The 72,089-nt window shown below is 42.7% G+C and overlaps 2 protein-coding genes across 2 annotated transcripts; both read right to left on the bottom strand.

Moving 5' to 3' along the window:
* Window positions 1-814: 814 nt before the first annotated feature.
* LOC120035025 (hydroperoxide isomerase ALOXE3-like) lies at window positions 815-23,179 on the bottom strand. Its single transcript, XM_038981775.1, has 14 exons — window positions 23,069-23,179; window positions 22,708-22,918; window positions 15,465-15,546; window positions 14,893-15,015; window positions 13,124-13,227; window positions 12,849-13,018; window positions 12,570-12,713; window positions 10,303-10,506; window positions 9,956-10,042; window positions 3,183-3,352; window positions 2,514-2,635; window positions 2,186-2,286; window positions 1,880-2,050; window positions 815-1,739 (listed from the first exon to the last, which is right to left on the bottom strand). The coding sequence occupies exons 1-14, from the start codon at window positions 23,168-23,170 to the stop codon at window positions 1,560-1,562; spliced, it is 1,971 nt and encodes a 656-aa protein (XP_038837703.1). The 5' UTR covers window positions 23,171-23,179; the 3' UTR covers window positions 815-1,559.
* A 28,215-nt stretch (window positions 23,180-51,394) lies between these two features.
* On the bottom strand, window positions 51,395-68,148 carry LOC120035040 (hydroperoxide isomerase ALOXE3-like). The gene is made up of 14 exons (XM_038981805.1): window positions 68,002-68,148; window positions 67,104-67,311; window positions 66,772-66,853; window positions 66,541-66,663; window positions 65,720-65,820; window positions 64,995-65,167; window positions 55,389-55,532; window positions 53,752-53,955; window positions 53,091-53,177; window positions 52,645-52,814; window positions 52,390-52,511; window positions 52,074-52,174; window positions 51,719-51,889; window positions 51,395-51,574 (listed from the first exon to the last, which is right to left on the bottom strand). Exons 1-14 carry the CDS (start codon window positions 68,146-68,148, stop codon window positions 51,395-51,397), a joined length of 2,013 nt encoding a protein of 670 aa, XP_038837733.1.
* Between the last annotated feature and the right edge of the window lie 3,941 nt (window positions 68,149-72,089).

Here is a 72,089-nt window from a genome sequence, read left to right as displayed (position 1 = left end):
GAGTAGGTGTGTCCAAACTTTTGACTGGTGTGAATCAGTTAAATTTACTTTGTCATTAAATACTTGATATTCGCTTCTCATGACCATTCAACGTTTGCTAGACTCTGCAAATGACAGTCAGATTATGGGTCTTGAGGTTATTTTCCACTCGACTACATCAATCTAATACTAAGCATTGGATTCAATACCAATGTTTTTCAATGCCTCTCTTTTGTCTGGCTCCCTCTGGCCTCAAGGGAAAAATTTACTGGAAACTGATCTTGCTTATCCAAATCAAATCAAATGTATTTATATAGCCCTTTGTACATCAGCTGATATATCAAAGTGCTGTACAGAAACCCAGCCTAAAACCCCAAACAGCAAGCAATGCAGGTGTAGAAGCACGGTGGCTAGGAAAAACTCCCTAGAAAGGCCAAAAACCTAGGAAGAAACCTAGAGAGGAACCAGGCTATGAGGGGTGGCCAGTCCTCTTCTGGCTGTGCCGGGTGGAGATTATAACAGAACATGGCCAAGATGTTCAAATGTTCATAAATGACCAGCATGGTCAAATAATAATCACAGTAGTTATCGAGGGTGCAGCAAGTCAGCACCTCAGGAGCAAAGAGATGCTATGTACTCTAGGTGAGAGTGTGGAGTGCTTGTGCATTTCAATGAGGTAACCACAATGTTTTAAAACAGGTTTCAACAGTAAACAAGGTAGTCTCTCCCTGTATCAGTTATATCCTTGTGCGCTACTCAGTATAAGGCGGGTATGTAAGGGTCAACCAGTTGAACAAAACTGCTTGGGGCACATGGACAATGAAAGAGACAAGGATGAAGATTAACTAAGACTTTATTGCATGAAATCAAAAAGCTCTTGATCAGCCATTAAACAGAGTTAAAGTTATAATCTCTATCTTAGCTGTATGGACAGTAGTTTCCTTTTGGCTCTCACACAATTGAGTGGGTTCAAGCTACACTGCTAATAAATCAGGAACGTCACATGCAGTTTCCTCTCAGCAGCAAGGCACTATGGGAAGTGATGTCTAAGTGTTGGCCATTTGGTAATTTACTCTCAACACTCCCCTTTTAGGAGGCAGGAATCTGAAATAAGTTATCCTTAAGGTCACCTGTCTCTATGTGAACCATACACCACACCTCCTGCTGGTTAGCTGGAAAATGGCAGGCCACATACTGAGTCCAGGTGAAGCAAATACAGTAGATTCCTGTTTTGCATGCAATGTTAGGTTTTGCCAATAACAGGAAGGGGCCCGAGGCACAAACATTCAGTTATACAAGGGTGAAGAATCCAACTAAAGACTTTGATCAAAAGGATCAGCTAGTGGCATTCACAACAAAGAAATATAAACATTTAACTTCTCATCTTGGCTGCATGTGGCTATTAAAAATAAAAAGTGTACTGAACCACAATAGAGTAAAGTGCCTGGGTCGTAATGATTAGGGCACACCATCAGATAAATGTTTTAAAACAGGTTTCAACAGAAAACAAGGTAGTCTCCCTGTATCAGTGAGGTTTTTTTTCTCCATTTGGTGCCTAATAAATAGGATCCCGACTCATTTTACAGGGCCACACTGTTCTCCACATTGTTGGGATTCAGGTAGGTGTATGGCAAGGGCAAAGAGACATTTCTGCCTTGAATTTCAAAGTTGTATTTCTTCAGCATATCTTGAGTTTTGTGAATCAGTTCCAGAGGGGTCTTCTCACTGAAGTGATCCTGATAGCCATTTCCAAGAGCGACCTAAGTAGGCAAGAGTTGATGAAATTTGAAATTCATGAACCACTGATATACTAATTATGACTACTAAGGAAACGATTCGATTTGAGAGTGTCATGAAATGCTTTAATGTCATTTTTAAATACAGTTTCTCGTATACTCACAAAGTCAGTGGACTGCATGCTCAGAAGGTACACCGCTGCCATGCCATTGACGGTGGTATTGACGTCAGGGAAGGTCTTCAGCATTGTGCTCTCAGTACACTGCCTCTTAGTGGTGGGAGGTGGTTGTTGCAGAGCGATGGGGAAGTTGGGCATCCATCCACCAAAATCAAACTGGAATGACAATGGTGAAATAGATCAAACCACTGCTTTTCCAATATAATTAAACAGAAACTAACTAAAATCACATTTTGAATAACAGCGGAGGATACTGCACACAGGTTTTTGACATGTTTCAAAGTTTATTACCTGTCCATTGTTGACTGCAGCATGTTGGACAGACACTGTGAAGATCACCATGGTGAGAAACTTGATCAGCTCTGTCACTGAACTGAAAGACTGAGGGATTCCTGCACAGAGACAGTATGCCACAATGATCAGACACCGAATTGACAAATGATCCAGAATATAGTTTGGGAATGAGAAGCATAAGGGAATGGACACATTTATTATCAGAAATAATTTAAGTGTAGTCTGTCAACTTGCACCCTTTTCCCTATATAGTGCACTAGTTTTGACCAGAGAGCTGTTGCCATTTGTGACGCAGGTTGTGTCATTTAAATGAGAAAAGTGTAACCTGTGCTGGTTTTGGCCAGGAACCCATGGAAGAAGATTTCCTTGATCCAGTTCTGCAGTTCAGAGTCCTTCTGGACGTCTGAGTCACAGGTGTAGTAGTGACCAATCATTTTCTGAACAAACCTATACAAAATATCAGGCATTAGCCAAAACACGATGACAACATGGCAAAAGAGCACAGATGCATTTTAGAAAACCAGGTACTAAGAGAAGTTTTCAGTTGTTTTGGTGAAGACATTGAGTTTGCTAGCAATTCTAAATATTTGGGTCTTTTTATTGATGACCATATTACCTTTCTATACGGAACTTCAGCCTTTGCCGACTCAGCAAGTAGAGCTCGGAGTTATAGGAACAACAAAAACTCAAAGATATTGTTTATGCTACGTATTCCAAACTGTATCAGACATGCGTGTGTCCTGTTCTGGACTATTCAGCAGGAGTGTGGGGTGCTAAGAGGTATTTTAAAAACAAACATGTTCATAACAGAGCAGTACGTTACTTTAGGTGTCCACAAGACTAGAGATTAGTAATTTGAGCAATGCAAAATGCAGTTGCATGAATTTATAATACACAAATCAAATCATTCTGTCTTATGAGGTATACAGAATTTCTTGGTGCAAAAAAGCCCAGATCTGCACAATGGAAATCTATAGGCCTGTACAAACATTACCTGTGGACGATGTCCCACAGCCTGAGTCCATCATCCCTGTAGAGGAAGTTGGGGATTGACTCCAGACCGCGTGCAGTGATGTCCTCTGGCATACAGAGGGAGCTGTAGGTCAATGAGGCCACCGCTTTCTTCAGGAACTCCAACATCCCTGGACCTCCTACACTGGCATTCTTCAAGATGGGTTAAAGGGATAGTTAACCTTGTTTTGGAGGTCTAGTTTAGGGCAGACAGAGCAAAAATTGTAGTGTGTCTGGGGACTCGCGATGAGCATTTCTAAAATTGCAGATAAAGTAAACTCCGAGGCAAACATTACATTGCGGCCCACTTTCCTGGAATTTAGATTTTTACGGGCTCCCGGGCACTCTACAGCATCCCGGTAATTTTTTGACATGTTCGAAAAATTCAGCATTATCTACAGTGTGAGTAGTACTAATCTAGTGTCAGCCATTAAGATACTAATAACCACCGTAAAACTTCCACTTCACAAGTTTAAGGACCAGACATGAAAATGGGTTTAGAATATTTGAGGAAATTAATGAGGATTAAGGAGGGAAATGAGAATGGACCAGAGGAAGCTAAGGGCTGCAGATGAAGGATCCGGAGAGGTTGACTGTAGGTTTGGCTTGGAGTTTCAGGTAGACAGTCAGGGTATGGTAGATAGGAATTGCCTTCACCACAGAAGCCTAATAAGAGAACGCCAAGGGAGTCGGACCCTGGAGGGGAAGTGAGCTGCAGAATGGTTGGCGATATAGCGGAGGTAGTACAAGATGCCCATGAGTCAGCCAACAGACCCAAGGAGCAACGGTGGTAATTCCCTTCAAGTAAGGATACCGTGAGGAACCAGGCTCAGCTGGGGAGCCATTCCTCTTTTGGCTGGTTGGGTACGATATGGTGCGCGAGGTAGATGGTGTCCGTGAAATGAGGCATACTGTCGAACAGTGCCAGAGTTAATGCAGGTTCTGAGAGATGAGAATGTTGTGGGCTGTCCTGATGTTGATTTCAGAAGAGATGTAGGAATGATAGGCTTGAGAGGACCAGCGGCCAAGGAGTTGTACGGTGTTGTCTTAGATGCCATGGAAAAGGCTTCAATGCGGAAGGATTGTCCGGAGAATTGGTCAGCAGGATAGCCGGACAGGGATAGTATTAGTCTCAGATGGGAATGGAACCAGAATCTGTGATGAATAGTGGATCGGATGGAGAGGCATTTTTAAATTTAGCTGCAGGAAGCAGGGGGGTGGTTCAATGGTAGACGGCAGCCAGAACAGATAGACTGTTGTTCTGCCAAACTGATCGGTTTTACTGTGTTTGATGGTGAAGTCTTTGTTGAGGATGTTTACATCTGACACGCCGGGATGACAAGGGTTGTAGATAACAGATTATGTCAACTCTGAACATTGCAGGAATCCCAAAAGAAACTTTGATTCTAGTGTGGAAGAAACTGATGGAGATGTAACCAGACCACAGCGTCTGGATGCAGGCAGACAGTATGTCTAAGGTGATGGGCTGCTGGACTAGTGCGTTGGAGGCCCTTGAGAAGGGAGACTTGCGGGTGACAGGAACATGAAGACCCAGTAAGCAACTTGAAAGAAGTTGATCCCGGCCAGGTATGTCCAGATGGAGGATGTCTGCATGGAGAGGGGTGACAAAGGCAGGTAATAGATGGTATGGAAACATCTCCAGGCTGTCCAGTAAGAGGACAGTGTCCTTGGTGCAACGGCAGATATGATAGAGTGGCTGGGAGATTAGGAGAATGTTCACGGGAAAGTCGTCATGGCGTAAGGAGTGATTGGGGTTGGTAGGGGTTCTCCATATGGGGCCAAACACCTGAATCTCTGAAATTGGAGGCGGGACAGAGAATCAGCGAATGAGTTACATTGACCGGGTACATGTGCAGCTCTGAGAAGGAACTAATGGGTCACGGATGGCCAGGTTAGACGTCTTAAGAAACTCATGATAGGGAGGTACAGTGGGGCAAAAAAGTATTTAGTCAGCCACCAATTGTGCAAGTTGAGAGAGGCCTGTAATTTTCATCATAGGTACACTTCAACTATGAGTTGTGAGAAATGAGGGAAAAAATCCAGAAAATCACATTGTAGGATTTTTAATGAATTTATTTGCAAATTATGGTGGAAAATATGTATTTGGTCAATAACAAAAGTTTCTCAATACTTTGTTATATACCCTTTGTTGGCAATGACAGAGGTCAAACATTTTCTGTAAGTCTTCACAAGGTTTTCACACACTGTTGCTGGTATTTTGGCCCATTCCTCCATGCAGATCTCCTCTTGAGCAGTGATGTTTTGGGGCTGTTGCTGGGCAACACGGACTTTCAACTCCCTCCAAAGATTTTCTATGGGGTTGAGATCTGGAGACTGACTAGGCCACTCCAGGACCTTGAAATGCTTCTTACGAAGCCACTCCTTCGTTGCCCGGGCGGTGTGTTTGGGATCATTGTCATGCTGAAAGACCCAGCCACGTTTCATCTTCAATACCCTTGCTGATGGAAGGAGGTTTTCACTCAAAATCTCACGATACATAGCCCCATTCATTCTTTCCTTTACACGGATCAGTTGTCCTGGTCCCTTTGCAGAAAAACAGCCCCAAAGCATGATGTTTCCACCCCCATGCTTCATAGTAGGTATGGTGTTCTTTGGATGCAACTCAGTATTCTTTGTCCTCCAAACATGACGAGTTGAGTTTTTACCAAAAAGTTCTATTTTGGTTTCATCTGACCATATGACATTCGCCCAATCTTCTTCTGGATCATCCAAATGCTCTCTAGCAAACTTCAGACGGGCCTGGACATGTACTGGCTTAAGCAGGGGAACACGTCTTGCACTGCAGGATTTGAGTCCCTGGCGGCGTAGTGTGTTACTGATGGTAGGCTTTGTTACTTTGGTCCCAGCTCTCTGCAGGTCATTCACTAGGTCCCCCCGTGTGGTTCTGGGATTTTTGCTCACCGTTCTTGTGATCATTTTGACCCCACGGGGTGAGATCTTGCGTGGAGCCCCAGATCGAGGGAGATTATCAGTGGTCTTGTATGTCTTCCATTTCCTAATAATTGCTCCCACAGTTGATTTCTTCAAACCAAGCTGCTTACCTATTGCAGATTCAGTCTTCCCAGCCTGGTGCAGGTCTACAATTTTGTTTCTGGTGTCCTTTGACAGCTCTTTGGTCTTGGCCATAGTGGAGTTTGGAGTGTGACTGTTTGAGGTTGTGGACAGGTGTCTTATATACTGATAACAAGTTCAAACAGGTGCCATTAATACAGGTAACGAGTGGAGGACAGAGGAGCCTCTTAAAGAAGAAGTTACAGGTCTGTGAGAGCCAGAAATCTTGCTTGTTTGTAGGTGACCAAATACTTATTTTCCACCATAATTTGCAAATAAATTCATAAAAAATCCTACAATGTGATTTTCTGGATTTTTTTTCCTCCTTTTGTCTGTCATAGTTGAAGTGTACCTATGATGAAAATTACAGGCCTCTCTCATCTTTTTAAGTGGGAGAACTTGCACAATTGGTGGCTGACTAAATACTTTTTTTGCCCCACTGTAGTCAGAACGGCCCTTGTTAATGAGTTGTACCATGGAAGGTTGTCAGAATGGATGAGTATGGCCCTTCGACCATTTGTTCCTCCAGAGAGAAGCAGCTAAAGGGGCAGAGGGGGCTGCAGGAAAAGAAGCAAGTTTGGCAGGCCATGAAGCAGCAAACCAACAACCACTGTAGAAATCCCCGTAAGGGACAGCATAGGAAAGATCGATGATATGCTTCTTGCCTGAATACCTTTGGGTTTCAATTCCGAGGGGACTGATGTGGTAGGTGGAGAATAGCGGGAGGAAAAAGGGGCCGATCAGAAATCCCTGCTTCACCTCCTTGACCAGGAGGGAGGAGACTGGCTCGTCAAGAGAAGAACAGAGGTTGGAGCAGAAGTGAGGAGACCAGAAAAATATTTCAGACCATCAAGAAAATAAATATCGGACAAAGGAGGGGTCAGGGGGAAAGTCCAAGTCCGCAGCAATGGCGGTGAAGTTGATGGGGGTGGTGAGGTTGGCTAACAGTCATTTATCAGTAGAAGGAGTGAGATTGAGGGCAGGATTTTAGAGTCCCATTACAGAATGTGTACGAGCTTGCATGACGAAGTGCTGCAGCCATAGTTATTGAAATTGTTGCAGATTATGCGACCGGAGAAGAGCACAGGACGACCATGGTGGTCCTTCCTCCCACAGGACACGGCAAACGCATAATATCATCTAGCAGGAGGAAGAGGGTAGGGTGGAACAGCGAGCAGAGGCAGGGCAGATGACACTTCAGGGGCCGCTGAGCAGAAAGAGAGCATGGTACTCCGGCATGCAGGGCGGTGGGGAGAAAGGCCTAAAGGCCAGCCATGGCATTGCAGTTTAAGGCCTGAAACAGTGATAGGGCACTGAAACAATGGACGGCAGCCATCTGGTTAAAGGTGGTGTGTCCTTGATAATGGAGAGTCTAGATCTTGGTCTGAAAACACATCGGAATCTGAGGCAGTGAGCTCAAACTCAATAGTAAACAAAGTAAGGACGCTAACTTAATTAGAACTAAGATAAAACGAGGCTTATCACGTTCAGTGTCTTGCATGCGACGCAAAACAGAGAGGATGAATGACTGTTTGGTCAGATTTAAGTAAGGTGGTAGTGGAGATTAAGGAGAGTGGGAGCAGGTGCTGAGGCTGAATAGCAGTTAGTAGCAGATGGAGCTTGTTTGAGGAGTTACGTTCAAGGCAGCTAGTGTTGCCAACAGTAGTTGAGGCTGATTGGCGATGGTTAGCTGCTGGTGCTTGTTGAATTGGTAGGGAGCTGCATTCAAGGCAGCTAGTTAAGTGTTACGTTCAAGTCTGGTCCTTTCTCACAAATTTTTGTTAATCATTAACACCATTCTCTTATAAACGGCCGGCATCATTTAATATTTTAACAAATAACACACAAGTGTAATTAGCATTTGCATGACATATTTTGCCGGTCTGCTCCGGTGGAATCTAACAGCATCTTTATCTTAAGCTGAATGATTGATTCCTGCCAAGCCAAAACGCAACTCTGTCTATAGCTAGGTTTCCATCCACTTGTCGAAAGATTTTCAAGCGAATGTTCAAATATTCACTTGAAAAATACGTGCATTTTAACGGATATGAGTGTTTCTTTCAAACTGGCTTGATTTCCATCAAAGCTGGGCTTGATGACCTAGTGCACATAAAACAAATTGTCTAGTAAAAAACAGAAGTTCAATGTGTTTCCATCACATTTTCAACTCTATGCTTTTGTAACCGATGTGAAATGGCTAGCTAGTTAGCGGTAGTGCGCGCTAATAGCCTTTCAAACGGTGACGTCACTCGCTTTGAGACCTTGAAGTAGTGGTTCCCCTTGCTCTGCAAGGACCGCGGCCTTTGTGGAGCGATGGGTAACGATGCTTCGTGGGTGACTGTTGTTGATTTGTGCAGAGGGTCCCTGGTTCGCGCGAGGGGACGGCCATAAAGTTAAACTGTTACATTGATACTGTTGACCCGGATTTCACCGACAAAATGATCCACCCTTGTCTAAAGGAAATTAGCTTTTTTTATGCGTCAGCTAATTCAGTGTTTTCTAACGGCGATCAGTGTTTTAAACAACTAACAGGGTTATCGATTACAGAACATGTGAATGACAGATTCCAGGGCTGCTCCGTGGTTGAAGCAAACAAAAATACAGGCTATTAATTACATGTTTATGGCTGAGAGGTTCACATAAATGTGTCCCAACAATGCAAACCTGACAGAGTTCAGCCCGATAATACAATCACTCTACTGAGGTATGTGTTGCTAAGTGTACATCTCATAACGATAACCAGCTCATTACGATTTGGCTTGACGGATTCGTCAAATGTGAGAGGTACCCCAATGTTAAAATTGTATAATCGTATAGATTTACCTAGAGTGTTATTTCATCCAAACGGTGTCCCCAACGTTGGACGGTTGAGCTGCCGTTCTGTACCTTGTCACACCACCCTGGATTACTGAGCTCTGCCTGCCATTGACCTGTTGTTTTGCCTGCCCCTGTTCTAGTAATAAACTTTTGTTACTTCGACACTGTCTGCATCTGGGTCTTCCCTAAAACATGATAAGCGCTTGATTGTTTTTGACTGGTACTGTATATTTTCTGAGCTTTCTTAAATATCCTAGATCCAGGACAGACAGTTAAAAATCTTATTCATTATGATTTATCAATGCGTTTCTATGGGCTATAGTAAAGACCAAATTCAACATTTTATAAAATAATTGGTACATATTTTGTGGGATACCTAAAGTGGTCCTAAAATTCTACCAGGTAAGCCTACTTTGCATTTAACATTTAATTAAGAAGGTTTATGGGAAAGTATTTCTGGCAACCTACAATACGGTTATCACAACTGGCTAACGCACGGACAACCTACAATACGGTTATCACAACTGACAAACGCATGGATCACACAAACAAACGGCGGCAATATTGCTGGAAATTAATTGGCAGATATTGTTTTAGGTTTCGCTTTTTAAGGCAATAGTGGCGAACCAGGGGTGGGATAATGTTGCATTGATTCGATGGTGTCTTGTGAGATTTGTTGATGAATTGTTTGGCGAGCTACTCATGTGGTCTGCGAGCTACTGGTATCTCGCGATCGACCTGTAGGAGACCCCTGTGATAACTGATACAATCAGTTTCCACTAGCATTGTGACATTCCACAAGTATTAACATATTATAGAACATTATAAGAATGGAATAGGCAGTACCTTTGTGATCACCCCATTCTCTGATATGAGGGCCTTTCTAGCCAGAGTGTTGATCTGCAGAGTGTAGCGGAAGTGAGAGATCAGGAGCTATGGAGAAAGATGGAACGATCATACATGAAATTCACAACTAAAGAAGCTATGTATTGTAGTATACTACAACCTACTGCAACGATCAATTTTTTTTTTTTAAACATGCATTTTCCATATTTCTTTTTCAAATTCTTCAGGTTTCTCTTGAATTATCATGTTAAACATATTCAGTTGATCGGAAAATAACTCACACAGATATTGTTTAATAACAGTTGAAAACAAACTCAGTGTCTGCATGCACAGCAGTAAGTATGTACCTTGTAGATGGGATGCACCATTGGTAGGTTGCGCAGTGTCGACATGGCAAACACCTCAGCCAGCAGGTGAGTCCTCAGCAAGTGAAAGTTCAGCTCATGTTCAGCGAAGTCAGCGCTCCTCACAAAGATCTTGGCCAGGAGCCAGTCATACTTAGAGTCAGTAGGAAGAAAGATGGGGTTGTCTTTTCCAGGATCCTGCTTCAGCTGTAAAAGGAAATACAAAACACAAATCATAGCTTGTTTCATTAATTGAGAATGTGTATATTATTACTATAATTTATTCAAAAGTTTGGACACACCTACTCATTCAAGGGTTTTTCTTTGTTTTTACTATTTTCTACATTGTAGAATAGTAGTGAGGACATCGAAACTATAAAATAACACATATGGAATCATGTTAAATTGGGAATTTAAATTTTTGTGCTTTTCTTATAACTAATTTCTGTGTTCTATTCATGTGCTATTCTATAAACCAATTTCTGTGTTCATGCAATTGGCTGACTGTACAAATCTCCACTCTCAGCAGCTGCAATTTGCTCAGACAATGTTTTGAGAACGAACTAAAGATATCTGTTTCAAGGTCTCAGCTTAGAGAGAAAGAAGCCTCGTGAGGTATTGGTCTGTCACATGTTATGAACCAGTATTGGTCTGTCACATGAATTAAACAAAATAGTAATGATGAATTAATTATGCTAAATCATGCAAATATAACTTGTCTGTGTATTGCCGTATATACGTAAGACAACTGCTGGGTCTGCCCAGGTAGATCTCCTGATTGACATGTGTACTATGATGCATTGAGTTGGTTGGAACCTCTCCAGCTCGCTGACAAACAATTATTAATTTAATATTGATTTCGAGTGTCCCTGTGAAAGAATTTCCACAACAATGTAGTAACCAAAAAAGTGTGAAACAAATCAAAATATATTTCAGATTCTTCAAAGTAGCCATTGTCTCCTCAGACAAAGGAAATCTGTCCTTTGTCTGAGGAGTCAATTTTTGATTTTTGGTTCCAACCGCCGTGTCATTATGAGACGCAGAGTAGGTGAATGAATGATCTCCGCATGTGTGGGTCCCACCGTGAAGCATGAAGGAGGTGTGGGGGTGCTTTGCTGGTGACACTGTCAGTTATTTATTTAGAATTCAAGGCCCACTTAACCAGCATGGCTACCACAACATTCTGCAGTGATATGCCATCCCATCTGGTTTGCGGTTATTGGGACACCTCCAGGCTGTGTAAGGGCTATATGACCAAGGCGGCGAGTGATGGAGTGCTGCATCAGATGACCTGGGCTCCACAATCACCCGACCTCAACCAATTGAGATGGTTTGGGATGAGTTGGACCTCAGAGTGAAGGAAAAGCAGCCAACAAGTGCTCCGCATATGTGGGAACTCCTTCAAGACAGTTGGAAAAGCATTCCTCATGAAGCCGGTTGAGAGGATGCCAAGTGTGTGCCAAGCTGTCATTAAGGCAAAGGGTGGCTATTTTGAACAATCTAAAATATATAGTATTTTGATTTGTATTTGTCACGTTCCTGACCTGTTTTCCTTTGTCATGTATTTGTTTTAGTTGGTCAGGGCGTGAGTTGGGTGGGTTGGTCTAGGTTTGATTTTCTATGTTGGGATTTTGTGTTCGGCCTGGTATGATTCTCAATCAGAGACAGCTGTGAATCGTTGTCCCTGATTGAGAGTCATACTAAGGCAGCCAGGGTTTCACTTGTGTTTTTGTGGGTGTTTGTTCCTGTGGAGGTTTTGTTGCCACACAGGACGGTTTCGGTTTTGTCACGTTGGTTGTTTTTGTATTTTGAAGTGTTTTGTTGATTTTCATTAAAAGAATGAACACTAACCACTCTGCGTTTTGGTCCCCACCTTCTGTCAGCGAGGACAGCCGTAACAGTATTTTGACACTTTTTTGGTTACTATATGATTCCATATGTGTAATTTCATAGTTTTGATGTCTTCTCTGTCATTCTACAATGTATAAAATAGTACAAATATAGACAATAAGTAGGTGTCCAAACTTTTGACTGGTAATGGACATACGTTTAACTGTTTACTGAAAATCTTGTTTTGAGTGTTGTCTGTATCGTACATAAGGCCATATGATATAACATTAACCAAATTCTGTTAGGTCATTTCTGGGCAATATTTCTGTCCATTTAGGGGACCCCTTTTGGTTCAAGAGCATCCCCATTGGCAAATGTTCTGTTGAGCTTCTTCAATGTGGAGTTCAGAACTCTACATTTTTCTCTAATGTAAGATGTACCTGGATTGCGATGGGCATGAGCTTATCTTCTGGAGTCATGTAGAGCAAGCAGAGAGGAGCAGCCAAGAAGTGCTGTTTCCCGTTGATCACGTTTGCAGTCACTCCATGCAGGCGCTTGTAGTCAACCAGAAAGACGTTGCCTTTCTGTTTAGGTTAGGACATGAATGAGTTAGGAAGACGTCAACACCATACCAAAGAATACACACAACTTACTCAGGAGGAAACCAATAGAGCAATAACAGAACGATGAGTGACAACAGACAGACTATTTTGACAGACCTGAATTTCCGCTTCAAGGCTTTTTCCAAAAAGGGAAGCCTTCACCATGTCTTCTGTGACGGGGAAGTTCTCTGGAAGCTTGGAGCAGCGATGGATCATCATGGGGTTGATGCCGTTCAGAAGCTGGTACCCAAAAAACTCATCCTCCTTCCAGTTCTTTTCGACATAGTCTAATAGATAACAAAAGTATCAAATAATAATGAGATGCTAATGGTTCCAGTAAACCATTTGAATCCATGACTTATTCAAGACAGACACTACTGACCAGACCTTACCATAAACATCAGTCTTGTGGCTATTGAAGACGTGACTGAGCTCATCTAGGCTCTTCCATTGTTCCTTGTTGGTGGACAGTTCTGCTAGTTTCAGCTTCACCCATCTGCCGGGACAGAGAAGGAAATGAACTTCAACATGCAAAAGACTTCGTTGGATGGTGCATTTGGTTAGAGAATGGTTTTAACACCACCAGAGTGTCCCCCAGGTGTCTGTGTTGGGTCCCTTACTCTTCATCCTCCCCCTTGGGTGGTTGATTCATGCACAGGCCACATATATTGAATATGTGTCAATCGCAATTTGATAAATGTCTTCCCTTTTGGGTTAAATGTGTTCCTATAGTCCTGTGTGGCCAGTTGGTAGATCATGGCTACAATGTTAGTGGGTTTGATTACTGCTGGGGCCACCAATATGGAAAATGCATGCACGCACTTTAATTTGCTTTGGCTTAAAGTGTCTGCTATATGGAATATATTAATGTATTATATTTATATAAGAAATAAACATACCATATACGTACATAACATATCAAACTTTATTTGTCACATGCGCCGAATACGACAAGTGTAGACCTTACCGTGCTATTCTTACAAACCCCTAACCAGCAGTGCATTTCAAGAAGAGTTAAGTAAATATTTACCAAATAAACTAAAGTAAAAAATAAGTAACATAATACCGAGGCTATATACCGGGGTTACTGGTACCGAGTCAGGGTGCGGGGTGTGGCAGACCAGGGGGTTGGGTCAAAACGTTTACACAGATCAGACACAGACAGACTAGGATTAGCTCAGTTTCAAAGGTGCTTATTAAACTAATAGTTCAAAAGAGAAGAATAGGTCTCCCTATTATTGGATATTTGCGAGCACTGGAACACGTTGGCGTACATGTCGATCCAGAGCATCCCAAATATGTTCAATGGGTGACATGTCTGGTGAGTATGCATGCCATGGAGGAACTGGGACATTTTCAGATTCCTGGAATTGTGTATTGAATCCTTGCGACATGGGGCTATGCATTATCATGCTAAAAAATGAGGTGATGGCGTCGGATAAATGGCATGACAATGGGACTCAGGCTCTCGTCACTGCATTCAAATTGGCATCGATAAAATGCAATTGTGTTTGTTGTTCGAAGCTTATGCCTGCTCATACCATAACCCCAACTAAAATGACGTTGGAGGCGGCTTATGGTAGAGAAATTAACATTAAATTCTCTGGCAACAGCTCTGGTGGACATTCTTGCAGTCAGCATGCCAATTGCACGCTCCCTCAAAACTGCAGACATCTGTGGCATTGTGTTTTGTGACAAAACTGTGCATTTTAGAGTGGCCTTTTATTGTCCCCAGCACAAGGCGCACCTGTGTGATGATCATGCTGTTTAATCAGCTTCTTGATATGCCACAACTATCAGGTGGATGGATTATCTTGGAAAAAGAGAAATGCTCACTAACAGGGATGTAAACAAATTTCTGCACAAAATCTGAGAGAAATAAGCTTTTTTGGGCATATGGAACATTTCTGGAATCTTTTATTTCAGCTCATGAAACATGGGACCAACACTTTCACAGGTAGGTTGGGGACATGCGAACATAGATTATGACAGATCGAATACATTTCCTGGTGTTGCCTCATGGTTCTCAACCTGGGGTTCAACCTGGGGTCTAAATGTGAAATTCACACAAAGGGGGTACTTCAGGTGTACTCCACAAAGAGCTAACTGGGATTGGAGTACAGTAAGCAAAAGAAGGTTGAGAACCAGTGCTTTAACTTACGCTTTGGCTAATGTGAAGCTGAACTCCAAGTCCTTGGTGAAAGAGAAGCGGACCTCAGCAGGGAGATCAGAAGCGCTGGCAACTTTCATTATTTGGGGTAGACCCTCTGCATATTTACTCCAGCTGAAGGGAATAGACACGGTAAATCAAGACGTGATACACAGCCTGTCATTCACTATTACACACTACCATACCAGACCTGGGTTAATTATTTTAAGTGTAAACCCCGCCCACCTACTACTCCAGGCAGGCTAAACAAAATGCTCAAAGTATTTGAAAGATTTCCAATAGTATTTGAACCCAGGCCTAAACCATGCAAAAAGGGAGGGAGCTTATATAAAAATGATGTCGTTAAGCAGACACACTTATCCAGAGCAATTAGGGTTAAGTGCCTTGCTCAAGGGCATATCAACAGATTTTTCACCTAGTCAGCTTAGGGATCCGCTAGGCCACCTGGCACTTTTATTACGATCGCACATCAATTTATCTGTGTGTAAGAGTTATGTTTTTATTTGGATGTTTAAAGTTGTTAGTGTATTTTTACAAATTAGTAATGTTTCCACAAAGCTCACCGGTACACCTCATGGCGACTCTGCAGCTCCTTCTTTCTCTCCTCTATGGCCTCTGGGCAGGTCTCGTTGAATATTAGCTTACCTTATATACAAAAGACCAGAATTGTTGATTATTTTCATGTTTTTATGGATTGGCCAACATCTTAAGAAATCCCCTGTATACACTACTGTTCAAAAGTTTGGGGTCACTTAGAAATGTCCTTGTTTTCCATGAAAACATACATGGAATGAGTTGCAAAATGAATAAGAAATATAGTCAAGACGTTGACAAGGTTATAAATAATGATTTTTTTATTGAAATAATAATAGTCCTTCAAACTTTGCTTTTCAAAGAATCCTCCACTTGCAGCAATTACAGCCTTGCAGACCTTTGGCATTCTAGTCAATTTGTTGAGGTTATCTGAAGAGATTTCACCCCATGCTTCCTGAAGTACCTCCCACAAGTTGGATTGGCTTGATGGGCACTTAGGTACCATATGGTTAAGCTGCTCCCACAACAGCTCAATAGGGTGAGGTCCGGTGACTGTGCTGGCCACTCCATTATAGACAGAATACCAGCTGACTGCTTCTTCCCTAAATAGTTATTGCATAGTTTGGAGCTTTGCTTTGGGTCATTGTCCTGTTGTAGGAGGAAATTGGATCCAATTAAGCACCGTCCACAGGATATGGCATGGCGTTGCAAAATGGAGTGATAGCCTTCCTTCTTAAAAATCCCTTTTACACTGTACAAATCTCCCACTTTACCACCACCAAAGCACCCCTAGACAATCACATTGCCTCCATGATGCTTGACAGATGGCGTAAAGCACTCCTCCAGCATTTTCTCTGCATCTCACGAATGTTCTTCTTTGTGTTCCGAACACCTCAAACTTAGATTTGTCTGTCCTTAACACTTTTTTCCAATCTTCCTCTGTCCATTGTCTGTGTTCTTTTGCCCATCTTAATATTTTATTTTTATTGGCCAGTCGGAGATATGGCTTTTCTTTGCAACTCTGCCTAGAAGACCAGCATCACGGAGTCGCCTCTTCACTGTTGACGTTGAGACTGGTGTTTTGCGGGTACTGTTTAATGAAGCTGCCAGTTGAGGACTTGTGAGGCGTCTGTTTCTCAAACTAGACACTCTAATGTACTTGTCCTCTTGCTCAGTTGTGCACTGGGGCCTCCCATTCTTTCTATTTTGGTTAGCGCCAGTTTGTGCTGTTCTGTGAAGGGAGTTGTTCACAGCTTTGTACGAGATCTTCAGTTTCTTGGCAATTTCTCACATGGAATAGCTCCATGTTAAGGTAGAAAGTCTTTGTTTCTGGGCATTTTGAGCCTGTAATCGAACCAACAAATGCTGATGCTCCAGATACTCAACTAGTCTAAAGAAGGCCAGTTTTATTGCTTCTTTAATCAGAATTACAGTTTTCAGCTGTGCTAACATAATTGAAAAAGGGTTTTCTAATGATCAATTAGCCTTTTAAAATTGTAAACTTGGATTAGCTAACGCAACGTGCCATTGGAACACAGGAGTGATGGTTGCTGATAATGGGCCTCTGTACGCCTATGTAGATACTCCATTAAAAATCAGCCGTTTCCAGCTACAATAGTCATTTACAACATTAATAATGGCTACACTGTATTTCTGATCAATTTGATGTTATTTCAATGGACAATTGTTTTTCTTTTCTTTCAAAAACAAGGACATTTCTGAGTGACCCCAAGCTTTTGAATGGTAGTGTATATCGACCATTATTCCATAAATATGGACCCTTTCATACACACTTCAAAATAAACTATGACTACCCAGACTATTTGCAATGATTAATATTAATCAGATGTCATATTAATACATTCACATACGCTGCTGATATTCTCTGGTCATTATCTATGCACTTTACACCTACCCTTCATGTACATACAGTTGAAGTCGGAAGTTTACATACACTTAGGTTGGAGTCATTAAAACTCATTTTTCAACCACTCCACAAATTTCTTGCTAACAAACTATAGTTTTGGCAAGTCGGTTACGACATCTACTTTGTGCATGACACAAGTCATTTAGCCAACAACTGTTTATAAATAGATTATTTCACTTAAAATTCACTGTATGGCAATTCCAGTGGGTCAGAAGTTTACATACACTAAGTTGACTGTGGCATTTAAACAGCTTGGAAAATTCCAGAAAATTATGCCATGGCTTTAGAAGCTTCTGATAGGCTAATTGACATTATTTGAGTCAATTGGAGGTGTACCTGTGGATGTATTTCAAGGCCTACCTTCACACTCAGTGCCTCTTTGCTTGACATCATGGGAAAATCAAAAGAAATCAGCCAAGACCTCAGAAACAAATGTAGACCTCCACAAGTCTGGTTCATCCTTGGGGGCAATTTCCAAACGCCTGAAGGTACCACATTCATCTGTACAAACTATAGTACGCAAGTATAAACACCAAGAGACCATGCAGCCATCATACCACTCAGGAAGGAGACGCTTTCTGTCTCTTAGAGATGAACGTACTTTGGTGCGAAAAGTGCAAACCAATCCCAGAGCAACAGCAAAGGACCTTGTGAAGATGCTGGGGGAAACAGGTACAAAAGTATCTATATCCACAGTAAAACGAGTCCTATTGACATAACTTGAAAGGCCGCTCAGCAAGGAAGAAGCCACTGCTCCAGAACCACCATAAAAAAAGCCAGACTACGGTTTGCAACTGCACATGGGGACAAAGATCATACTTTTTGGAGAAATGTCCTCTGGTCTGATGAAACAAAAATAGAACTGTTTGGCCATAATGACTATCGTTATGTTTGGAGGAAAAAGGGTGATGCTTGCAAGCAGAAGAACACCATCCCAACCGTGAAGCCCGGGGGTGGCACCATCATGTTGTGGGGGTGCTTTGCTGCAGGAGGGACTGGTGCACTTCACAAAATAGATGGCATCATGAGGAAGGAAAATTATGTGGATATATTGAAGCAAAATCTCAAGACATCAGTCAGGAAGTTAAATCTTGGTCGCAAATGGGTCTTCCAAATGGACAATGACCCCAAGCATACTTCCAAAGTTGTGGCAAAATGGCTTAAGGACAGACAACAAGTTAAGATATTGGAGTGGCCATCACAAATCCCTGACCTCAATCCCATAGAAAAGTTGTGGGCAGAACTGAAAAAGCATGTGTGAGCAAGGAGGCCAAGAAACCTGACTCGGTTACACCAGCTCTGTCAGAAGGAATGGGCCAAAATTCACTCAACTTATTGTTGGAAGCTTGTGGAAGGCTACCCGAAACATTTGACCCAAGTTAAACAATTTAAAGGAAATGCTACCAAATACTAATTGAGTGTATGTAAACTTCTGGCCCACTGGGAATGTGTTGAAAGATATACAAAGCTGAAATAAATAGTTCTCTCTACTATTATTCTGACATTTCACATTCTTAAAATAAAGTGGCGATCCTAACTGACCTAAGACGGGGAATTTTTACTAGGATTAAATGTCAGGAATTGTGAAAAACTGAGTTTAAATGTATTTGGCTAATGTGTATGTAAACTTCCGACTTCAACTGTAGTACTTCAATTACCTCGACTAACCTGTACCCCTGCACATTGACTCGGTACCGGTACCCTTTGTACAGTGGCTTTCGAAAGTATTCACCCCCCTTGGCATTTTTCCTATTTTGTTACCTTACAACCTGGAATTAAAATCGATTTTTGGGGGGTTGGTATCATTTGATTTACACAACATGCCTACCACTTTGAAGATGCAAAATATTTTTTATTGTGAAAAACAAGAAATAAGCTACAAAACTGAAAACTTAAGCGTGCAGAACTATTCACCCCCCAAAGTCAATATTTTGCAGAGCCACCTTTAAGTCTCTTGGGGTATGTCTCTATAAGCTTGGCACATCTAGCCATTGGGATTTTTGCCCATTCTTCAAGGCAAACTGCTCCAGCGCCTTCAAGTTGGATGGGTTCTGCTGGTGTACAGCAATCTTTAAGTCATACCACAGATTGAGGTCTGGGCTTTGACTAGGCCATTCCAAGATATTTACATGTTTCCTCTTAAGCCACTCGGGTGTTGCTTTAGCAGTATGCTTAGGGTCATTGTCCTGCTGGAAGGTGAACCGCCGTCCCAGTCTCAAATCTCTGGAAGACTGAAACCGGTTTCCCTCAAGAATTTCCCTGTATTTAGCGCCATCCATCATGCCTTAAATTCTGACCAGTTTCCCAGTCCCTGCCGATGAAAAACATCCCCACAGCACGATGCTGCCCCCACCATGCTTCACTGCGGGGATGGTGTTCTCGGAGTGATGAGAGGTGCAGGTTTGCGCCAGACATAGCGTTTTCCTTGATGGACAAAAAGCTACATTTGAGTCTCATCTGACCACAGTATGATGGTCCATATGTTCTTCCATATGTTTGGGGAGTCTCCCACATGCTTTTGGCGAACACCAAACGTGTTCGCTTATTTTTTTCTTTAAGCAATGGCTTTTTTTCTGGCCACTCTTCTGTAAAGCCCAGCTCTGTGGAGTGTACTGCTTAAAGTGGTCCCATGGACAGATACTGCAATCTCTGCTGTGGAGCTTTGCAGCTCCTTCAGGGTTATGTTTGGTCTCTTTGATTAATGCCCTCCTTGCTTGGTCTGCGAGTTTGTGGGTGGCCCTCTTGGCAGGTTTGTTGTGGTGCCATATTCTTTCCATTTTTTATTAATGGATTTAAATGGTGCTCCGTGGGATGTTTGACATTTCTGATAAAAAAAATTATAACAGAACCCTGATCTGTACTTCTCCACAACTTTGTCCCTGACTTGTTGTTTGGAGAGCTCTTTGGTGTTTGGAGAGCTCTTTGGTGTTTGGAGAGCTCTTTGTTGTTTGGAGAGCTCTTTGTTGTTTGGAGAGCTCTTTGTTGTTTGGTGAGCTCTTTGGTGTTTGGAGAGCTCTTTGGTGTTTGGAGAGCTCTTTGGTCTTCATTTTTCCGTTTTTATTTTTTCGAAGCTTTTTCATTTCACTTCACCAATTTGGACTATTTTGTGTATGTCCATTACATGAAATCCAAATAAAAACCCATTTAAATTACAGGTTGTAATGCAACAAAATAGGAAAAACGCCAAGGGGGATGAATACTTTTGCAAGGCACTGTATATAGCCTTGTTATTGCTATTTTATTTTGTTACTATAGTTTATCTTTTACTGCCTCAGAAACCCGGATCCGGGATCACCCCCCACCCCCCCCACACTGATTAGCATCGCTAGCATAGCGTCACAATTAAATAGTAGCATCTAAATATCATTAAATCACAAGTCCAAGACACCAAATGAAAGATACAGATCTTGTGAATAAAGCCACCATTTCAGATTTTTAAAATGTTTTACAGGGAAGACAAAATATGTAAATCTATTAGCTAACCCCGTTAGCAAAAGACAACACTTTTCTAACTCCATCAGTTTCTTACTTCATCAGGTGCTATCACCAATTCGGCCAAATAAAGATATTGATAGCCACTAACCAAGAAAAAACCTCATCAGATGACAGTCTGATAACATATTTATTGTATAGCATAGGTTTTGTTAGAAAAATTTGCATATTTCAGGTATAAATCATAGTTTGCAATTGCAGCCACCATCACAAATCTCCCCAAAGCGACTAGAATTACTACATAGAGCAACGTGTATTACCAATTTACTCATCATAAAACATTTCTTAAAAATACACAGCTCACAGCAATGGATAGACACAGATCTTGTGAATTCAGACAATATTTCAGATTTTCAAAGTGTCTTACAGCGAAAACACAATAAATCGTTATATTAGCATACCACATTTGCAAACGTTACCCGACCATTGATTCAAGGCAAAATTAGCTATAGCGTTATCATCACCAAAATACATTAATTTCTTCACTAACCTTCTCAGAATTCTTCCGATGACACTCCTGTAACATCATATTACACAATCCATATAGAGTTTGATCGAAAATGTGCATATTTAGCGGCACAAATCGTGCTTACACAATGGAAATAGTGTTCAACTACTCAAGCAATCTGCCCGGCGCCATTTTGAAAATACAACTATTTTTATCGAAAACTATTCATAAACTTGACTAAAAAAATACAGGTTGGACATGAAATGAAAGATGCATTAGTTATTAATGCAACCGCTGAGTTAGATTTTTAAAATTAACGTTACTAGACATACAGTGTGCGTTACAGCCAGACTAGTGCCGCAATAATGGCGTCACTAATCGCCATTATTGAGTTTACATTTTTCCACATAAAAACGGAATAACATCATAAATAGCTCTTACTTTTCGACGAGCTTCCATCAGAATCTTGGCCAAGTGGTCCTTTGTCCAAAAGAATCGTTGCTTGGTTGTAAAACGTTGTATTCAACTTCTGATATAGCAGCTAACAATAGCTAACAATAGCTATTTTGCCCCAACGTGTCCAAATCCTCAAGACGCAATACTGAGGAAATTCCGAAAAATAGCAATATACTCGCATAATCTGATATAACTCGGTTTAAAATAGCTTCGTTATGATGCTTCTAACACCTATATCGAATTAAATTACAGACGGATACATCTAACGTTGATTACTGAGCGTTTGAAAATGGCATCCTGAGGTCCCTTTCTGCGTAATGGTCAGCGTCGAAAGGAAGGCTACCCTCACTCCTTGGCCTTTTATAACCTCTGAGAGCTACGTAGCAAGCCCATTCCACTTCTCATTGGTTACTGACATCCAGGGGAAGGCGGGTGCAGTTCATGTCGTTCCATAGGATACACACAGACCTTTAAAACTGATCTGAGACCAGAGCTTCGCTCTCAGACATTCGCAGTACCTGTCATGGATTTCGCTGTAGAAAGAGTTCTGGGTCACCCACAGACATAATTCCAACGGTTTATGAAACTAGAGAGTGTTTTCTATCCAATAGAATTAATAATATGCATATTGTACGAGCAAGAATTGAGTACGAGGCAGTTTAATTTGGCAACACCCAGAAAAAATAAATGCTAACTGCTCCCCCTATTGACAAAAGGTTATTTAGCAAATATTTACTTTAAAAATACTCTGCTTTGTTGGTTAAGGACTTGTAAGTAAGCATTTCACGGTAAGGTCTACACCTGTTGTATTCGGCACGTGACAAACGTAATTAGATTTTAAACTACAAATGACATTCAGCTAACTCACCTATAGCTGTGTCATAGGCACAGCAGTTCTACCCAAAACTTAACCTACACAATGATCTATACTGTATACCAACATACTGACCAGTGGCCTCTCTGAACACCAGACGCTCATAGCCTGAGATCCAGCGGTAACAGGGGAAGTTGGCCGTGTTGGTCTCTGGTGTGGTCACCACAACTTTAGAACAGAACCAGACATCGTTGATGTAGGCGAGCAAGGCATACGGCTCTGTGTCCAGCACCACAAACTCCAGATTGCCCAGGGAGGAAGGACAGGACACATCGTGCTCAATCACCTACAGAGAGATAGATGACATGTTAGAATGATCCCAGCAAACAAACAACGTTCTCTAAACGCTGACTAAGTTGAGCCTGTTTGTTTTGATATTTTTCGAATCCCAGAATCGAGCTTTCATTTGGCATTCGCAACTTTTTTGAGAACTTACCGATCCTTGGCTGGCGGTTTTAGGGATGTACATGCGTTCACTCTCTCCCTTTGTGCCGACCAGTTTAACGTAAACACTGTTCAGTGTTCCGGCAAACAGCATTTCTCCAGTAAACACTTTCACTGTGTACTTCATCATGATGATTCTACAAGACAAATACTTCTACACACACAGCGAGACAACATATTAGACATACAGCATTACAACTTAACTAGAACCAACATAAGACGATCAACTGCAACCAAATATTTGCCACAGTAAAGATGAAGATGTACCATACAACTTTTTCCACGTTTTGTTGTGTTACACCCTGAATTTGAAATTGATTAAATTGAGATTGTGTCACTGGCCTACACACAATACCCCAAAATGTCAAAGTGAAATTATGTTTTAGAAATTATTACAAATTAATTAAAATTTAAAATCTGAAATGTCTTGACTCAATATTATATTCAACCCATTTTTTAGGGCAAGCCTAAACAAGTTCAGGAGTAAAAATGTGCTTAACAAGTCACATTATAAGTGACATGGACTCACTGTGTGTGTGTAATAATACTATTTAACCTGATTTTTGAGTGACGACCTCATCTCTGTACCCCACATATACAATTATCTGTAAGGTCACTCAGTTGAGCAGTGACTTTCAAACACAGATATAACCACAAAGACCAGGGAGGTTTTTCAATGCCTCGCAAAGAAGTGCACCTATTGGTAGATGGGTAAAAAAAGCTGACATTGAATATCCCTTTGAGTATGGTGATGTTATTAATTACAAGGTGTCAATACACCCAGTCACTACACTGAAAAAACGGGACATGGTGGGCTGTCAGATTTATGAAAACATGTGTGATTTACTCAAACATGTTTTGTTTCTCCTCGAAATGCGATTTCATTGCTTGCAATCAATGCAACATGCAGCAAAATCAGATCTACAGTACTAGTTTGAATCATGTAGGGGGACTGTGAACCAATGAAGTTAATTAATGACGAGTAAAGAGGAACGATTCAAACAGAACGAGAGAAAAATCTTCCAGAAAGAACACTGGTGCGGAGAAGACAGTACCTCGAGAATTTTGGTCAAGGTAAGCATGGTGATTGATTTTATTCAACTTTTGTCTGTGTGGTTGTAGTCAATTGTAAGCAGTAACGTTATTAGTGATTGCTCCACATCTTCATTTTGTGCTCTTGAGTCTGAAACATATTGGCGTGGCAGCTAAAAATGTGTTTACGGACATATTCAATCAAACCTTATCCCAGTCTGCTGTCCCCACATGCTTCAAGAGGGCCACCATTGTTCCTGTAGCCCTCACTTCCGTCATCATGAAATGCTTTGAAAGACTAGTCAAGGACCATATCACCTCCACCCTACCTGACACCCTAGACCCACTCCAATTTGCTTACCGCCCCAACTGGTCCACAGACGACTCATTCGCAATCACACTGCACACTGCCCTAACCCATCTGGACAAGAGGAATACCTATGTAAGAATGCTGTTCGACTACAGCTCAGAATTTTACACCATAGTACCCTCCAAACTCGTCATTAAGCTCGAGACCCTGGGTCTCGACCCCGCCCTGTGCAGACTGGGTCCTGGACTTCCTGACGGGCCGACCCCAGATGGTGAGGGTAGGTAACAACAACTCCACCCTGCTGATCCACAACCCTATTTTTAAGGACACATCAAATATTTCCACCCCTCCCATCTGAGCGCTGATGTTAGACAGGTAAATTGCTTTCTGGCAACGTTCTTATCCCTTGCTTGCTAGCTAGCCAACTTTGGCTAACACAGTCACGTCAAACAGTGCAGCCAGAGTAACAACAAAGTAGCTTCATATTCATTTGTTCAAGCTGTTTTCTAGTGATGTATTTTTTATACATCCATAACAATCAGCTAAATATGTGCCATTTCACCTGGCATAGAACATTTGCTCTTTCGCCAGGCCACTGTTCTTAAGAGACTGCCAACTACACAGCTAACACAATCACTTCAAACTGAAGCTGGAAAATCTATTGATTTCTTTGTATATATGCATAGAAATCATGCTGATTCATGATTTCGACTGGCTGAGAAAAGCTGCCAGCCTGTCTGTCTTGTCCCGACACATTCATTACCATAGGACAGCTGGAGATCGATATTTGCAACAGTGAAATTCAGAGAGACAGACAGCAAGGTTATTACAAATCTCCGCTGTTAAAAACCAAAATGTTAGTCTAAAAGAAATGGGACATAATGTCTAGATGCTTTTTACAGTGTAGATCTAGTATATACATTGCCTGGCTGAGCTGATGAGACAGTGGATTGCGCAGTCAGATGGAACAGAGTAAATTTCAACATTTCAACATTTCAACATCAGATTTAGCTGGTGACTTGTAGAATAGACACCAGCTGGAATGCGGTTTTAACAAATGAGCATCCAGGATTAGAACCACACGTTGTATAAAATAAATGGTATATTTAATTGAGAGACTGATGATGAATCATTTTGTTTAGCTATTGTGTCAGATTAAGGCCACACAATGATCCAAAAGGATTGTTATCTTGGTATTTTTTGTTTTCTAAAACCATATGGATGACAATCAGTACAGTATACTTTATACAAAGATCCACAAATATTAGGTACAAGTTCGAAATTAGAGTTAACACTTATTGCAATATAAAGTTTTAAGTTTTAAAGTCGTATGTACGTAATACGCATGGTATACACGTCCAACGAAATGCTTACTTGCAGGTTCCTTTTGACAATGTGAAACGTTATATTCAACAGCAAAGTCAAATGAGAAAAGGCCATGGAATCCATCTATTACATGTCAAATAATAAAGAACGTTATGAATATATAGGTTCATATAGCTTTCTTACCCTGATAAGATGCAGTAATTCAGCAATGAGAAATCGTAGTTCCACTGTACTCAGCACCTCAGACATCATGGCTCTTTTATATGGTTTGTTGTCTCGTAGGGATAATGAAAGCGTTCATTGACACACCTTTCTGATTCAGTGGAAAGAGGAACATTTTTATTTGCTTATGACAATTGGACATTCTCTGGAACCAAGACAGAACAAAAAAAACATCCTGCTTGTGCAATGTATTCAGAGTAGTAAGACAAGATGTGCTCACAACCCAACCCCCCCCCCCCCCCCCCCCCCCCGAGAAACAAAATGTTGCCACTTTGTATGAAACTTGTCAACCAAGCCCCTTGGTGTGAATTGTATTTGCTCAAGCTTAAAAATCTGAATTTTATTGGTCACATACACATATTTAGCGGATGTTATTGCAGGTGTAGAAAAACGCTTGTGTTCCTAGCTCCAACAGTAGTATCTAACAATTCACAACAATACACACACATCTAAAAGTAAAAGAATGGAATTAAGATATATATAAATATCAGGATGAGCAATGTCGGAATGACATTGACTAAAATACAGTAGAATACAGTATATACATATGAAATGAGTAAAGCAGTATGTAAACATTATTAAAGTGACTTATGTTACATTATTAAAGTGACCAGTAATTCCATGTCTATGTACATAGGGAAGCAACCTCTAAGGTGCAGAGTTGAATAACCCGGGTGGTAGACGGCTACTGATAGCTGTTTAACAGTCTGATGGCCTTGAGATAGAAGCTGTTTTTCAGTCTCTCGGTCCCAGCTTTGATGCACCTGTACTGACCTTGCCTTCTGGATGATAGCGGGGTGAACAGGCCGTGGCTCGGGATGTCCTGATGATCTTTTTGGCCTTCCTGTGACATCGGGTGATGTAGGTGTCCTGGAGGACAGGCAGTGTGCCCCCGGTGATGCATTGGGCAGACCACACCACCCTCTGAAGAGCCCTGCGGTTGCGGGTGGTGCAGTTGCTGTACCAGGCAGTGACACAGCCCGACAGGATGCTCTCAATTGTGCATCTGTAAAAGTTTGTGAGGGTCTTAGGGGCCAAGCCGAAATCTTCAGCCTCCTGAGGTTGTTGCGCCTTCTTCACCACACTGTCTGTGTGGGTGAACAATTTCAGATTGTCATTGATGCGTACTTTGAGGAACTTTTCACCTTTTACACTGCGGTCCCGTCGATGTGGATAGGGACTTACTCCCTCTGGACTTCTCCTGAAGTCCATGATAAGCTCCTTGGTTTTGTTGACGTTGAGGGAGAGGTTATTTTCCTGGCACCACTCTGCCAGGGCCCTTACATCCTCCCTGTAGGCTGTCTCGTCATTGTTGGTAATCAGGCCTACTACTGTTATGTCGTCTGCAAATTTCATGATTGAGTTGGAGGCGTGAGTGGCCATGCAGTCATGGGTGAACAGGGAGTACAGGAGGAGGCTGAGCATGCATCCTTGTGGGGCCACTTTGTTGAGGATCAACATAGTGGAGGTGTTGTTTTCTATCTTCACCACCTGGGGGCGGCTCGTCAGGAAGTCCAGGACCCAGCTGCACAGGGCGGGGTTCAGACTCAGGGTGCAGTGCGATGGAAATTGCATTGTCTACGAATCTATTGGAGCGGTATGCAAATTGAAGTGGGTTTAGGGTTTCATGTAAGGTGGAGGTGATATGATCCTTAATAACTAGTCTCTCAATGCACTTTATGATGACAGAAGTGAGTGCTACAGGGCAATAGTCATTTAGTTCAGTTACTTTTGCTTTCTTGCGTAGAAGAACAATGGTGGACATCTTGATGCAAGTGGGGACAGCACACTGGGATAGGGAAAGATTGAATATGTCCGTAAACACTCCAACCAGGTGGTCTGCGGATGCTCTGAGAATGCAGCTAGGGATGTTGTCTGGGCTGACAGCGTTGCGAGGGTTAAATGTCTTACTCACTTCGGCCATGGAGAACGAGAGCCCACGGTCCTTGGGAGAAGGCCGAGTCGGTGGCACTGTGTTATCCTCAAAGCGGGTGAAGGTGTTTAACTTGTCTGGGAGCAAGACGTCGCTGTCCGCGACGTGGCTTGTTTTCCCTTTGCCATCTATCCACGGTTTTTGGTTTGGATACATTTTAATAGTCACAGTGGGAACAACACCCCCTATACACTTCCTGATGAACTCAGTCACCGTGTCAGTGTATACGTCAATGTTATTCTGAGGCAACCCGGAACATATCCCAGTCCACGTGATCAAAACAATCTTGAAGCATGAATTCTGATTGGTCAGACCAGCATTGAATAGACCTTAAAACAGGTACTTCCTGTTTGAGTTTCTGCCTGTAGGAAGGAAGGAGCAGGATGGAGTTGTGATCCGATTTGCCAAAGGGAAGTCAGGGAAGGGCCCTTTAGCCATCCCGGAAGGGGGAGTAACAATGATCAAGAGTTTTTGATGTGCGAGTACTAGAGGCAATGTGTTGATATAACTTCGGTAGCGTTTTCCTCAAATTTGCTTTGTTAAAATCCCCAGCTACAATAAATGAGGCCTCAGGATATGAAACTCATTTCAAGAAACTAGTCACTACTTCACAGGAGAGCCAATAACTTTAAAAAAAAAATCAAAATGCATTTTTTTGGCAGAAATGCCTTCTGGAACATATTAACTTTCATGTGACTTACTAACAAACTTGTATGCCATCTGTAAATATGAATAAAACATTTAAATTCCGAGCCTAGTTGGTCTAGCCACGGAAAAAGTCAGCAACCTTCCCGCTAGCCATGATTGGCTGAGATAATGAGTGGGCTGGACATGCCAAGAGATCGAGTTTTGAAATCAGTGGAATTAGAGTATGATAGCTAAGGAGATGGAGAAAACACCTATATACGGATTACATCTTCAAACTAAGGGCAACCATGGCATCCATTACAGAGAGGGAGAAGATAGCTAGACTAACTACATTTTCTGATATTACACATTTCTAATGTTGTCAGAAAGTCGTTTTCAGTTTGTGTACTGTTAGCTGGCTGGCTCGCTAGCTAACATTACATGTGTGATCTGTGTAGTAATATTATTCGTATCTCAGAGCCATTTGCTTTGCTAGTTATAGCCTAATGTAAGCTAGCTAATACTGAACCTGATTGGTTAGCTACCTACAGATTTATGCAGGGTAGTAATGGAATGAGTTGGGAGTATGGTTAATTGTTTAGCTAACATGTCTTAACAAAATACTCCACTATGCAAGTAACCATTTCAATAGAATGTTCATGTTGTCACTGCGACAACTGATAGACGTAGCTGGTAAATTCGCTCTGGCTATCTACTCCGACTTCAGAGCACTCTCGTCTGAGTGTGCCAAAGCGCAGAATAACTGATGAATTTACAAATTCTCAAGATCCATTGAATATGGAGCAGTGTCAGTAAACGTTGGCAAAAAAGTGTAATTAAATTGTTGCCAGCAGCACAGTTGCAGTCACCAACGCTCTGCATAACATAAAAACAGCCTAACCAGCTCTGCTAGGGTGAGTAAAAAATGGTCAGAGTGAGCTGTTTTCTCATTTGTGTCTGAAGTAGCTAGCAAGCTAGCCAACGTTAGCCAGTTAGCTTGGGTGCTTGACTGCTGTTAGGACAGAACGCTCGGATCAACCCTACTCCTCGGCCAGAGCGTCCAGTGTGCGCTCTGAACGCTCCTGAGATCGAAACGCTCAGAATTTATGAACGGACAAACTGACAACGCTCTGAGTTTACGGGCTGGGCTATAAATTAAGACGGTGTGAACGATGCTGAATGGGCATATACAAAGAAGAGCTCTCCAGTGGGTGTACCAAAACATTCAAAGGGCATTTTCTCAAAAGTGAGGTTACAAGTTTATCAACTTTCAAAGCAGAATTACTTTCCCATTGTTCCTCAAATGTAGTGTATGATATACCCTTTTCTAGTTCTGAGTCTACTTTTATCCAATGTGAAAAATACAATTTCAAATTCTGCTACATATGAACGAATCGAGCCGGTTGGTCACATATGTGGTTTCCAGTTTGCACAAAGTCCAGTGTAGTTCCTTGAGGGCCGTCGTGGTATTGGCTTGAGGGGGAATTTACACGGCTGTGACTATAACCAAAGAGAAGTATCTTGAGAGTAGTTACTCATGAAACATACACCACTGACTTTCTTCTCTCTATAGAGTTCTTTATTCCTGTCTGCACAACGTACTGAGAACCCAGCTGGATGTATGGATGGGGACAGTATATCCAGAGAGAGCCATGATGTCTCTCTGGAAGGAGATCCTCGCCCTGAGAGCTTCAAATTTATTGTATATAAAATCGAGCACACAGCCGTACAATCTCCATAGACAAACATTGGCAGTAGAATGGCCCGTACTGAAGAGCTCAGTGACTTTCAACGTGGCACCGTCATTGGATGCCACCTTTCCAACAAGTCAGTTCGTCAAATTTCTGCCCTGTTAGAGCTGCCCCGGTCAACTCTAAGTGCTGTTATTGAAGTGATGTGGAAATGTCTAGTAGCAACAATGGCTCAGCCATGAAGTGTTAGGCCACAGAAGCTCATAGAACAGATCTGCCGAGTGCTACAAAAATTGTTGGCAAAAGAACACAGACAATGGGCAAAAGAACACAGACAAATGGACAGAGGAAGTCGCCTCTTCACTGTTGACGTTGATACTGGTGTTTTGCGGGTACTATTTAATGAAGTTGCCAGTTGAGAACTTCTGAGGCATCTGTTTCTCAAACTAGACACTCTAATTGCCTTGTCCTCTTGCTCAGTTGTGCACCGGGGCCTCCCACTCCTCATATTCTGGTTAGAGCGCCAGTTTGCACTGTTCTGTGAAGATAGTAGCACACAGCGTTGTACGAGATCTTCAGTTTCTTGGCAAGTTCTCGCATGGAATAGCCTTCATTTCTCAGAACAAGAATAGACTGACAAGTTTCAGAATAAAGTTTTTGTTTTTAGCCATTTTGAGCCTGTAATCGAACCCACAAATGCTGATGCTCCAGATACTCAACTAGTCTAAAGAAGGCCAGTTTTATTGCTTCTTTAAATCAGCACAACAGTTTTCAGCTGTGCTAACATAATTTCAAAAGGGTTTTCTAATAATCAATTAACCTTTTAAAATTATTAACTTGGATTAGCTAACACAACACAACGTGCCATTGGAACACAGGAGTGATGGTTGCTGATAATGGGCCTTTGTATGCCTATGTAGATATTCCATGCAACAACAAAAAAAATCTGCCGTTTCCAGCTACAATAGTCATTTACAATATTAACAATGTCTACACTGTATTTCTGATAAATTTGATGTTATTTTAAATGGACAAAAAAAAGCTTTTCTTTCAAAAACAAGGAAATATCTATCTGACCCCAATCTTTTACGCTTGCATGTCTTTGTCGTCTCTGTTGAAATCTCCCGGTCCATCTTATGGGGAGTCAGTCGACCTAACATCTCTGGTTGTCCACCAGAGGTCACCATGTCCTTTGTAGTTGTAGCTTCTTAGTCTCGGAGTGTCTGTTAGAATGAATCCTCCAGAGGTGTACCACGCGGTGTTCAGAGAGGCTTGTTAGAATAGATCCTTTAGAGATATCTATTGTGGTGAAAGGAAATTGTGCTTTGTCTCTTGTCTTCAGTCAAGTTTCCTAGACTAAATTACATTACCCAGCTGCAGACTGAGAATGTTTGGTATGCTCTTCGCCTTCACTTGTCTAGAGTTTTCTGGTCTTGTAGTTTTTAAACCATTTGTCACGTGTAGCCACCGCTCCACACTTTCTGGTCTCTATGGTTGATTATTCAGGCTACAGCTAGAACAAGTCTACACACCAGCAGAAACCCGGCATGTTTTGGTCTTTAGAGATATAACCATTTGTAACGTATTCAGCACACGCCTCACGTATACTGGTCTAATGTAAATTCCGCCAGCAGTCCCCTTATGCACTCTGGAAAAAGGGGCGTTCCACCCTGTGGGCACAATGTCTGTGCTTACGTGGGCTTGGTTACTGACTTGGCAAAAGTCTCCTATCAAAACAAATTCTCATTTAGAAGGCCAAAATCACATTTAATCTTCTCACAAATAGTTTCATATTTAGTCATATAAGTTTTACAACATTTGGATGCAACTCTGACCTATACGTTGTGAAAGCTTTTAAAGTTAATGTTTCCGTTATTACGTCTTTAATGATATCACAAAACAAAATGTGACTCACCACCTGGATTCTGACTTATGTAGCAACATTTGAAATTGTGTTTTTACATTGTATAAAAGTAGAGACTCAGAGCTACAAAGTTGTATATCACACACTGCATTTGAGGAAACAATGTAAGTAATTCTGCTTTGAAAGTTGATCAACTTGTAAACTCACTTTTGAGAAAATTGTCTTTCAATGTTTTGGTACTACTATTGGAGAGCCCTTCTTTGTCTACACCCATTCAACATTATTCACACCCTCTTAAGCCTTAGCCCCACCCATCTCTTCAAGGGTTGAGCCAACCATTCTGTACTAACTTGCCAGCTACTTCCAAACGAGAGAGGGAGCGAGAACAGCTCACTGAACATTACTCGCCCTATCGCTCTGTGGTTTCGCATTCAGTGCGCACACTGGACGCTCTGGCCAATAAGTAGGGTTGTTCCGAATGCTCTGACCTCACAACTACAGTCAAGCACCCAAGCTAACTGGCTAACATTGGCTAGCTACTACCAGACACATAATGAGAGAACACCCCACTCTGACCATTTTACTCACCCTAGCAGAGCTGGTTAGGCTTTTTTCATGTTATCCAGAGCATTGGTGACTGTAACTGTGCTGCTGGCAACAACTGAATTACGCTTTGTTGCCGAAGTTTAATGACACCAGACATATTCAACGGGTGTTGAGCGTTCAAAAATCCATCAGTTATTCTGCGCTCCGGCACACTATGAGAGTCTCTTGTTAAGAAACTTAGCTAGATAGCTAGCTAGGTAAACAATTAATCCCAATGCATGACGTAACGTTAGTTAGCAAGCCAGCCAGCTAACGTTAGCTAGCTAGCTAACAGTACACTAACTTGAAATGAAAATACTTTGTCAAAATTAGTCTTTTGTTAAGACATGTAGCTAGCTAGCTAGCTAAACAATGAACCATAATCACAACTCATGACATTCCTGCCCTGCATGAATCTGCAGGTAGCTAACCAACCAGGTTCTATGGCTATAACTAGTCAAGCAAATGTTTCTGAGATACGAAAAATAAGATCATACACATATCGTTAGCTATCGACGTTAGCTAGTTAACAGTACAAAATTAGAAACGTGTAATATCTGAAAATCTTACCAGTATACATCATGGCTGGATGGGTCTCTTTGACGATGTAATCCAGACTGGTGTTTTTTTCATCTCCTTAGCTATCATACTCGAATTCCACTAATTTCAAAACGCGGTCCTCCAGAAAGTGGAAAGCATACACATAACGTTAGCTAGCGAGCCAGCCAGCTAACAGTACACTTTAAATTGACATTAGGTTTATGCAGTTTTAGGTGATATATATTTTTTAAAGCCGCGTTCGGCACGATTACCTAAACATACTGACCAATAGACAGACGCGTGCTATATGGTAGACCAATCCAAACGCATCTCTCAGCATATCCAGCCCACTCATTATCTCAGCCAATCATGGCTAGCGGGAAGGTTGCTTGTAATTTAACCATTTTACTTGTATTTACAGATGGCATACAAGTTTGATATTAAGGCACATGAAAGTTAACATGTTCGAGAAGGCATTTCTGCCAAAAATAATAATATTTTATTTAAAATGAGTTTATGTTCAAACACCTCTGCTGTAAATTCGTGACTTGCCACAAACTTCTAGTTTCCTTAATCGGGTCACAAATGATCTGACATGATTGTTCTTTAAGTCCCTCCTGACCTTTTCCCACATTCTTGGTGTTTCATTATCCACTTTTGGATGTTGGTGTTTTGGCGGGAAGAATCTCTTCGTAACAAAAGGGTTCTTTCCCCTCAATACTGCATGGCAAGGGAGAGGACGTTCCTGAAAGGTATTTATGACCTTCATAAAACTGATCAACTCCCCCAGGAGAGGGGGGTCTTGAAACCTTTGATTAGCCGGCACTTTTGATCTCCATCCAGGAGGGCAAGTCATGACACAGATTATGCAGCCTGTTTTCCACTCGACTACGTCAATCCAATATTAAGCATTGGATTCAATACCAATGTTTTTCAGAGTTGGTGTTTATCGAATGCCTCTATTTTGTCTGGCTCCCTCTGGCCTCAAGGGAAAAATTGAGTGGATAGGCTTTGGATAGGCAAGATCTCAAAGAGAGTGTAGAGACGGGTCATTTTGAAATGCTTGTGCTTTCTGCTAACACAAGCATAGGTCTTACGCTTCGAACACACCGACTGCGTCATTGCGTTTCGATACACCAGAAGTACATTCATTTCCAATGGAACGCTGCATTTGCCTTGCAGCATTGCGTTGCAGAGGCAGTTGCAGTGCGTTCTGTGTGGTGCATACGTTCGATAAATCGAAAGTATGCATCAAATTGTATGAGTGGACTTGACAGAAAGTAGCAAAATATGAATGTAGATTTTTTTTTTGCACACATTCAGTAAAAATTTGGGATTACATAAAAACATAGACATGCATAGACATGAACATGATAAGCCAAACCATTACCTAGCATAACTATAGTTATTAGATAGCTATCATGGACATGTCACCTACTGTACACATAGACACACACGGTTATTTGACCAAATTATCAGGGGTACAGTAGTATCTACCATTTCCATTACTATTTATCTAGCATTCACACTCTTTCAAACATGAAAATTTGGTAAAGTTATCAGGGGTAGTAACTAGCCTAATTTATTTGACTATTTCTTTCACACACACCTCATTGGCTAGGTTAGCAAGCTAGGTTAGCTAGCTAGCTAACGCTAACTAGCCACATCTAGCACAAGCTCACTACTAAACTGACCTGGGAATCCTACTATCGTGGACACTTGTCTCCAAGCAGCAGTTTTTGTGTTTATGTCCCTGTAGCTGTCAGCAGTTGTGTCAAAAAGACACGGTTTTGAGGATACTGCGAAAATGATTCTCTCCTCCATGTGTCCAACCGCATGCGACCATTTGCAAAAGGTACCTGCATCAGTATAGTTGCCTAGCTGCGCAAAATGTTATGCAGCAGTGATGCAATGACGCAGTCGGTGTGTTCGAAGCATTAGGAGGGGTTTTCATACTACTTAATGGGCTCTAACACCTCCCAAACCCGGATCCGGGAGCACCCCCATCAGTAGAAAAGCTACTAGCATAGCCTAGCATAGCGTCACAAGTAAATAGTAGCATCTAAATATCATTAAATCACAAGTCCAAGACACCAGATGAAAGATACACATCTTGTGAATCCAGCGATCATTTCTGATTTTTAAAATGTTTTACAGGGAAGACACAATATGTAAATCTATTAGCTAACCACGTTAGCAAAAGACACCACTTTTTTTACTCCACCAGTTTTTTACTCCATCAGTAGCTATCACAAATTCGACCAAATAAAGATATAAATAGCCACTAACCAAGAAACAAATTCATCAGATGACAGTCTGATAACATATTTATTGTATAGCATATGTTTTGTTAGAAAAATGTGCATATTTCAGGTATAAATCATAGTTTACCATTGCAGCCACCATCACAACTCTCACCAAAGCGACTAGAATAACTACAGAGAGCAACGTGTATTACCTAATTACTCATCATAAAACATTTCTTAAAAATACACAGCGTACAGCAATTGAAAGACACAGATCTTGTGAATCCAGACAATATTTCAGATTTTCTAAGTGTTTTACAGCGAAAACACAATAAATCGTTATATTAGCATACCACAATAGCAAACATCACAACCGCATTGATTCAAGCCAAACATAGCGATTACGTATAAACCACCAAAATATATTAATTTTTTCACTAACCTCCTCAGAATTCTTCAGATGACAGTCCTATAACATCATATTACACAATGCATATAGAGTTTGTTCGAAAATGTGCATATTTAACGGCACAAATCGTGGTTATACAATGAGAAAAGTAGCAAAGCTGCCCAGAAAATGTCAGGAGAAATCTTTGAAGAGGCACCTATTCTAATCAGTAACTATTCCAAAACTTGACTAAAAAATACAGGTTGGACAGCAATTGAAAGACAAATTAGTTCTTAATGCAATCGCTGGGTTACATTTTTAAAATTAACGTTACTTCAAGCATACAGCGTGCGCTAAAGCGAGACCGCACCATAATTCATGGCGGAATTATTATCTGACATTTGTCAACATAAGTACGAATTAACAGCATAAAGACTGCTTACTATTAGCTGAGCTTCCATCAGAATCTTGGGCAAGGTGTCCTTTCTCCAGAACAATCGTCTTTGGGTTGAAAGATGTCCTCTTGTCCGGTCGAAATAGCCGCTAATGTTAGCCGCCAACTGGAGAGGTGTCCAACTCGTGAAAGCGCATGGCAAAGAAATCCCAGAAAATCGCAATAAACTGCTATAAACTGCTAAGTCGGTTTAAATTAACTACCTTATGATGTCTTTAACACCTATAACGAATAAAAACATGACCGGAGATATAGAACTACTAAAACGAAAGCGTTTGCAGGACGCCATTGTGATGTCTTCATGCGTCAGGCGCACCGTTGAAAAGGACGGTACTTCCGTTCCACGGTCTTATAAAGGGCCCAGATTGCGCAATCCACTCCATTCAAATTCTCCCCGCTTACTGACATCTAGAGGAAGACGTATGCAGTGCATGTAGCCCGATGGCTTACATGGGGACTTATAAACTGGCCTCAGAACAGGGACCTCGATTTCTGAAATCTCACTCTCTGACAGGAAATGTGCTGCAGAATGAGTTCTGTTTCACTCAGAGAAATAATTCAAACGGTTTTAGAAACTAGAGAGTGTTTTCTATCCAATAGTAATAATAATATGCATATTGTACGAGCAAGAATTGAGTACGAGGCAGTTTAATTTGGGAACTCATTTTAACAAAGTCGAAATGGCGCCCCCATAGGCTCAAGAAGTTAATGGGACCCATGTCATCCAAAAATGAAAATCAATTTTCCAAAAAGCACCTGGAAGCACCTGGATGATCATCAAGACTCTTGGAAGAATGTTCTATGGACATATGAGTCAAAAGTATAACTTTTTTCACGACATGGGTCCCATTATGCCTGGCGAAAACCAAACACAGCATTTCACATGAAGAACCTCATACGAACGGTCAAGCATGGTGATGGTAGTGTGATGGTTTGGGGATGCTTGCTGCCTCAGGACCAGGACGACTTGACCTTAATAACCTGTTGAGGATAGAGGGCGCTATTTACACTTTGGGGGAAAATCGTGCCCAATTTAAACGGCCTCGTACTCTATTCTTGCTCGTACAATATGCATATTATTATTACTATTGGATAGAAAACACTCTCAAGTTTCTAAAACCGTTTGAATTATATCTGTGAGTAAAACAGAACTCATTTTGCAGCAAACTTCCTGTCAGAAAGTGAAAAATCTCAAATCGAGGCTCTGTTCCAGGCCCTCCCTATCATTTTGCTTGAGATTTATGACTATACATGCACTTCATACGCCTTCCACTAGATGTCAATAGGCTGTGAGAGGTGAAATGGGGTCTCAATCTCTTTCTATGGTCAAAAGAGACAGCTTGGAATGACATGGCCCCAGAATTCGTTTGTTCAGGAAGCGCATAAAGGTCACCAGTATTGGCTTCTGAAAAGCAATCGTTATAGACGTCTTATATCTCCGGCTTTGATTTTATTTGATAAATGTGAAGATATCATCGTAAAGTAAGTTTTTTCAATATAGTTTTATTAGATTATTGAAATTTTTTCGGGAGTTTAGACGTGTTGCGTTCTTTGCGTTTGGTGACGAAGGAGAGCTTAGCGCCACTTGGCTAGTTTTGCTTGCTAATTCGCGAGGGAAAAAGGCCATTCTAAAACCAAACAACGATTGTTCCCGACAAAGGACCCCTTGTACAACATTCTGATGGAAGATCATCAAAAGTAGGACCCATTTTATGATGCTATTTCATATATCTGTCGAACATGTGTACTATTAGTTTGCGCCCAGATTTTGGGCACGCTCTCGCTATAACGTAAGCTGGATGTCGTAATGAAGTTATTTTTAGAATTCTAACACGGCGATTGCATTAAGAACTAGTGTATCTATCATTTCCTATACAACATGTATTTTTTAGTCATGTTTATGAATAGTTATTTGGTCAGAATAGGTGGGTTTTAGAAAAATATCCGGACAATCTGGGAAAAAGATGCTACGTTAGCACAATGTATAACCACTGATTTCAGCTCTAAATATGCACATTTTCGAACAAAACATAAGTGTATGTATAACCTGATGTTATAGGACTGTCATCTGATGAAGCTTATCAAGGTTAGTCAAAAATTATATATCTTTTGCTGGTTTGTTACGATCGCTAACTTTTGCTGCTGGTAAATGGCTTGTGTTTCTGGCTATTGTGGTAAGCTAATATACTGCTATATTGTGTTTTCGCTGTAAAACACTTAAAAAATCTGAAATATTGGCTGGATTCACAAGATGCTTGTCTTTCATTTGCTGTACACCATGCATTTTTCAGAAATGTTTTATAATGAGTATTTAGGTATTTCACGTTGGTCTCTATAATTACTCTGGCTGCTTCGGTGCTATTTGTGACGGTAGCTGCGATGGTAGCTGCAATGTACAACTGATTTATAGCTCAAATATGCACATTTTTCGATCAAAACATAGATTTATTGTGTAGCATGTTATAAGACTGTCATCTGATGAAGTTGTTTCTTGGTTAGTTTGGTTGGTTCTTGGTTAGTTTGGTTGGTTTTCTGCAAGCTACCTGTGCTGTGAAAGAAATGTCTGTGCTTTTTTGTATTTGGTGGTGAGCTAACATAAATATACGTGGTGTTTTCGCTGTAAAACATTTTAAAAATCGGACATGTTGACTGGATTCACAAGATGTTTATCTTTCATTTGCTGTATTGGACTTGTTAATGTGTGAAAGTTAAATATTTCTCAAAAATATTTTTTTTATTTCGCGCTCTGCCTTTTCAGTGGAATGTGGGAGGAGTTCCGCTAACGGAACCCCAGTCCTAGACAGGATAATAGAAGGAACCATGAATTCTGCTCTGTATCAGAGAATATTACAGGAGAATGTCAGGCCATCCGTCTGTGAGCTAAAGCTGAAGCGCAGCTGAGTCATGCAGCAAGACAATGATCCAAAACACACAATCAAGTCTACATGAAATGCCTAACAATCAACAAATAATTTGAAGTGTTGGAATGGCCTAGTCAAAGTCCAGACCTAATCCCAATTCAGATGTTGTGGCAGGACTTGAAACGAGCAGTTCATTCTAGGAAATCCCACAAATGTTGCTGAGCAGTTCTGCATGGAAGTGTGGGCCAAAATTCCTCCAAAGCAACGAGAAAGACTGATCGATGACTACAGGAAGTGTTTGGTTGGAGTCATTGTAGTTAAAGGTGGCACAACCAGTTATCAATCAAGTTTATTTTATATAGCCCTTCGTACATCAGCTAATATCTCGAAGTGCTGTACAGAAACCCAGCCTAAAACCCCAAACAGCAAACAATGCAGGTGTAGAAGCACGGTGGCTAGGAAAAACTCCCTAGAAAGGCCAAAACCTAGGAAGAAACCTAGAGAGGAACCAGGCTATGAGGGGTGGGCAGTCCTCTTCTGGCTGTGCCGGGTGGAGATTATAACAGAACTATGCCAAGATGTTCAAAATGTTCATAAGTGACAAGCATGGTCAAATAATAATCATGAATAATTTTCAGTTGGCTTTTCATAGCCGATCATTAAGAGTTGAAAAACAGCAGGTCTGGGACAGGTGGAGGTTCCATAACCGCAGGCAGAACAGTTGAAACTGGAATAGCAGCAAGGCCAGGTGGACTGGGGACAGCAAGGAGTCATCATGCCCGGTAGTCCTGACGTATGGTCCTAGGGCTCAGGTCCTCCGAGAGAGAGAAAGAAAGAGAGAAGGAGAGAATTAGAGAGAGCCAAGATTTTCAAAATGTTCATAAATGACAAGCATGGTCAAATAATAATCAGGAATAAAAGTCAGTTGGCTTTTCATAGCCGATCATTAAGAGTTGAAAGCAGCAGGTCTGGGACAGGTAGGGGTTCCATAACCGCAGGCAGAGCAGTTGAAACTGGAACAGCAGCAAGGCCAGGTGGACTGGGGACAGCAAGGAGACATGCCCGGTTTGCCGTGACGTATGGTCCTAGGGCTCAGGTTCTCAGAGAGAGAGAAAGAAAGAGAGAACGAGAGAATTAGAGAGAGCATACTTAAGTTATTAAGTATAAGGGGGCAATTACTTTTTCACACAGGGGCATTGGGTGTTGCATAACTTTGTTTATGAAATAAATAAAATAAGTATGCAATTGTTGTGTTATTTGTTCACTGAGGTTCCCTTTATCTAATATTAGGTTTTGGTTGAAGATCTGATAACATTCAGCATCAAAAATATGCAAAAGTTGAGAAAATTAGGGCAAATACTTTTTCACGGCACTAGAATGTTCCCAGGACTAACGGGAAACTGGGCATTCAAACATCAGGGGAACATTACAAAAATGTTCTCTCTCCCTATAATTGTTAGCTGGGTAATCCCCCATTTACAACTTGCATAAACATGCAACATGTGATAGGAACATGTGGTGCATGGATCATTGGACCAAATCGGGGACATATTCATTAGCAAAATGTTTCACAACGGAAAACGAAAAACACGCATTTCTTATTGGACAAATTCCGCTTGGTTCGTATACGACCCTGGTGTTGTCTAGAAACATAAAGGACGCATTATGATCTGAAGAGACATATTTTAATACCAAATGTAGACACTTAAATGTGATCTAATAGTGATTCTACTGTCTTGATCTGATAACATTGTTAATATAGTAGCATGTGTATTGTAATCTGGGCCAACAGTTTTTTTAACACTGCAACAACAGGACATGATAGGTGATACATTGTGTTGAAATCATCTGGGAGGCATGTTGGCACAAGTTAGATGGGTTCCAGAAAACAGGTGAAATCAGATTTAAAAAGAATGGGAGTGGATAAGGAAAGAAGGGGAGATCTGGTTCTCAATATGACTAAAAGAGAGGGACGGCGCCGAGCGCTGCCCGAACAAGGAGAGGCACCGACTTCGGCGGAAGTCGTGACAAACTGACTATTTCTGATTTCAGGTGTGTCAAACTTCCACTAAACCATTCAGATCACAACAACCTTCAAGTGATGCTCTAGCTTAAAAATTTAACAATTGAACAATAACAAGTATAGTTTTTTGTTTAATACCAAAGAGCCTTGATTGGGTTGGCATGTCATAATTTTACATTTTAATGCCACTGAGTTGGTTCCAGGCATCCTTTGTGTCAAAAATATCTCCATGTCAATTTGTGAAAAATCTTTGTATCCATTCCTAGAACTTATATGAAGGCATTTCTATGTTGAAAAGGACAAAAATATTATCAACGTAAAGGAACATTTGGATTTTGTCTTTTCTCACTCAACTTTTAACCTAAATCCAATTACAAGGTTCACATTTTGTGGGATTTCATGTTGAATTCTCACAACTCAATAAAATGTAAATGAAAAATAAACGTTGAACTGACGTCTGTGCCCATGGGGATGTTTTTTGGAGCTGGTGTTCACCAAATGTCTCTCTTTCTTCCCTCTGACCTCAGAGAAGAACTGGACATTTGGTCAAGCAAGAATATAACATTGGATAATATTTGGAAGAGCAAGATTTCAAAGGGATGCTCAAAATACTAGAGAGAGTGAGTGAGTGAACATAAGTTATTTGATATTAAAATACAGGACATACGGTGGCTTTAGACCAGGAATGCGAGTGGCCTAACAAATACATCTAACAAAAACGTCTAGAATTTATCTAAGCTCATGATTTTCTTTGAGGGAGGTAGACAGCAATTCAACCAACATGAGACAAGTTGGAGGCAAAAATCACAAGACCTGAGAGAAATATATTAGCTTTTAATTGTAAGGGAGAGTTGGGTCTATTTTTCTCTTCCACTTTACTAAAATGTTTCATCGTCTCTCGGGAAGGTTTGTAGAAAACACAGTAAGAGAGGAAAGATAAGGTGTAGTGGTGTTTTCAGGAAAATATAGGTAAGACAATGGGTGTGAAAATGTTTACCTAATACATTTCAGACTCAAAGCCATGAACAATAACCAGTATAGTTTTGTTTAAAATTAAAAAGCCTTTATTGGGTTGGCTTGTCATACATTTTAAACACAATGACTGAGTTGGTTCCATTGAACTGGATGTCTCTCATTGTTTTAGTCTGGTTTCATCAATTCACCTAGAGACCAATCAAATCAAATCAAGCATAGAGACCATGGATGGAAGTTCCACTAGACTAGACAGACACTGCCTAGGAATACAAGTTTCCAGGTCAACTACATTGCAGTCGAATGCCAGATCTCATAGTGCCTGGAAAGCTAATATGATACTGCTATAATATAGCTCATATGATATTAGCCACTATCAATACCGGCCGTCAGTAGGACTAATAACCACACATATTCAGCTGCCTATCTACTGTTAGTTACCTTCAGGTGGTATAGCCTACGTTACCAATCCATTTAATACATTGTTTTGTTAACCTTCATTTGCTTCCTCTGTAAACGCAGTCACAACCATGTGGTTGTTGCTGAGTATCACTAGTAACAATGCTAAGTGCAGGCAATGGTTAGTGCAGGCAACAGACAAGGGTATAGCCTACTATTGTACACTATTCTCCCTACAATCATTTTGCAACATTACCATGGGTTGAAGAACTGAATATGGCAGTTTTCAGAATGAATCAAACCAGTGTTTTCTTTCTTTCCTAAAGGCTCTCCAGACCTGTTTTTCATGATTCATTAATACTTTCCTAACCCTAAATAATCTACAAGCGAACCACGCCTGCAAAGCCCTTTACGCAGCTGCACAAGGGAAGTTTGAATACCAACTACTGAGAAGTGCGTAGGAAAGGTGGCCGTATGAAAGGCATATTTTCTATGTGGGATTCAGGGGCATAGCGCACCACTAGATTGCATAAGCATACGTTCAGATTTTTGGGATGGACATCCAATCAAATTTGGTGTATAGATTCAGTCGTTTCTTGTAAAATGCTGGAGTGGGATTCACAGAGTATTGATGATCTATTCCAAGAATTTTTTTTTTTTATATGTAACTATTTGTCTTCTCAAAACAACTTCCAATGTTTCCTGTAGAAAAGAGTGTGAGTTGAATCTTATTTCTGTTAACAATTGTTTCAATGGAAGTGGATATAACATTGCAAAACTCGCTAACAGATAAGGGAAGCAGGTTAACAATCCCTTATTCTTTAAAATACAGTACCAGCCAAAAGTTGACACACCTACTCATTCCAGGGTTTTTCTTTATTTTTACTATTTTCTACATTGTAGAATAATAGTGAAGACATCAAAACTATGAAATGACACATATGGAATCATGTAGTAACCAAAAAAGAGTTAAACAAATCAAAATATGTTATATTTAAGATTCTTCAAAGTAGCCACCCTTTGCCTTGATGGCAGCTTTGCACACTCTTGGCATTCTCTCAACCAGCTTCACCTGTAATGCTTTTACAACAGTCTCAAATTAGTTCCCACATATGCTGAGCACTTGTTGGCAACTTTTCCTTCACTCTGCAGTCCAACTCATCGCAAACCTTCTCAATTGGGTTGAGGTCGGGTGATTGTGGAGGCCAGGTCATCTGATGCAGCACTCCATTACTCTCCTTCTTGGTCAAATAGCCCTTACACAGCCTGGAGGTGTGTTGGGTGATTGTCCTATTCAAAAACAAATGATAGTCCCACTAAGAGCAAACCAGATGGGATGGGGTATCGCTGCAGAATGCTGTGGTAGCCTTGCTGGTTAAGTGTGCCTTGAATTCTAAATAAATCACAGACAGTGTCAGCAGCAAAGGACCCCCACACCATCACACCTCCTCCTCCATGCTTCACGGTGGGACCCACACATGCGGGGATCATCCGTTCACCTACTCTGCATCTCACATAGACACAGCGGTTGGAACCAAAAATCTCAAATTTGGACTCATTAGACCAAAGGTCAGATTTCCACCGGTCTAATGTCCATTGCTCGGGTTTCTTGGCCCAAGCAAGTCTCTTCTTATTATTGGTGTCCTTTAGTAGTGGTTTCTTTGCTGCAATTCGACCATGAAGGCCTGATTCACGCAGTCTCCTCTGAACAGTTGATGTTGAGATGTGTCTGTTATTCTGTGAACTCTGTGAAGCATTTATTTGGGCTGCAATCTGAGGTGCAGTTAACTCTAATGAATTTATCCACTGTTATTGAAATTTTCTGGATTGACTGACATTCATGTCTGAAAGTAATGATGGACTGTCATTTCTCTTTGCTTATTTGAGCTGTTCTTGCCATAATATGGACTTGGTCTTTTACCAAATAGGGCTATCTTCTGTATACCACCCCTACCTCGTCACAACATAACTCTTTGGCTCAAATGCATTAAGAAGGAAAGACATTCCACAAATTAACTTTTAACAAAGCACATCTGTTAATTGAAATGCATTCCAGGTGACTACTTCATGAAGCTGGTTGAGAGAATGCAAAAAAGTGTGTGCAAAGCTGTCATCAAGGCAAATGGTGGCTACTTTGAAGAATCTGAAATATAAAATATATTTTGATTTGCTTAACACCTTTTTGGTTTCTACATGATTCCATATGTGTTTTTTCATAGTTTTGATATCTTCACTATTATTCTACAATGTAGAAAATAGTAAAAATAAAGAAAAACTGCAATGAGTAGGTGTGTCCAAACTATTGACTGTTACTGTAGGTTTGGGAGTTTCAGGTATTGGCATGAAACTCTTCTGAGGAATACAGTCATTACACAAACATGTCTTTCTGAGGAATTCTGCCTCATCTGCATTGTTCCCACCTCTGGGGAGTAGAAGTGTTGTGATCACATCCTGTAGGTCTGGTGATCTGATTGGAAGTTCACTTTTACAGGATTCTATTGGTCAACAACTCATAGTTTGAATACCAGAAGAACAAATGGTTTAAAAATGTTCTCATATCTCTTTTTGATGCTGTCCTGAGGTTTTCTCTCTCTAAATGATCATTCATTTAAACGTATGCTTTTGCATTGTATAATGGAATAATTCATTTTACAATGTTATTAAATTCCTTTGATTTAACTTTCAGACCATTTTTTTATAGTCAACTATAACTCATAGCCTAATACTTTATTGACCATTGTCAATTACCTTATGGAATGTACTAGGCTTTGTTAACCTTTTATGGCTGCAGGCCGGTGTCGGGTGCAGCCCGTCCAAGTGCAGGGCGTGAAATTCAAAATATATTTTTTATAAATATTTAACTTTCACACATTAACGAGTCCAATACAGCAAATGAAAGATAAACATCTTGTGAATCCAGCCAACATGTCAAATTTTTTAAATGTTTTACAGCGAAAACACCACGTATATTTATGTTAGCTCACCACCAAATACAAAAAAGCACAGACATTTTTCACAGCACAGGTAGCATGCACAAAACCAACCAAACTAACCAAGAACCAACCAAACTAACCAAGAAACAACTTCATCAGATGACAGTCTGTAACGTTCGTCTTGTGGTGCATGAACGGACCAAGGCGCAGCGGGTGATGAATACATACTGAATTTATTTAAATGACGAAACACTGACAAAACACTAGAACAAACTACAAAACAATAAACGAAGTCAACAGACTTGAAACAAATGAACTTACATATAGACGAAGAACGCACGAACAGGAACAGACTACCTAAAACGAACGAACAAACGAAACAGTCCCATGTGGTATACACTGACACAGGAACAATCACCCACAAACAAACAGTGAGAACAACCTACCTTAATATGGCTCTCAATCAGAGGAAACGCCAAACACCTGCCTCTAATTGAGAGCCATACCAGGCAACCCATTAACCCAACATAGAAAACACATAACATAGACTACCCACCCCAACTCACGCCCTGACCAATTAAACACATACAAAACAACAGAAAACAGGTCAGGAACGTGACAGAACCCCGCCCTCAAGGTGCAAACTCCGGGCGCACCCCTAAAACTCAAGGGGAGGGTCTGGGTGGGCATCTGTCCGCGGTGGCGGCTCCGGCGGTGGACGAGGACACCACTCCACCATTGTCTTTGTCCCCCTCCTTAGCGTCCCTTGAGTGGCGACCCTCGCCCCCGACCATGGTCCAGGAACCTTCACCAAGGCCCCTCCTAAATAGAGGAGACAACTCAGGACAGAGAGGTAGCTCAGGACAGAGAGGTAGCTCAGAATAGAGAGGTAGCTCAGGACAGAGAGGTAGCTCAGGACAGAGAGGTAGCTCAGGACAGAGAAATCGCTCCGGACAGAGAGGTAGCTTAGGACAGAGGGACAACTCTGAACTAATGGCAGCTCCGGACTGAGTGGCAGCTCCGGACTGAGTGGCAGCTCCGGACTGAGTGGCAGCTCATGACTGGAGGGCAGCTCATGACTGGAGGGCAGCTCATGACTGGAGGGCAGCTCATGACTGGAGGGCAGCTCATGACTGTAGGGCAGCTCATGACTGTAGGGCAGCTCATGACTGTAGGGCAGCTCATGACTGGCTGGCGGCTCTGGCAGCTCCTGACTGGCTGGCGGCTCTGGCAGCTCCTGACTGGCTGGCGGCTCTGGCAGCTCCTGACTGGCTGGCGGCTCTGGCAGCTCCTGACTGGCTGGCGGCTCTGGCAGCTCCTGACTGGCTGGCGGCTCTGGCAGCTCCTGACTGGCTGGCGGCTCTGGCAGCTCCTGACTGACGGACGGCTCTAGCGGCTCCTGACTGACGGGCGGCTCTAATGGCTCGGGACAGACGGGCGGCTCTAATGGCTCGGGACAGACGGGCGGCTCTAATGGCTCGTGGCAGACGGATAGCTCAGATGGCGCTGGGCAGACGGATGGCTCAGACGGCGCTGGGCAGACGGATGGCTCAGATGGCGCTGGGCAGACGGATGGCTCAGACGGCGCTGGGAAGATGGATGGCTCAGACGGCGCTGGGCAGACGGATGGCTCAGACGGCGCTGGGCAGACGGATGACTCAGACGGCGCTGGGCAGGCAGGCAGTGCAGGCGGCGTTGAGCAGACAAGCAGTGCAGGCAGTTCAGACGGCGCTGGGCAGGCAGGCAGCTCAGACGGTGCTGGACAGACGAGCAGTGCAGGCGGCGTTGAGCAGACAGGCAGCTCAGACGGCGTTGGACAGACGAGCAGTGCAGGCGGCGTTGGGCAGACGGCCGACTCTGACCCGCTGAGGCGCACAGTAGGCCTGGTGCGTGGTGCCGGAACTGGTGGTACCGGACTGGAGACACGCACCTTAAGGCTAGTGCGGGGAGCAGGAACAGGGCACACTGGACTCTCGAAGCGCACTATAGGCCTGGTGCGTGGTACCGGAACTGGTGGTACCGGACTGAGGGCACGCACCTCAGAGCGAGTGCGGGGAGAAGGAACAGTGCGTACAGGGCTCTGGAGACGCACAGGAGGCTTGGTGCGTGATGCCGGAACTGGAGGTACTGGGCTGGAGACACGCACCCCAGGGAGAGTGCGTGGAGGAGGAACAGGGCTCTGGAGACGCACTGGAAGCCTGGTGCGTGGTGTAGGCTCTGGTGGTAATGGGCAGGAGACACGCACCATAGGGCTAGTGCTTGGAGCAGTAACAGGTCGCACAGGACTCTGGAGAACCACAGGAGGCTTGGTGCGTGATGTAGGCACTGTCTTAACCAGACGGCTAGCACGCACCTCAGGACGAGTATGGATAGCTGTTCCCGGTGACATCAACTCACCGACACGTTCAGTCGGACGGATGCCGTGCCTCATGCACCAAACCAGTACATCCCTCATAACTCTCTCCTCCAATTTCCCCATTAACTCCTTCACTGTCTCTGTGTCACTCACCTCCAATACCGCCCTCACCGGCTCCTTACGGTAAGCAGGAGGAGTTGGCTCAAGTCTACAACTTGACCCAGCTACACTCCCTTTTAGGCCCCCCCCAAGAAATTTTTGGGTGAGCCTATCGGGCTTCCAGCCGCTCTGCCTTGCTAGCGCCTCATAATGCCGCCTCTCCGCTTTCGCTGCCTCCAGCTCCGCTTTGGGGCGGCGACACTCCTCTGGCTCTGCCCAGGGTCCTTCTCCGTCCAGAATCTCCTCCCATGTCCATTCCTCCTTGTACCACTGCTGCCCGTTAACCCGCTGCTTGATCCGGGTTTGGTGGGTGATTCTGTAACGTTCGTCTTGTGGTGCATGAACGGACCAAGGCGCAGCGGGTGATGAATACATACTGAATTTATTTAAATGACGAAACACTGACAAAACACTAGAACAAACTACAAAACAATAAACGAAGTCAACAGACTTGAAACAAATGAACTTACATATAGACGAAGAACGCACGAACAGGAACAGACTACCTAAAACGAACGAACAAACGAAACAGTCCCATGTGGTATACACTGACACAGGAACAATCACCCACAAACAAACAGTGAGAACAACCTACCTTAATATGGCTCTCAATCAGAGGAAACGCCAAACACCTGCCTCTAATTGAGAGCCATACCAGGCAACCCATTAACCCAACATAGAAAACACATAACATAGACTACCCACCCCAACTCACGCCCTGACCAATTAAACACATACAAAACAACAGAAAACAGGTCAGGAACGTGACACAGTCTTATAACATCTTATACAATAAATCTATGTTTTGTTCGAAAAATGTGCATATTTGAGGTATAAATCATAGTTTTACATTGCAGCTACAATCGGAAATATCACCGAAGCAGCTAGAACAATTACAGAGACCAAATTGAAATACCTAAATACTCATCATAAAACATTTATGAAAAATACATGGTGTACAGCAAATGAAAGACAAACATCTTGTGAATCCAGCCAATATTTCCGATTCTTTAAGTGTTTTTCAGCGAAAACACAATATAGCATTATATTAGCTTACTACAATAGCCAACCACACAGCTACATTGATTCAAGGCAACAGTAGCGTATTTAGAGAAAATGTGCATATTTAGAGCTGAAATCCGTGGTTATACATTTTGAAAACTTAGCATCTTTTTCCCAGAATGTCCGGATATATTTCTGACACTCACCTATTCTGACCAAATAACTATTCATAAACTTTACTAAAAAATACATGTTGTATAGGAAATGATAGATACACTAGTTCTTAATGCAATCGCCGTGTTAGAATTCTAAAAATAACTTCAGTACGACATGCAGCTTACGTTATAGCGAGAGAGCGCCCAAAATCTGGTGAATAAAGACAACATTTCTCCAAATTTTCAACATCATTGTTCCTCATTTTAAGGTCATCCCTGTAACGTGAACTGAACTTGTTCAGTTCAATGACAACAAGCTCAGTCCGATGATGCTGTGACACACTGCCCCAGACCATGACAGACCCTCCACCTCCAAATCGATCCTGCTCCAGAGTACAGGCCTCGGTGTAACGCTCATTCCTTCGACGATAAACGCGAATCCGACCATCACCCTTGGTGAGACAAAACCGCGACTCGTCAGTGAAGAGCACTTTTTGTCAGTCCTGTCTGGTCCAGCGACGGTGGGTTTGTGCCCGTTGTTGCCGGTGATGTCTGGTGAGGACCTGCCTTACAGCAGGCCTACGAGCCCTCAGTCCAGCTTCTCTCAGCCTATTGCGGACAGTCTGAGCACTGATGGAGTGATTGTGTGTTCCTGGTGTAACTCGGGCAGTTGTTGTTGCCATCCTGTACCTGTCCCGCAGGTGTGATGTTCGGATGTACCGATCCTGTGCAGGTGTTGTTACACGTGGTCTGCCATTGCGAGGACGATCAGCTGTCCGTCCTGTCACCCTGTAGCACTGTCTTAGGTGTCTCATAGTACGGACATTGCAATATATTGCCCTGGCCACATCTGCAGTCCTCATGCCTCCTTGCAGCATGCCTAAGGCACGTTCACACAGATGAGCAGGGACCCTGGGCATCTTTCTTTTGGTGTTTTTCAGAGTCAGTAGAAAGGCCTCTTTAGTGTCCTAAGTTTTCATAACAGTGACCTTAATTGCCTACCGTCTGTAAGCTGTTAGTGTCTTAACGACTGTTCCACAGGTGCATGTTCATTAATTGTTTGTGGTTCATAGAACAATCATGGGAAACAGTGTTTAAACCCATTACAATGAAGATCTGTGAGGTTATTTGGATTTTTACCAATTATCTTTTAAAGACAGGGTCCTGAAAAAGGATGTTTCTTTTTTTGCTGAGTTTATATATTTATTAATATGTTTGAAATGAACAATTCACTCGAAAAGCACCCTGGGAAATACACCGTACAGTGTTAAAACAACATCCCCAAAAATACTGTAACACTACATGTGTAAATCCCTAACACTGTGTAAGTGTAACAGCATCAGCACTAATAAAGTGGTCATTTATGTCAGAATTTGAAACACCCATGGTGTTAGGGACCCAACACTTTGCTGTGTACTGGGCCAAACCGAGCCAGGCTGTACTGAGATGGCCTGGTTACATTGTTGGAACCAGTTTGGTTCGGGTCAGGATGATAAAGGTGACTTAAAACAAGCAGGAAATGAGAGTATATCTTCATCTTTTTATGCATTTATTTTTTAATTAATACATGAGGTAGACAGGGATTCAACCAAAATGAGATGTGGCAAATACCACAAGACTGGAGATGGAAATGTATTAGCTTTTAATTGTAAACGAGAGTCACACCTATTGTTCTCTCATATTATTCTGATACTTGTTTACTGTTAATCAATATTTCAGTGTCACATCATTTAGCAGGAGAGCTCATTTTCACCAGGAGTCCCTGTCGTCGTTAGTTATATGGCACCAGAAATGAATCCGTCTGAAAGACCCTGTATTTCTTAACATCCATTAACAAGTACAAAGGTAATAATAACATCAACAAGTTTTCTTAGTCCGTGAGAGGGACACCATGTGGAGGTGTGTGTTGGTTTAACAGTTAACACTTCTGATACAGCGATAACATTCTGACTGAGCCCACAGTACGATTTCCCGTTATCTGATTGAATTAAGACATTAGTTTATTGAAGCCCCAAAAATTATCATGCTCAATAAAACATTTTATAGATTGAAGCATGTTTACTAGCGCATGCCTCCAGAATCATTGGGTCATGTTCATCAGGGCACTCAATGGAAAACATTTTAAAAAGCTGCACAAAGGACAACAAAAATAAACCTTACTGGAAAAGTCCAGGTAGGTCCTCAGTTTTCTTCCAATTAGTGCCTAATGAACTGGACCCTGGTCTAGGACTTTGGCTTATCTAAATGGCCACGCTGTTCTCCAACACAGCAGGGTCCATGTAGGTGTATGGCACTGGTAGCCCAGAGTTCCTGGCATTGACGGTCTCGCTGAAGACCTTCAGCTCCGTCTGGAATTTCTGAATCATCTTGCAGGGTGGTATCTCGTTGAAGTGCTCCTCTGGGTAATGGCCAAGGGTCACCTGCATATGGAGAATAATTGAAGTTAGCTAAATATAATATCAATTAACATTAAACGCACACGTTGATGTGATATTTTGTAGCTAAATATAGTATTTTGGGCCTAGATTATATTGATAATAGTTCATGAAAGATGGCAGACTCACAAAGTCACTGGATTGCTTGCTAAGGAGCCACATGGTGGACATGCCCTGTGCTGTTGTGCCGACATCGGGGAGGGTCTCCAGCATGGTGCTCTCAGTAGACTGCCCCTTAGTGGTGGGAGGTGGCTGTTTCAGGGAGATGGGGGTGTTGGGCATCCAGCCACCATAGTCATACTGTAACATGATAAAAAATGACTGATTATTACTGACATCCAATATGGTGGTATTCTGAAATGATGATATGATAGTGGCATTTTAGCAAATCTTCCAAAATGGTAGATGAGGCAGAAAACGTCAGTAGTGCTTAGATTTAGATTAATAACACACTTGAAAAAAGTATGGGCTATGCTACACCCACCTGTCCAGAGTTGACAGCAGAATGTTGGCCTGAGCAGGTGAAGATCACCACGGTGACGAACTTGACGACCTCTGGCACAGTGGAGAAAGACTGAGAGATTCCTGGACAGAAAGATAAGAACCGAGAGAGGTGTGTGATGAATGGAGTTATGCCAGGGGAGCTGGGTGGACTGTTACTATAGGACAGTCACGTCCATGGAAGTTGTGAGTTATGCCGAGGAAGTTATGGTCCAGAAACAAACAAAAATAATGGTAAAAACAAGACATTTACCCATACGTCCTTCCCCCCTCCCCCCTATTACCCTGTACATCGTCACCTGTGCATTCTTGGGCCAGGAAGCCATGGTAAAATATATCCTTGATCCAGTTCTGTAGTTCCTGGTCTTCCCGGACCTCTGAGTCACTCTTGTAATAGAAACCAATCACTCCCTCTACAAACCTATACCGAAGACGACAACGGAAGAACGAAGGAAGAAGAAGATATCATATCTATGTAGAGCTATACTTTCACTCTAGAGTCTACCAGCGGATGATACTGTACTACCATGTAGGTCTGCTCTGTTGTAGCCTACCTGTGGATGATGTCCCACAGCTTGAGTCCATCATCCCTGTAGTAGTTGTTGGGGACTGACTCCAGACCTCGTGCAGTGATGTCTTCCGGCACACAGAGGGAGCTGTAGGTCAATGAGGCCAAAGATCTCCTCAGGATCTCATTCATCCCCTCTCCGCCCGAAGCAGCAAACTACAACGTCACTTAAAGTTAATTGATTACATAATTCTGTAACATTATAATGTACTTTAACTAAGCTGCAATATTACACTGGTTCTATGAGAGATAGTGAACCTACCAGCAAGTATGTTGACCCAGAGGGCCAAATGACCATACTTGGGGGTACTGTAAGTTCACTACAAGACATACAACCGCATGTATGCTGACTCTGACACAACTTCCATGGATGTGTGATTCCTAATATGGACACCACACACTTCTATGGAAACAGTCCAGTCAGTAGCCTACCTGAGTGAAAACTCCTTCATCAGCTATTAGAAATGCCCGGGCCAAGAGGTTGATCTGGAGGGAGTAGCGGGTGTGTGGAATCAGAAGCTAAAGCAGTAAACCAGGGTGGAGAGAAGGATGGACGTTTCACGTTAAGGTCTACAGCTGTTGTACTCGGCGCACTATACTTTTCAACTGGACATGCTATGCTATATTGTGTTATGCTATGCTATGCTATATTATGCTATGCTATATTATGTTATGTTATGCTATGCTATATTCTGTTATGCTATGCTATTTTCTGTTATGTTATGCTATGATATATTATCTTATTGTATGATATATTATGTTATGCTATTCTATGTTATGCTATGCTATATTATGTTATGCTATGCTATATTATGTTATGCTATATTATGTTATGCTATGTTATGCTATGATATGTTATGTTATGCTATATTATGTTATGCTATGCTATATTATGTTATGCTATGCTATGCTCAGTGGAGGCTGCTGAGGGGAGGACGGCTCATAGTAAAGGCTGGGCTGGAGTGGAATGGCATCAAACACATGGCCATGTGTTTGATGCCATTCCACTCCAGCCATTACCACGAGCCCATCCTCCCCAATTAGGGTGCCACCAACCTCCTGGGGTTATGCTATGCTGTGCTATGTTATGTACCTTGTAGAGAGGGTGCACCATGGGCATGTTGCGCAGCAGTGCTACGGCGAACACCTCAGCCAGGAGGTGAGTGCGCAGCAGGTGGACGTTGAGTTGATGCTCTTGAAAGTCAGCGCTCCTCACAAAGATCTTGGCCAGGAGCCAGTCATACTCAGAGTCAGTAGGAAGGAAGATGGGGTTGTCTTTTGCAGGCTTCTGCTTCAGCTGTGGAGAGAGAGAGTGTTAGGGACCGCATAGATGGCTACCAGCAACATAATCCCTGTTTAATACAAAAATACAAATAATAACAATAGCAGATTCCTTTTTGGTGCTACATAGAACCCTTTTTTGAAGGTTCTATAAATAACCATGAACATAAGGTTATAAATGGAACGTTTATGGTGCTATAAAGAACCCTTTCCTAAAGTTCTATAAATACCATGAAAAATGTAAAAATGCAATAGGCTGATGCAACAGATCAGACCGTTTAGCTTAAAATGTTGATACATTTGTTTAAAAAAAAAAGTTTATTCAAATTAGAAGCTCAACAATGCGCACATGGCTGTAGGTTAATGTTATTGGCATTGCTGAATTCTAATTCATAATAGCAAGCTAGGACTGATGGTTTGGTTAGCTAAACTACCAAGACTTTTTGGTTACCCAGGCATCTAGTGTCGCTATCTAGTAAACTTGCTAGCTATTTCAGTGGATGTTGAACTCATTTATCCCTGCAAATGAACACATTTCTAGCAGTAAATGTGCTAAATTATAGCCATGGTATAAAAGGGATAATCAACTCGGGGCTCTATGCGTACTCTGGAAAATAATGTAACTCTGTGGAAGGTTAGTTCCACTCTGCTAGCGCATTGTGGAACACACCTCATTATTAATTATTTTCCAGAGAACACATAGTCGTTGATTATCCTTTACGTATTTCACAAGACACTTTCACTGGCCATAGTCATATTTAACATGTAATGGCTGTTACGTCCGTCGTTAGATGAATGAGACCAAGGCCAACAAAGAAATAGAACACATAGATTTGCCCACCCAAGTCACACCCTGACCTAACCAAATAGAGAATAAAAAAGGCTCTCTACGGTCAGGGCGTGACAATGGCATAATTACACAACAGATTAGATCAACTGGAATGACACTGTCACTCAAAACGAGCCTTGATCAAACCACACCCCAAATAATTATGAGCTGCCGCCCCCCCCCCAAACACATTTGAATTATCACAAAAAGAGGAAAGAACCCTTTTCTGAACTCCAAAGAAGCATTGAAGGACTCAAAGGTTTCACATAAAACCATCACCCTTCCCAAAGAACCCTTGATGAACCAGATGTTCTAAGTGTGTAATGCATTAATTAAAAGCATTTGAAGACAATATCAAACATATTTTCTTTGGGCGCTGTCAGATACAGTGGAGGCTGGTGGAGGGAAACATGGGGAGGACGGGCTCGTCATAATGTTTGGAACGTAAAGAAGGGAACGGTAGTAATGAGCCTGTACTCTGCATTTCTACCTCCACCAGCCTCCACGGGTAAGTGGGCTCTCTAAAGGAGATTGAAGCATGATGGGTTTACAGACTCTCTCACTTGTAATGGTCTCCGTGACTGTGGTCTTCACTTCAAAGTTAGTTAGGTCAACCTTACCTGGATGGCGATGGGAACCAGCTTGTCATTAGGGGTTCTGTAGAGCAGGACCAGAGGAGCCGCCATGTACTGTTGTTTCTTATTGATCACGTTTGCCTTTAATCCATCCAGGTTCTTGTAGTCAACCAGGAATATGTTGCCGCTCTGTTTGGGATTGGATGACATGGGAGAATAAATCCAAAAGTTACAATGCAACAGGTTAGGATTACGGTTCACTTTCTTGATATTTTGGAATGGAACAGCTATTTTAGCTCTGTGTTTTACTAGGATTATCCCCAAAAAACATCCAATAAAGTTATTTTTGCGATTACTTTCTTGGAATTTAGGGTTACCATCCCCCCACAAAAACATAAAAGAAAGTAATACTGGGATGTTTTTCATTTTTTCTGTGGCCAGGTTTCATCCAACATTTTTGAAGTACATGTCAGATAGAAAATGTCACGACAGGCCTGAAGGAAACAGAACGTTTGTCTGTAAACTTTCAGCATGTCAACAAAACAAAAAATACTAGACAAGGTGTGATATTTTTGTGTCTGTAAAATGTATTATGCGAGAAATGGTGGTGGAATGGCACTTTTATGTGCAAAAATTGATATAATAACCATCATATCTAAGTAAACTTGGAGTCACATGATGATATGTCTATATTCAGAGCATCTATCTTCAGAGCTCGTGCTGCTAGGTGACCTAAACTGGGACATGTTTAACTTGTTTGGGATAAGGGGCAGCATTTTCACATTTTGATGAAAAGCGTGCCCAGAGTAAACTGCCTGCTACTCAGTCCCAGTTGCTAATATATGCATATTATTAGTAGATTTGGATAGAAAACACGCTGAAGTTTCTAAAACTGTTTGAATTATGTCTGTGAGTATAACAGAACTCATATGGCAGGCGAAAACCTGAGAAAAATCCAACCAGGAAGTGGGAAATCTGAGGTTTGTAGTTTTCAACTCTTGGCCTATCGAATACACAGTGTCTATGGGGTTATATTTCACTTCCTAAGGCTTCCACTAGATGTCAACAGTCTTTAGAACCTTGTTTGATGCTTCTACAGTGAAGTGGAGGCGAATGAGAGGGGATTGAGTAAGGTCTCTCCCAGAGTGCCACGAGCTGACCATGCGCGTTCATGTGAGTTAGCTATCATCTTCCGGCGCCGACAGAGATGGCCGCCTCCCTTCGCGTTCCTAGGAAACTATGCAGTATTTTGTTTTTTTACGTGTTATTTCTTACATTGGTACCCCAGGTAATCTTAGGTTTCATTACATACTGTCGGGAGGAACTACTGAATATAAGAGCAACGTCAACTCACCATCATTACCATCATTACGACCAGGAATGGAGACGGGCACATCGCGCTCCACTCCCTAGCATACTACTCGCCAATGTCCAGTCTCTTGACAACAAGGTTGATGAAATCCGAGCAAGGGTAGCATTCCAGAGAGACATCAGAGATTGTAACGTTCTTTGCTTCACGGAAACATGGCTCACTCGAGAGACGCTAACGGAGTCGGTGCAGCCAGCTGGTTTCCTCACGCATCACGCCGACAGAAACAAGCATCTTTCTGGTAAGAAGAGGGGCGGAGGGGTATGCCTTATGATTAATGAGACGTGGTGTGATCATAACAACATACAGGAACTCAAGTCATTCTGTTAACCTGACTTAGAATTCCTCACAATCAAATGTCGACCGCATTATCTACCAAGGGAATTCTCTTCGATTATAATCACAGCCGTATATATTCCCCCCAAGCAGACACATCGATGGCCCTGAACGAACTTTATCTGACTCTATGTAAACTGGAAACCACACATCCTGAGGCTGCATTCATTGTAGCCGGGGATTTTAACAAGGCTAATCTGAAAACAAAACTCCCTAAATTCTCCCTAAATACCCACAGCAACGATTAAAACATTCCCAAACCAGAAACCGTGGATTGATGGCAGCATTCGCCGAAACTGAAAGCGCGAACCACTGCTTTTAACCAGGGCAAGGTGACCAGAAACATGACCGAATACAAACAGTGTAGCTATTCCCTCCGCAAGGCAATCAAACAAGCTAATTGCCAGTATAGAGACAAAGTAGAGTCGCAATTCAACAGCTCAGACACAAGAGTTATGTGGCAGGGTCTACAGTCAATCACGGATTACAAAAAGAAAACCAGCCCCGTCGCGCACCAGGATGTCTTGCTCCCAGAAAGACTAAATAACTCTTTTGCTCGCTTTGAGGACAATACAGTGCCACTGACACGGCCCGCTACCAAAACCTGCAGGCTCTCCTTCACTGCAGCCGAAGTGAGTAAAACATTTAAGCGTGTTAACCCTCGCGAGGCTGCAGGCCCAGACGGCAGAGCATGCGCAGACCAGCTGGCTGGTGTGTTTACGGACATATTCAATCAATCCTTATCCCAGTCTGCTGTTCCCACATGCTTCAAGAGGGCCACCATTGTTCCTGTTCCCAAGAAAGCTAAGGTAACTGAGCTAAACGACTACTGCCCCGTAGCACTCACTTCCGTCATCATGAAGTGCTTTGAGAGACTAGTCAAGGACCATATCACCTCCACCCTACCTGACACCCTAGACCCACTCCAATTTGCTTACCGACCCAATAGGTCCACAGACGACGCAATTGCAACCACACTGCACACTGCCCTAACCCATCTGGACAAGAGGAATACCTATGTGAGAATGCTGTTCATCGACTACAGTCCAGTACCCTCCAAACTCGTCATCAAGCTCGAGACCCTGGGTCTCAACCCCACCCTGTGCAACTGGGTACTGGACTTCCTGACGGGCCGCCCCCAGGTGGTGAGGGTAGGTAACAACATCTCCACCCCGCTGATCCTAAACACTGGGGCCCCACAAGGGTGCTTTCTGAGCCCTCTCCTGTACTCCCTGTTCACCCACGACTGCGTGGCCATGCACGCCTCCAACTCAATCATCAAGTTTGCGGACGACACTACAGTGGTAGGCTTGATTACCAACAACGACGAGACGGCCTACAGGGAGGAGGTGAGGGCCCTCGGAGTGTGGTGTCAGGAAAATAACCTCACACTCAACGTCAACAAAACAAAGGAGATGATTGTGGACTTCAGGAAACAGCAGAGGGAGCACCCCGCTACCCACATCGACGGGACAGTAGTGGAGAGGGTAGTAAGTTTTAAGTTCCTCGGCGTACACATCACGGACAAACTGAATTGGTCCACCCACACAGACAGCGTTGTGAAGAAGGCGCAGCAGCGCCTCTTCAAACTCAGGAGGCTGAAGAAATTCGGCTTGTCACCAAAAGCACTCACAAACTTCTACAGATTCACAATCGAAAGCATCCTGTCGGGCTGTATCACCGCCTGGTACGGCAACTGCTCCGCCCACAACCGTAAGGCTCTCCAGAGGGTAGTGAGGTCTGCACAACGCATCACCGGGGGCAAACTACCTGCCCTCCAGGACACCTACACCGCCCGATGTCACAGGAAGGCCATAAAGATCATCAAGGACAACAACCACCCGAGCCACTGCCTGTTCACCCCGCTATCATCCAGAAGGCGAGGTCAGTACAGCTGCATCAAAGCAAGGACCGAGAGACTGAAAAACAGCTTCTATCTCAAGGCCATCAGACTGTTAAACAGCCACCACTAACATTTAGTGGCTGCTGCCAACATACTGACTCAACTCCAGCCACTTTAATAATGGGAATTGATGGAAATGTATGTACAAATGTATCACTAGCCACTTTAAACAATGCCACTTAATATAATGTTTATATACCCTACATTGCTCATCTCATATGTATATGTATATACTGTACTCTATATCATCTACTGCATCTTGCCATCTTTATGTAATACATGTATCACTAGCCACTTTAAACTATGCCACTATGTGTATATACCCTACATTACTCATCTCATGTGTATATACTGTACTCTATACCATCTACTGCATCTTGCCTATGCCGTTCTGTACCATCACTCATTCATATATCTTTATGTACATATTCTTTATCCCTTTACACTTGTGTGTGTATAAGGTAGTAGTTGTGGAATTGTTAGGTTAGATTACTCGTTGGTTATTACTGCATTGTCGGAACTCGAAGCACAAGCATTTTTTGACTTCCAGTCATGAGCTGCCCTCCAGTCATGAGCTGCCCTCCAGTCATGAGCTGCCCTCCAGTCATGAGCTGCCCTTCAGTCATGAGCTGCCCCTCAGCCCGGAGCTGCCATTAGTCCGGAGCTGCCCTTCAGTCCGGAGCTGCCTCTCTGTCCGGAGCTGCCCTTCAGTCCGGAGTTGCCCCTCTGTCCTGAGCTACCTCTCTGTCCTGAGCTACCTCTCTGTCCTGAGCTACCTCTCTGTCCTGAGCTGTCTCCTCTATCTAGGGGGGACCTTTGTGAAGGTTCCTAGACCAGGGTCAGGGGCGAGGGTCGCCACTCAAAGGACGCTAAGGAGGGGGACAGACAATGGTGGAGTGGTGTCCTCGTCCTGCGCCGGAGCCGCCACCGAGGACAGATGCCCACCCAGACCCTCCCCTTGAGATTTAGGGGTGCGTTCGGAGTCCGCACCTCAGGAGGGGGGTACTGTCACGTCCTGACCATAGTTCTTATGTGTGTTGCTTGTTTTAGTGTTGGTCAGGACGTGAGCTGGGTGGGCATTCTATGTTGTGTGTCTAGTTTGTCTGTTTCTGTGTTCAGCCTAATATGGTTCTCAATCAGAGGCAGCTGTCAATCGTTGTCCCTGATTGAGAATCAAATATAGGTGGCTTGTTTTGTGTTGGGGATTGTGGGTGGTTGTCTTCTGTCTTTGTGTTCTGCACCAGATAGGACTGTCTCGGTTTTCACATTTGTTATTTTGTATTTTGTATAGTGTTCACGTTATTATCTCTTCTTTATTAAATCATGTTGAACACTAGCCGCGCTGCATTTTGGTCCTCTCCTTCACCCCAGGAAGAAAGCCGTTACATCTATACTTCATTTGACATGTTTCTAAGGACTGTAACGGAACTTTTTGACTTTTTGTCTGCTCCTAGTGATCGCGTGTCATATTTGGAATACTGGGCTAAACGCGCTAACAAAAAGGAGGTGTTTGGACATAAATGATTAACTTTATCGAACAAATCAAACATTTGTTGTGGAACTGGGATTCCTGGGAGTGCATTCTGATGAAGATCATCAAAGGTAAGTGAATATTTATAATGCTATTCTGACTTCTGTTGACTCCACAACATGGCGAATATCTTTATGGCTTATTTGGGCTCTGAAAACTGTACTCAGATTATAGCACGGTGTGCTTTTTCCGTAAAGTTTTTGGGAAATCTGACACAGCGGTTGCATTAACTTCTTAGCGCTAGGGGTCAGAATTGTTTTGTTTTTTAAATAACGTGCCCAACGTAAACTGACATTTTCTCTGGCCCAGATCGTAGAATATGCATATAATTTACAGATTAGGATAGAAAACACTCCAAAGTTTCCAAAACTGTCAAAATATTGTCTGTGAGAATAAGAATACTTATTCTGCAAGCGAAATCCTGAGAAAAAGTAACCTGGAAGTGATATTTTTTTTAAATCTTTGTTTCCTGGCCCGTCTAACCTCCATTTAAAGGGGTATCAACCAGATTCATTTTCCAATGGCTTCCTCAGGCTGTGACCAGGCTTTAGACATAGTTTCAGGCTTTTATTTTGAAAAATGAACAAGTTTTTTCAAAACTAGTCAAGTGTACTGCGAATAGTTCCTGCGCGCGAGAGAGGGGCACCCCATTTTCCTTTTGTCTCTTATTAACACCCCAGCCATCCTACAATCTAAGCTTGATGCCCTCAATCTCACACAAATTATCAATGAACCTACCAGGTACCACCCCAAAACCGTAAACACGTGCACCCTTATAGATATCATCCTAACCAACTTGCCCTCTAAATACACCTCTGCTGTTTTCAACCAAGATCTCAGCGATCACTGCCTCATTGCCTGCATCCGTAATGGGTCAGCGGTCAAACGACCTCCACTCATCACTGTCAAACGCTCCCTGAAACACTTCAGCGAGCAGGCCTTTCTAATCGACCTGGCCCGGGTATCCTGGAAGGATATTGACCTCATCCCGTCAGTAGAGGATGCCTGGTTATTTTTTTTAAATGCCTTCCTCACCATCTTAAATAAGCATGCCCCATTCAAGAAATTTAGAACCAGGAACAGATATAGCCCTTGGTTCTCTCCAGACCTGACTGCCCTTAACCAACACAAAAACATCCTATGCCGTTCTGCATTAGCATCGAACAGCCCCCGTGATATGCAACTTTTCAGGGAAGTTAGAAACCAATATACACAGGCAGTTAGAAAAGCAAGGGCTAGCTTTTTGAAGCAGAAATTTGCTTCCTGCAACACAAACTCAAAAAAGTTCTGGGACACTGTAGTCCATGGAGAATTAGAACACCTCCTCCCAGCTGCCCACTGCACTGAGGATAGGAAACTGTCACCACCGACAAATCCACTACAATTGAGAATTTCAAAAAACATTTTTCTACGGCTGGCCATGCTTTCCACCTGGCTACCCCTACCCCGGTCAACAGCACTGCACCCCCCACAGCAACTCACCCAAGCCTTCTCCTGTTCTGAAAGAGCTGCAAAATCTGACCCCTACAATTCAGCCGTGCTAGACAATCTGGACACTCTTTCTAAAATTATCTGCCGGAATTGTTGCAACCCCTATTACTAGCCTTTTCAACCTCTCTTTCGTGTCATCTGAGATTCCCAAAGATTGGAAAGCAGCTGCAGTCATCCCCCTCTTCAAAGGGGGGACACTCTTGACCCAAACTGCTACAGACCTATATCTATCCCACCCTGCCTTTCTAAGGTCTTCGAAAGCCAAGTCAACAAACAGATTATCGACCATTTCAAATCCCACCGCACATTCTCCGCTAGGCAATCTGGTTTCAGAGGGTGGTCATGGGTGCACCTCAGCCACGCTCAAGGTCCTAAACGATATCTTAACCGTCATCGATAAGAAACAATACTGTGCAGCCGTATTCATTGACCTGGCCAAGGCTTTCGACTCTGTCAATCACCACATCCTCATCGGCAGACTCGATAGCCTTGGTTTCTCAAATGATTTCCTCGCCTGGTTCACCAACTACTTCTCTGATAAAGATCAGTATGTCAAATCGGAGGGCCTGTTGTCCGGGCCTCTGGCAGTCTCTATGGGGGTGCCACAGGGTTCAATTCTCGGGCCGACTCTCTTCTCTGTATACATCAATGATGTCGCTCTTGCTGCTGGTGAGTCTCTGATCCACCTCTATGAAGATGACACCATTCTGTATACTTCTGGCCCTTCTTTGGACACTGTGTTAACAACCCTCCAGACGAGCTTCAATGCCATACAACTCTCCTTCCGTGGCCTCCAACTGCTCTTAAATGCAAGTAAAACTAAATGCATCCTCTTCAACCGATCGCTTCCTGCACCTGCCCGCACGACTAGCATCACGACTCTGGACGGTTTTGACTTAGAATATGTGGACAACTACAAATACCTAGGTGTCTGGTAGACTGTAAACTCTCCTTCCAGACTCACATCAAACATCTCCAATCCAAAGTTAAATCTAGAATTGGCTTCCTATTTCGCAACAATTCATCCTTCACTTCATGCTGCCAAACATACCCTCGTAAAACTGACCATCCTACCGATCCTCAACTTCGGCATGTCATTTAGCCTCCAATACCCTACTCAATAAATTGGATGCAGTCTATCACAGTGCCATCCGTTTTGTCACCAAAGCCCCATATACTACCCACCACTGCGACCTGTACGCTCTCGTTGGCTGGCCCTCGCTTCATACTCATCGCCAAACCCACTGGCTCCAGGTCATCTACAAGACCCTGCTAGGTAAAGTCCCCCCTTATCTCAGCTCGCTGGTCACCATAGCAGCACCCACCTGTAGCACGCGCTCCAGCAGGTATATCTCTCTGGTCACCCCCAAAGCCAATTCCTCCTTTGGCCACCTATCCTTCCAGTTCTCTGCTGCCAATGACTGGAACAAACTACAAAAATCTCTGAAACTGGAAACACTTATCCCCCTCACTAGCTTTAAGCACCAGCTGTCAGAGCAGCTCACAGATTACTTCACCTGTACATAGCCCATCTATAATTTAGCCCAAAAAACAACCTCTTCCCCTACTGTATTTATTTATTTATTTTGCTCCTTTGCACCCCATTATTTCTATTTCTGCTTTGCACATTCTTCAACTGCAATATTGTATTTACTTCGCCACAATGGCCTTTTTTTGCCTTTACCTACCTTATCTCACCTCATTTGCTCACATTGTATATAGATGTCACGCCCTGACCTTAGAGAGCCTGTTTATTTCTCTATTTGGTTAGGTCAGGGTGTGATTTGGGTGGGCATTCTAGTTTTCTATTTCTTTGTTGGCCGGGTATGGTTCCCAATCAGAGGCAGCTGTCTATCGTTGTCTCTGATTGGGAATCATACTTAGGCAGCCTGTTTTCCACCTGAGTTTGTGGGATCTTGTTTTTGTACAGTAACTGTATAGCCCTGCAGAACTTTACGTTCGTTGATCTTTTGTGGGTTTTTTGGTGTTCATTCTAAAATAAATTAAGATGTACACTTTCCACGCTGCGCTTTGGTCTCATTCCAACGACGGACGTAACAATAGACTTATTTTTCTACTGTATTATTGACTGTATGTTTGTTTTACTCCATGTGTAACTCTGTGTTGTGTTATGTGTCGAACTGCTTTGCTTTATCTTGGCCAGGTCGCAATTGTAAATGAGAACTCGTTCTCAACTTGCCTACCTGCTTAAATAAAGGTGAAATAAATAAATAAAATGAAATATGTTGTGTGGTCCTCTCACTACGACTCGGGAAAACATGCAGTTTATTAGGCTACAGATTAAATAAGTTATGATGAACTTCACAGGGTGGTGAAAGTGCACAGTGATGAGCTTGATGCTCCTCTCCAATAAATATCTAGGGTCTTTTTCTGGTGACATGATGACCGATGCTTGACTGCCATTGATAAGTAAAAATAATATTTTTTGTCCGTATAATAATGTCATCATGTAGGCTATACCTGCACTGTATCTGCCAGCTGTTGGCTAGAGTGCAGGTGGCAAGACCAGGGTGGGCACATTCGCTATATAACAGAAAAATGATTGTGACAAAGCCATCAGAGTTGAAAATGCCATGGAAATGCCATTTACATGTTTTTATTTTTTATGTTTGGATACATGGTAATTTAACCACAAAGGTTATTTTTATGTGAACTACGTCATCACACAGCCTTATATGAAAATGTGTCGCCAATTGGATGGAAACCTAGCTATTGAGAAACATACTGGATGGACCTCCAAAAAAGTCATCTGGAGGTCCAAAAAGGAATCTGGTACATGCCTCTGATGGTCCAAGAAAGTGGACGTCTAGACATCCAACAAAGGGATCTCCATTGACTTCCATTGATAACTGGGAATATCTAAGATATTCACCTAGGTCCAAGAGGACTGCCCCTAGTCCAGCGCCACCCATAATATAAGTGGTACTGCAATAATTTAGGCAACTTGTAACAATTCATTTATTTTACCAAAGAGTCCTATTTTGACATACTGTACAGTACCTGCAATTCCCTTAGGAGGCTGGACGATCCACGAAGAGAGGGCTTCACCATGTCTTCTGTGACGGGGAAATTTGCCGGCAACTCCGAGCAGCGACGGATCAACATGGGGTTGCAGCCGTTCAGATACTGGTACCCGAAAAACTCATCTTCCTTCCAGTGCTCCTGTGCATAGTCTGGAAGGAGGAAATTCTGGGTTGTATTAATTAGTGCACACCGTAGCAAAACCTTGTGCAACAGAACACAAAATCAAGAGTTTCTTATTGGACAGGTATTCCCTCCCTGTTTCAGTCTGTTTTCTTCCACATGATGCCTAGTAAACCAGGGTCGTTTTCAGTATATAGAGAGCCAGTCAAAAGTTTGAAGCTGGTTGAGAGAATGCCAAGAGTGTGCAAAGCTGTCATCAAGCCAAAGGGTACTTTGAAGAATCTCAAATATAAAATATTTGTTTAACACTTTTTTGGCTACTACATGATTCCATATGTGTTCTTTCATAGTTTTGATGTCTTCACTATTATTCTAAAATGTAGAAAATAGTGAAAATTAAAAATAAAAAAAACTTGAATGAGTAGGTGTGTCCAAACTTTTGACTGGTACTGTATGTATATTTTTATTGGACATGTTCAAGTAGTATTACTTCCCCCTTTCACTTTGTTTCAAAACATTTACCACCTAATAAATAGGCCCCTGGAGTTAATACTGCAAATGCAACTATGAAATGCACTCACCTGAGATGACAGTTCTATTGAGGTAGACTTCGCTGATTTCATCAATGTTTTTCCAGCTCTTCTTGTTGTCGGAATACCCCTTCAGTTTCAGCTCAGTGATCCTACAGAATGGAAGACAAGGAACTATGTCAAGATGAGCCAATAGAGTTACACAGAGCAAATGTACAACTCAACAATATAAATGAATGGAATACTTTAGAAGAGCTTTAATGATCTGCTGCAGGAAGTACTATTTGAACTGTCCTTAGAGGATGAGTTATGCCCGACGTACGCAACGCAATACGCTAACGCAAAAATGGCTGTCCTGCATAGTCGCAAAAATATGCAAGTGTGTGCAACCCAAAATGTTAAACTCACCACGTACTGGACAAAGGAAAAAAGCTCAAATCCGCACTGAACTATTCTTACATTTGAATGTAATTATCAGCAGGAGAGGTCAGAGCAATCAGACACATTTGGGCGACAGCCTTCATCAGCGTTTGGAGAAAAATAAGGCATTCACACATAGTTATAAATGATGAAACATTGTAGTATCTTTTTTCACAATCATAATTTACATTCATTATTCACATACATTGTTCTACTATTTTTCACAACTAAAAATACATTAAAACGTTAAGAATATTTGAATGAATGAGGGTTTTTGGGGGTTTCCCCCCCCCGGCACGCAACAACGTTTTGTTACTACAGACTTTCGAGTTGAGCACGCCAATTCCTCATTCTGCCACTTATCACATAGGGAAGCCATTATGAGAAGCACATTGCATTCTCGTGTTGTGTACTCAAGTCGGGTATACATTTGGCTTTGGTGAGGAACTCACCCAGTGGCGGCGGTGAAGAGGAACTGGGTGGCCTTGGTGAACGAGAATTGGATCTCTCTGGGAAGATCCAGAGGGTTGTCTGCCTTCATGCTGCCGGGGAAACCCTCTTTGTAGGTATCCCAGCTGAGTAGGAGGAGGAGCAGGAGAAAGAGGAGGAGCAGGAAATATATGGAGGTTGGTCAGATATAATGGACAGACTGGGCAGCTAGGACGAAAGACCACAGCACCTACCAGTACTGCTCAGTTCTCGTCTTCATCTCCAGTTCCCTGCTGTACCTGGCAAGATTATTAGTTTCATCACAGAGTCTTTTAGCTGAAAAATATTAAAAACAATAAATCACACGTATTATTGCACTAATCCTTCAGAACCAGTGTTGCATGTATTACTGTATGTACGGTGGCCCTAAGAGGCAAAGTAGCTTTTAAAACTTAGTGACAGCGTGCACACACAAAGAAAATGCCTCCCCCTCACAATGGCTGCAAGTATCCACTTTTTTCCCAAGCATTACTCATTCTGACATGTCTGCATGTGATGTTGTTTCATAACGTCACACCGTGCTGACCTGTGCCCTCTCTGAACAGGTGCACCTCCTTGTCCATAATCCAACGGTAGATAGGGAACTGGCATGTGCCTCTCTCTGGCGTCGTCACGACAACCTTGGATGGGAACCAGTCATCCAGGGGGAAGAGTGGGAGGGGCTGTTTGTCCAGCTCTATCAGCACCAGCTTGCCGAGTGAAAAGGGGCACACCACGTCGAATTCACGAGACCCCTGCAGAGAGAGCAGGGGAGAGAGAGAGAGATGGAGGAAGTGAGAGATAGATGGAGGGAATGAGATGGAGGGAGGGAGTGAGTGAGTGAGAGAGAAAGGGAGGGGCAGAGAGAGAAGATGAGAGAGAGAGCGCCGAATCTGGACTGTGTGAGAAAGCAAGTAACAAAGGCAAATATAACTAATCCTGTACTACCAGTATTATTACGTAAGGGCCCAACATAAAGGCAACAAAGTCTTCACGTCATATACACTATATGTTAATGAACATTTTGGGTGTGTTTTGAGTACAGTATTTGAAAAATGCAAATGGTCTTATTGAAGCTAGAATAATTTGTTGCAACATTCATTTTTTAAATTTTAAATTATATATACTCAAAGATTCTTGAAGAATTGTATTTTATAATTGCTTAGATCAACTGTCGTACCAAAGCAGAACCCAAAATATAAGCTTGTTTTACACCAATGTTTGTAAACAATGTAAATGTAAACAAACACTAAGCTATAGTCACAAAACATGGTTAAAAGTATACATTTTTCTATGAGTTTGAGAATGGTGACATTTCTACAAGCCCATCCCTTTAGCTTTTTACCAAAACAGAGGCGGGGCACCTCTTTGTTATTGTTTTAATTAAGGATTCTAGATTTAGAGAGAAATATCTCTTAGTACTGATAGGAGCATGACTGACTTACTGTGTCTTGATAGAAGAGTCCCTTCAAGCTAGTGAGCCACGTGCGCTTACTCTCTCCTTTTTCGCCAACCAGCTTGATGAAGACGTTGTTCATCGTGGTGGCAGTTGCGATGTTGTGTGTGTGCACAGTCACCTTGTATTTTGCCATTTTGACTCTGAAAAACACTATGATAGGCTTATCTGCACACACTGAGACTGCACAGCAAAAAACATTTCATTCAATGTAGACGGTGCAAACATTTCTGCAAATATTAAGACTTGCAACTGTTCTGCCTGCGGTTACGGAACCCCTACCTGTCCCAGACCTGCTGTTTTCAACTCTTAATGATCGGCTATGAAAAGCCAACTGAGATTTATTCCTGATTATTATTTGACCATGCTTGTCATTTATGAACATTTTGAAAATCTTGGCTCTCTCTAATTTTCTCCTTCTCTCTTTCTTTCTCTCGGAGGACCTGGGCCCTAGGACCATGCGTCGGGACTGCCGGCCGTGGTGACTCCTTGCTGTCCCCAGTCCGCCTGGCCTTGCTGCTATTCCAGTTTCAGCTGTTCTGCCTGCGGTTATGGAACCGCCACCTGTCCCAGACCTGTTGTTTTTCAACTCTTAATGATCGGCTATGAAAAGCCAACTGAAAATTATTCATGATTATTATTTGACCATGCTTGTCACTTATGAACATTTTTGAACATCTTGGCATAGTTCTGTTATAATCTCCACCCGGCACAGCCAGAAGAGGACTGGCCACCCCTCATAGCCTGGTTCCTCTCTAGGTTTCTTCCTAGGTTTTGGCCTTTCTAGGGAGTTTTTCCTAGCCACCGTGCTTCTACACCTGCATTACTAGCTGTTTGGGGTTTTAGGCTGGGTTTCTGTACAGCACTTCGAGATATTAGCTGATGTACGAAGGGCTATATAAAATAAAATTGATTGATTGATTGATTGCATGATATCTGTTGATCCATTTTAATATAACAAAATCATTTTTTTTATGGTATTCTTGCTTGAATAACAAACATGCAAAACCACAGTTATTGCATACACACAGCATGTAGGGGGACATTTTGCACGAGCAAATGATAGTGAGCAAACGAACCATAGACAGGAGTAATATGTGCATATTATCCAATATACCCATTGCATTGTGTGCATTGCATTCATGGCTCAGTACACTGATCTCTGGTTAAATAGTCTCCTCATTCTACACATAGTTGAAGAAAACAAAACATGAAATCACGCTGCACATCAAGTTGAACTGTATTTCTTGCACACATCTGTGCTCTTTTGCTTGATGAAAATGTCTTCCATATTATCAAAAATAAAACATTCAGAGTTCCCTTACCTGATTGGTTGATAGTTTGTAGTACCCTGTTAACTGTGCCTTAACATGCATGTAATGATCACCTTCCCTACTGCTTGTTTTATACCTGGCTGGAGGTGTGTGCAGAACACTGAGTACATATTGGGTGTTACTTCCCTCCATTGAACTTGCTCATCCTGCATGATAAATTCTGGCACTGTTGATAGCGAAGCGTTGCCCAATCCCCTATTGTAAATACACAGCAGAAGTGTTGAATCTGCTTGTAAAGGTTGAGCCGTGGTTGAAAGGGTGTTGTAATGCCACTTTCCCAGTTCTGAGGGCATGCGGTTAAATCTTTCCTCGGCACTGCAATGCAAGTTACACGTGGGAAATTGCATTGTTGTCACAGACTCTGTTTAGGTGGTCTGCAAGATATCCAAACAGGATTTTACGAGTCTTGTACAGTCACTATATGGAGTTAGTACTATATCTACTATACTGTACAGTATCTCAAGGACAGCCTCCAAATCCTTCCTACTCACACTAATGATACAACTTCCATTGTGCTTATTTGGCAGGACACATACGGTCAATATGTATCACTAACTTGCATCTTATCGCATATCCTCCAAAGAATAGGTGAGGCCAGAGGAGGCTGGTGTGTCAGCGATTGTGTGCAGAAATGTAGCGGAGTCAGGCGCAGGACACAGGTTTTGAGCAACACAACGGAGTTTACTCAAAAATCAAGCAAAATTCCAAAATGGAATAATAACAAACACACATGCACCTACAACAACCACTAACGACACAAACAATCACGGACAGAACAGAAATGTATGCCAGAGGGTTAAATAGGGAACATGATAGGGGAATTGAAACCAGGTGTGTGTAATACAGACAAAACAAAACGAAACTGAAACATAGATCGGTGGTGACTAGAAAGCCGGTGACTAGAAAGCCGGTGACTAGAAAGCCGGTGACGTCAACCGCCGAACACCACCCGAACAAGGAGAAGGGCCGACTTCGGCGGAAGTCGTGACAGTACCCCTCCCTTGACGCGCGGCTCCAGCAGCGCGCCGACACCGGCCTCGGGGATGACACGGAGGGCGAGGTGCAGGGCGATCCGGGTGGAGACGGTGAAACTCCTGTAGCATTGAAGGATCTAGAATGTCCTCCACAGGTACCCAGCATCTCTCCTCCGGGCCGTACCCCTCCCACTCCACGAGGTACTGAAGGCCCCTCGCCCGACGCCTTGAGTCCAGGATGGCTCGTACGGTATACGCCGGGACCCCCTCGATGTCCAGAGGGGGCGGAGGAACCTCCCGCACCTCAGACTGCTGGAGCGGACCAGCCACCACCGGCCTGAGGAGAGACACATCGAACTAGGGGTCAATGTGATAATCAGGGGGAAGTTGTAACCTATAACAAACCTCGTTCAGTCTCCTCAGGACTTGAATGGCCCCACAAACCGCGGACCCAGCTTCCGGCAGGGCAGATGAAGGGGCAGGTTTCGGGTCGAGAGCCAGACCCGATACACCGGGGCCTCACTCTGGTGGCGGTCGGCACTCGCCTTTTGCCTCCTGATGGCCCGTTGTAGCCGCACATGGGCAGCGTTCCATGTCTCCTCTGAGTGCCGAAACCATTCATCCACCGCTGGAGCCTCAATCTGGCTCTGATGCCATGGTGCCAGGACCGGCTGATAACCCAGCACACACTGAAACGGTGATAGGTTGGTAGAGGAGTGGCGGAAAGAGTTTTGGGCCATCTCAATCTTATCCACCGAAATTGTTGCAACCCCTATTACTAGCCTGTTCAACCTCTCTTTCGTATCATCTGAGATATCCAAAGATTGGAAAGCTGCCGCGGTCATCCCCCTCTTCAAAGGGTGAGACACTCTAGACCCAAACTGCTACAGACCTATATCTATCCTACCCTGCCTTTCTAAGGTCATCGAAAGTCAAGTTTACAAACAGATCACCAACCATTTCGAATCCCACCATACCTTCTCCACTATGCAATCTGGTTTCAGAGCTGGTCATGGGTGAACCTCAGCCACGCTCAAGGTCCTAAACGATATCATAACTGCCATTAATAAGATACAATACTGTGCAGCTGTATTTATCAACCTGGCGAAGGCTTTCGACTCTGTCAATCACCACATTCTTATCGGCAGACTCAACAGCCTTGGTTTCTCAAATGAATGCCTCGCCTGGTTCACCAACTACTTCTCAGACAGAGTTCAGTGTGTCAAATCGGAGGGCCTGTTGTCCGGACCTCTGGCAGTCTCTATGGAGGTGCCACAGGGTTCAACCCTCGGGCCGACTCTTTTCTCTGTATACATCAATGATGTCGCTCTTGCTGCTGGTGATTCTCTGATCCACCTCTACACAGACGACGCCATTCTGTATACTTCTGGCCCTTCTTTGGACACTGTGTTAATTAACCTCCAGACGAGCTTCAATGCCACACAACTCTCCTTCCGTGGCCTCCAACTGCTCTTAAATGCAAGTAAAACTAAATGCATGCTCTTCAACCGATCGCTGCCCACAACTGCCCGCACGACTAGCATCACTACTCTGGACGGTTCTGACTTGGAATATGTGGACAACTACAAATACCTAGGTGTCTGGTTAGACTGTTAACTCTCCTTCCAGACTCAAATTAACCATCTCCAATCCAAAATTAAATCTAGAATCGGCTTCCTATTTCACAACAAAGCCTCCTTCACTCATGCTGCCAATGATATCCTCGTAAAACTGACTATCCTACCGATCCTCGACTTCGGCGATGTCAT

The sequence above is a fragment of the Salvelinus namaycush genome, chromosome 42, assembly GCF_016432855.1.
Source record: "Salvelinus namaycush isolate Seneca chromosome 42, SaNama_1.0, whole genome shotgun sequence".
Lineage (NCBI taxonomy): Eukaryota > Metazoa > Chordata > Actinopteri > Salmoniformes > Salmonidae > Salvelinus > Salvelinus namaycush.
This window is presented reverse-complemented; position numbering and strand designations above follow the sequence as displayed.

What these genes read in the sequence shown, in the direction of transcription:
- LOC120035025 (XM_038981775.1), bottom strand. Translation starts at nt 23,170, where the DNA reads ATGCTGTTTGCCGGAACACTGAACAGTGTTTACGTTAAACTGGTCGGC. An exon ending in TGGTGCATCCCATCTACAAG is followed by an intron (nt 10,043 to 10,302) that starts GTACATACTTAC and finishes CTTTCTCCATAG; the next exon opens with CTCCTGATCTCTCACTTCCG. An exon ending in AGAATGGGGTGATCACAAAG is followed by an intron (nt 3,353 to 9,955) that starts GTACTGCCTATT and finishes CCCATCTTGAAG; the next exon opens with AATGCCAGTGTAGGAGGTCC.
- LOC120035040 (XM_038981805.1), bottom strand. Translation starts at nt 68,148, where the DNA reads ATGGCAAAATACAAGGTGACTGTGCACACACACAACATCGCAACTGCC. An exon ending in CCTGGCCCAAGAATGCACAG is followed by an intron (nt 52,175 to 52,389) that starts GTGACGATGTAC and finishes CTTTCTGTCCAG; the next exon opens with GAATCTCTCAGTCTTTCTCC. An exon ending in CTGCTGTCAACTCTGGACAG is followed by an intron (nt 51,890 to 52,073) that starts GTGGGTGTAGCA and finishes ATCATGTTACAG; the next exon opens with TATGACTATGGTGGCTGGAT.